Genomic DNA, 72,089 nt, shown 5'->3' with positions numbered 1-72,089 from the left:
CCATACTCTTATCAAGTGCATTACACAAATAGCCATACTCTTATCAAACCATGGAGAGATCTGAGTAAGAATCTCAACATTTGCGTAATGCACAAATAGCCAACCTCATCTTGTTGAAAGCCTATAAGAGAATATAAGTGACCCATGAAATGTCATAATGACCTAATAGTAAATTTGGTTTGATAACGAAATGAATGAGTAAATCTTTCTTCTCGCCCACATAGAAGATGGGTATCTCAAGCGCATTTTTAATTTATTGATCCTGAAAAAAATCAAAAAAAAATAAAAATAATTAGACTTAAAAAAAAACTAACATAAAGTTAACATTTGAAGTACTCACTCATTTCTTTGAATTTGATATAGCACGTATATCAAAAAAGTTGAGATTATTTGAAATTGGATAGCTAGAATTTTTTTGAAGCTAAAGTCACTTATACAATGTAGTCTTGACGCTTTTCTTTGCGATGAAACAATAAAAGTCCAATCTTGAATTGGAACGTATCTTGCCTACTCATAACGTACACACAATATGGAGTTAGAACAAAGTTAAGGATATATACCCCGGAGGTGGATAATATTCTTTAAAAGAGATGTGCAAAATATTAAAATAAAAATTAAACTAAATATAAATATTCGTTTTAAAAAAATGATTAATAGCATTATATATATATATATATATATATATATATATATATATATATATATATATATATATATATATATATTTGAGCTAATATACAAAGTTACATATATCTAAATTTTGATGAGTTGTTATGGCAAGATGTGTCTTTATTCAATTATAAAAGAACTCATCACATCTCTCTGAAATTGTCACAAAACTAGGTTGGTGTGGTGGACTTAAGTAGTATATTTTCATCAAAGTGCGGATTGTTCTTTTGGGAAAGTTGTAACACTGACTTGTAGTATTCAAAAGAAATTCGACATATGCTACGAAGGACACCATCATTCAACACTCTAGTAGCTGAGAAGTCGTTAATTTCTAACCCTATAGTAACTGTATATCTCATATTAAATGCGGAGCCAACAAAATTACTCCAACCATTCCAATTTTCAATGTATAGTAATTCTTCGATGTGCTGCCATTATAACTTGTCAACCTAAACCATTATTGCAAAAAATTTATTCAAATACTAAAAAAAGCAATTTAAACACTACTATTACAAAACATGTCGAAGACTAAGGGTAAGAAGAATTAAAATTCCAGTTTACTGGAATGAAACTGGTTGGGTTCATTCTAGTAAACTACATACTGGAATGAAATTGGGTGGGTTCATTCCTGGATTTAAACTGAAAAATTCCAATATATTGGAATAAATGCCTAATACAAAGGGGCATTAAACCTAATACAAAGGTCATTAAACATTTAAATCCACATTGATGGAGATATGCTAGGGATGTTATCGGGGCGGCGACGGATTCAAGTCCTTGATTTGCTCGAGCTTGTTTTTACTAGAGGAAAATGAATGAAGTTGAAGATGAAGTGAAGAAACTGGAAAAAGATGGATAATGGGTTTTAGTTTGTCGTGTAATTGTAGATAGAGTTTAATCCTTTACCTTTTGTCTCTAAGGGTAGTTTTTACAAAGTGATGCTATGACTTTTGTATAGCCATGTTTGAATTAAGTTTGCTGAATAGGATAAAATGAAACAAAGACTAATCTTTAGCTTAGTATTTGGTCTTCAAGGTTTTCCATCCGTTTTCATGGCTTATTTAATTGGTTATTTGATTGCTCTGTGGTGCTAATGGTGTGAACCAGATTGTTAAAGAAATAAGGTAAGCTATCTTGTCATGAGAAATTTGAGGCTTTGCAGCCATGGTTGAAACTTTTAGGATTTTTACTGTAGTTTTTTTTTTTTTTTTTTTTTTTTTTTTTTTTTTTTTTTTTTTTTTCTAAATTGATTTCTTTTTTGTTATCATTAGGTGTCTGTTAGTCACAATTTGTGAGTGGGGATTTTCTTGGGTTAATTGCAAAGTATTGTTCCACCAACTTGGGCTCAGTTTTCAGACAATTATTTGTAATTTCTAGTTGTCATATAAGTTAGTTGTCAAATCTTTGACATGCTTTGGTAAAGAAAACTGCAAAGAATTGCTAAGAGACATGCAGTTGCTGATGAGAATCTATAGGGAGACTTTAATGGGGATAGTGTGCGATTTATAGCAAGAGAATCAACTATGATGGAGTAAGAATTCTATTGCATCTAATACAGAAATATTCCTTTCAAAATTCTGTAACACAGTATTCAAGCCCTTTCAACCCATAATAACCTGATAGGATTGGAGCTTTAACTTTATACAGAAATATCAGGGAAGGTTGTCCAGCATTCTCTGGTAGCAAAATGCTGCCAGCAGAATAGCATGGTGCATTTCCAGTTGCACAATGCTACCTGTCTCTTGCAACAAATTTTTACTACTGTCTTGTGGTCCTGGGACAATCCTAGTCAAGTTGGTCGAGTTGTTAGTTTGGTAATTCACCATTCTTGGTTTGAGCCGGTCAGTTATAATCGAATTAGGTTGGTTTACATCCTTGTGACTCTTTACTTGCTAGGGTCACAAGACAGGGTTTACTCAATGTACACTCTTAAGTAATGATTATAGTTTTCCTCGTCACTAAGAATTAAAAAAAAAAAAGAAAAAAAGCTACAGCTGTTGAAGCAATTCGATTAGCAAAGGAATTACCTCCCCTATATACATGTCCTATCGAATGGTATGACAGATAAAATATAGAGTGGATTAACTACACTAGTTATATGGCCTTGTATATATTCAAGAAGCCTGGCACTTGCATTTTATACATTTATACAAATTCTTGGGTGGTCGAATTGTTTACTTTGTAATCATGAAGTTTCAAATTTGATTTTTAGTGGAAGCGCTCTATTGGCCTTCTTAGTTTACCAGTTAGTTATGATAACCTAAAATGATTTAGCTCTTTGTAGTCCTTTGCTGACTAAGGTCAAGGTGGAATTTACTCAATACACACCCTTAGACACAGGCTGTGAATATATTCCCCTTAACACAAAAGATCCTAATTGACAGGTATGAGCAAGGTTTCTCTACAACACGAGAGAATTCTGCATCCTACCATTGAAATGTGTTCAATTTTAACTTTAACATTGCCATAATTTTTCCTCAAAACACATTTTCATACAACCATATCCACACTGCATGATATCCCACGAAGTTTGTTCTTGTGAAAACTAAGGAACCCTCTATTCCATCAGTTTGAATGTCTGATAACTCTTGTTGATCCAGAAAACCATAATTCAATTGATAAAAACTCACATCTTGCATTTGGGTGGGTATCTGTAACACACACACACACATGTATATAATATAATACGGAGTAGTCCATATGTATATAGGTGTGTATACTAGACAGAAAGGATGTGAAATTGGACCCAATCTGCATAGAGGAGTGAGAGGGTCATGAAGAGAAGCCGTGAAAGTGGACGGAGAAGAGTGAAATTGAATCTTGTTGAAGCCCAGATTCAGTGACAGAAAGAAGCTAGGCTTATAGTGCATTATCGGTTCAAACATACTTTTTCAACCTCTCATATTGATATGTTTTTTAGTTTCATTTTTCGTCCATAATAGTTTAATTATAGCAATACTAAAGTATCATTTTAATTCTACTATAGTTTCATTTGATAATATATAGAGAAAATTACACTTTTGGTCCTGTGACTATTGAGCTCTTGTTAATTCCAATACATGACTTTAAAAACTAACAGTTTAGTACCCTAACTATGTAATTTTTAACACATTTGATCCATCCGGCCAAATCACCGGCCAAAATGTCGTCGGAAAATTATAAACTATTTTAATTATTTAAGAATAGGGCAAATTGGCCATTTCAAGCCCTTCTTCTTCCTTCTCCTCTCCTCTGTTCTTCTTCTTCCTTCTTGCAGCAAGGCAGTCAACGAAGCTTACCCAAACACAACAATCGCGGTAGAGGCATAGCAACAGCTTATCAAACCTCATTCTATCATGGTGCCAGTCCCTCTTCAAGGCCACTTAATCCCTTTCGTGGAACTCGCACTCAAGCTTGCTTCAAAGGGCTTCACCATCACCTTCATCAACACACAGATAACCCACGCCAAAATAACAAAATCCAATTATGTAAAAAAAAATCCAATTCTGCCTCTCCTCAGCAGAATCTCAATACACCTGCTTAGCCAAGACCAAAATAGGAAGTATTTCCTCCTGGCTTAAACATTAGTTTTCGGTCTTCTGGGTTTCCTAGCAGACCATCTTCGGGTGTTTTGGTCGATTCTCAATAGCCAGACCTTGCCTTGAAACTGTGAGTTTTGAAGATGGGATTACTGTGATGCCAATTCTACAATTTGGCCATTTGAAGTGATCTGAAGCTCCATCTTTTCCATGAATGACTAGCAGTTTGTACTTGAACCATGCCGGACATTCCATTTCTCCTGTTTTCTTTTTCCGGCCGTCAAAGGAAGATGAAGAACGAAGAAGGGAGAAGGAAGAAGAAGAGTATGAAATGACCAATTTCTGGGTTTGTGAAAATTGGGAATGGATAGCCATTACCCATCTTGCATTTCAGTGAAGAGCTTTAAATTTCTCTAGTGTTGGAGTGTATTTGAACTGTAATTTGTGTATGTGCATTGTCAGGGTGGAATTTGGAGATTGTTGCAAGAAGGAAGAAGAACGGAGGAGAAGGAAGAAGAAGGGTTTGAAGTGACCAATTTGCCCTTATTAATAAATAATTAAAATAGTTTATAATTTTCCGGCGACATTTTGGCCGGTGATTTGGCCGGATGGACCAAATGTGTTAAAAATTACATAGTTAAGGTACCAAATTGTTAGTTTTTAGAGTCATGTACTGAAATTAGCAAGACCTCAATAGTCACAGGACCGAAAGTGTAATTTTCTCTAATATATATTATTGCTTGAGCTCTATTTTTTTTGTTTCACTTCGGCACACACTAGTTTAATTATAGTAATGTTGAAGTATTATTTTAATTACTTCAGGTCATTTAACAATGTATGTTATACTACAGTTTCATTTGACAATAATGTGTTCTGTTTTTAGTTTCATTTTCTACACACACTAGTTTCATTATAGTAACATTAAAGTATCATTTTAATTCTACTACAATTTCATACAACGACCATGATTCACACAACAACTATATAACAATTACCCAGAATAGCCAAAAGTTTGCGTCTAAATTTAGCAATTCTCTTATGAGTTCTTGAGCAAGGAAAACGTTATATTTTCAAGAAATGCAGCCTGAAATCAGTGAGTTTGGGGGCTTGGGCGGTTTTAGCTAGCGATAATAAGGGCAATCAATAACAGCATGGTTTGTTTGTTTTAGGAGTTTGCCAAGAGTAATTAAAAAAAAAAAAATTGTACAGCCTGAGTGAGATCATGACCAATAAGATCCTAGCTAGCTTTACTTGAAAAATGCCGCAGTTGTGGATCCATCAGGCCTAGGAGCCTTTAATTTTCATCGAATCTGATCTCCAATGCTAAACAAGCTAGGCTTCCTTAATTTTCATATCAACGATATATAGGAGCCAGTAACATGTGAGAATCATCCTCAGATAACAAGGGACCAGATCAGAAACAAATTAAAAAAATGTTAATCACATTAGGTAAATCACCTGCAAAATCAGTTCCTATCAAGCTAAGCTAGAAAAATAGTTAGTTTAGGAGCTCATTTGCCACTTCTTTAATTTGTAAGTAAAATCCCCATCCTCCTTTACGATAGTTGCAATATAATGATGTTTCTAGTGGATTTCTGCTTCACAAGGCTGTGAAAGTATTGTATTTGGGGCATATTGGACGAAGGCCGGTAAGGGTCAAGTCTAGCACCCAGTAGCTAGGGATTGTTGGGTGGAGGCCTAAAGGGTAAGTCCAGCACCCTGCATCTCGAAAATGTGTGGCGATCTATAAGGAAATAAAGTTGCGCCTTGCTACTAGCTATAGTTTTTGGAGTAGTACGTGGTAAGCGCCTGATCTCTAACCAGTGGTATCAGAGCCAGGTCACAGCTATAACTTCTTGGCGTAGCGATAGAACAAAGAGATATGGTGATATTGGATCGCCTTGGCGGACTCCTCTTTCAGGCTTGATCCATTCCAATTGTTCCATGTTCCAAAGAATAGCTAATTTTGGTGTTTCTACATAGGCCATGATGTTTTTAACCCATTGTTGGTTTAGCCCAACCTCTTAAAGTGTTTATTCTAAGAAGCTCCACAACAGTCTGTCATAAGCTTTTTCGAGGTCTATCTTCAAAACCATATAGCCTACCGTCTTTTTTATCCGCATGGAGTGCAAAGCTTCTTGGTAAATTACAATGTTCAACGATTTTACTCTGTGGGATGAAGCTGCTTTGTTCTTGGCCTATGACTTCAACCAAAAAATCTTTCAATCTATTTGTGATAACCTTTGTTACAATTTTATAGTTCACATTGCACAAACTTATAGGTCTAAGTTGGGATACTTTTTCTGGGTTTTTAACCTTCGGTATGAGTGAAAGCAAAGTGTCATTCATCCCATCCTAGATAATGCATGTGTTTAAGAACTCCTTCACCATTTCCGTAATGTCATCACCAATAATTTTCCATGCCCGTTGGTAGAAACCAACATGGAAACCATCGGGTCCCGGAACTTATATACGGAGACATGTCAAAGAGAACAGCTTTAACTTCATCCTTCATTACGTCCTTGCACATTGACAAAGAGACACGATAAATAATAATGAGAAACCCTTTTGGTATGAGCTTTACCTTGTGTTCATTTCCTTCCTTTCTAAAAATATTGGTTAAGTAACTTAGCACTTGATCTGGGATTTTCCATTCATCTGTATCCAACTCTCCATTATTATTCATCAGAGCATGTATCTTAGTCGTAACTTTGCGGACTTTCATAGCTGCATGGTAGTATCTAGTATTCCTATCCCCAAACGTTATCCATTCCTCTCTAGAGTGCTGATACCACAAAAGCTCTTCCTAATATAACACTTCTTCGAGTTCTTTCATGATTTTGGCCTCCAACTTGATCATACTACTATTATACTCCCCTTATGCACAACCAATCAAACAACACATAAAACTTGATAGAAGAGAATATACTTCAAGAATCATTTTAGCTTGACATACAAGTTTCATTCTCAAACCAATAACTAAGCACTAAAACCATTAATGTATGTGAGAGCTAGTGTGTATAAATACTACGTTGAGTTTAAGCAAAAATTGGCATTATAAAAACATCTCATAGGCTTGCCCTTCCTAAAATGTGAAGGAAGCACTTCAAGATGATTTATGGATCAAGGCAATGCAAGATGAGTTGAGACAGTTTGAAAGAAATCATGTTTGAGATTTAACACCAAGACCTGAAAGAGTCAATATTATCAGTACCAAATGGATCTTAGGATTTGATCCATGTTTTTTCCGTCTATTGTTTCTTATCATTTATTTGCCATTATTTTTATTTAATTTTATCATTCTCATCTATCTTTGAATTGTAAAACTAAATTTAGAAAACTCTTATTATTAACTAGTCGTGGTTGATATGATTAATTAAAACTCCATTCCATGTGAATTTGACACCCTATAAATTTAATAATAAACTACAATAACTTTTCGTGCATTTGTTGAGCTTATCAGTAATTAAAAAAATTCTTAAAATCCTATAATTGTTAAAGTGCAGTGAGTGTCTCTAGAGGCGACTTAGGGTTCCCTCTTCGTCCGATCTGATCTGCTGGTATCTCTAGATATAGACAAATGAAGTTGATTTTCATTGTCCCTGAAAATGATGTCACGTCGAAAAAGTCGATCCTAATATGGTTGGTGACCTTTGTTGAGTCGTTGAAGAAATTGATATTGAGGAAGCGGTGTTCACTACTTTGCTAGTTTTTTTTTTTTTTTTTTTTTTTTTTTTTTTTTTTTTTTTTAATATGAAAATAAATCCTATATTACCACATCATATGAAAATGGCATATAGATTTTACATTATTAGCATACTTTAACAGGTTGACATCAATTAACATGTTAAAAAAAGTCAATTGCACAATTTTTATGAGTTGAAGGGAATGTTTTTTAATTTGATGGTTTTTTTTTTTTTAATTTATAGTTCGATGATTTATTTGACTTTTTTTCCTTAACTTTTTTTTTATTATTATTGAAATGATAACTTATTGTATTATTTTTATTCATATAACATCATTCCCCGGGGGGACGCGATGCCGGAGAGAAAAGAAACGATCTCGTCTCAATGATCCTCTGAAGATCAGGATCTGTTGGAAAGAAGCACGAAGAAATCTTAAACGCAATGAGGCTGAATCCTTGATCCAGGTAGAGGAGGTAAGCCCCGATGCGACAATGGACGAAGGGGAGGAAATGGTTCCTGAAACACCGACAGAGGACATAGTGGAGGCAACAACGCCAACCTCGCCATTAGGGACATCGGAGGGGATCCCTGTAACACTGTCCATCGCATCTGGTTCGACCCAGATGCCCCCACCATATCGTTGGACTTATGCCGAGAGTGTGGCTGGACAAGCCACAGCAGCCCAGTCGCAGTAGCTTGCAACGGTAGAAGATAATGAATTCTGGGAAGAGGAGAAAGATGATGATCCTCTATGCCCAACCATCTGCCTGGCAAAGGAGGAGCTCGAAATAATTCGGGCACCTTGGAGGACCACGCTGATCATCAAGGTGATGGGGAGAATAGTGGGTTACGCCTACCTGCTCTGGAGGCTGACATTGATGTGGAAACCAAAGGGGAGCATAGAGTTGATCGCGCTAGAAAACGGGTATTTCCTTGTGAAATTTGGATCGGTTGACGATCTGACTTTCACAAAATACGAGGGCCCCTGGATGGTGCTGGACCACTACCTAATCGTCAAAGAATGGGAGCCAGATTTTGATCAAACCCAAGACAAAACGGAGAAGATGCTCATATGGGCAAGGATCCCGGTCTTGCCGGTGGAATACTATAATTTTATCTTTCTCAGGAAGCTAGGGAACAGAACCGGGAGAACGGTGCGAGTCGACCAGGCCACGAGCCTAGTTTCCCGGGGCAAATTTGCGTGGAGGTGGACATGTGGAAGCCCTTGATCTCGAAATTCACTCACGAAGGGCGTGTCAGGCATGTGGCATACGAGGGGATCCATTTGGTATGCTTCGCATGCGGAGTCTATGGCCACTCGACGGAAACTTACCCTTTGAAGCAAAAAACCACAACCGCTGCAGAAGGGGAAACTGCGAATCAGCCTCCGGATGGACAACCAGTGGATATAGCACCACCTAGCAAGCCGTATCAGGTAGTGCATGATCCAAAGGTCCCGTTTGGATCTTGGATGATCGCACCAAAAAAGGGGGGACGAACACCTGTGCGACAGTATGATCAGAACCAGAAATAGGATGGAGGAAGATCATCGGTAAACACCAGCAGAAAGGGAGCTGGAGTCCAAGCATCCAGGTTCGCCCCAATTACGACTGCAAATGAAGGGGAAGAAGTAAATGTGGAGAAAGCGGTCGAGACAAATGGCGGGGCATGTGGCGCATCCTCGGAGGAACAACCGGCCAGGCCAGAGGCTGCTACTCAAGTGGAACATTGGAGAACACAAACGCCAGCGCCCTCAGGAAGCAGGCAACGTCGACCAAGCGTCATCGCATCAGAAAAGCAGATTATAAATGAACCTGTGATAGCGCAGGTGTCAAAAGACATCACGGCGGCATCGACGTCCAGAGGACGGAGGGAGAAAACTGGGGGATCAAGGCGCGCGGCGGAGGAGAATGAACATTTGGTGGTCCGAGGTGAACGCGGGGGATTGGTCATCACCACATCCCGCGTGGTAGCAAACAAGGGGGCGAGCGAAATCCCCTCGTCGATTTGGTAGTCTACCAATGAACACTCCGGCGACCCACCGGGGAATTTTGATACAGAAGCAGATGTGGAGATGGACCTTGATGAAGGTCCGGCGCAGCGAAAGGATGGGGTGACGGGGTTGCTCCATGAGTTCCTCTCTTGTGCGCTGGCTTTCTGGTTTTTTTTTTTTTTTTTTTTTTTTTTCTGTTTCTTTATGGTTTATGTTCCTCTGTTTTTCTTCCCAGTTTTTTTTATGGATTGTTTTTTACTATGAAATTGTCAGGGTGTGGGTGGTAAGTCGTTCCTTTGCACCCTTAAACACATCATCCATGAGCACAAACCTTGCATTTTGGGTCTTTTGGAACCTAAAGTCTTGAGAACCCACGCAAATGCCATCTGCGCAAAACTGGAATTTTCAGACTGGATCCGAGTAGAAGTAATAGGCTTCAACGGTGGCATCTGGGTTTTCTGGAAAGACCCGGTGCAAATCACGACAGTTTTTACTCACCCTCAATTCTTGCTCCTGCAGGTTAGGACTCCTGATCAACCTCTATGGTTGTTCGCTCCAGTGTATGCAAGCGCAGTCCACTGATAAGTGCTTATTTGTCTATATTTTTCCCCCTTTCACTAAGCCATTTTGCTTATAGATCATTCCAAATTTCATGAGATTATGATTAAATTGTGTTATTTTGCAAGGAGTTTTGTTTGGAAACAAAGATGAGTATTTTCAGACATTTTGGTGGATATTGGAGTCAAGTGGAGCATTATGGATACATTTAGAGTCCATGGGAGCCAAGGAAAAGCTAAGAGGATGGGCAAAACACTTCCAAGGATGCTTAAGAGTGGAGTATTCAATGGTCTTGGTCATTTGAGCAAACCAAAGCAAAAGAGAAGTAAAAGATCAATGCATTACAATTCCCGACATGCACGTCGACGTCATAATTTTTGGATCATATCTCGAGCTAAAAATGTCCAATTGAAGTGATTCTTATGTCATTGGAAAGCTAACTCAAAGGGCTACAACTCCTATTCAAACACCAAAGCCTGAAAAGAAAGCCAAAGTTGTCAAAATCATCCTCGAAGTTGAAGTTCCGAACTTACAGATTCCGTCCAAAATTGACCACTGTTCGATAATTTGATCATATCTCGACCTAGGAATGTCTAAATGAAGTGATTCTTACACCATTAGAAAGAAGACTCGAAGAGATACAACTTTCATCAAGACATCAAAGCCTAATCTGAGCATAAAGTGGTCAAAATCAGCCTACAAGTCGGAGTTGCGTTGCAGAGAAGCACTCGACGTGTCGAATCTTGGCAGTAAGGTCGTGATATGCATTCTGTAAATGCTCGATGCGTCGAGCCCCCCGTCTCTGCTCTATTTTAGCAGAGTTTTCACTCATTTCTACTCGATTTTGAACCTCATTCGAACCCTAACTATTTTCTACTCTTTCCTTTCATATTTTAGTGTTAGATTAGGTGTAGATTTATGTTCTTTATCATATTTCAAGCTTGTATTGAAGGATCTACACTTGGATTTCAAGATTCTACCATCATTTCAATAGATAATCTTCTCTTCCCTTTTATCTCTTTATCTTGCAATGTTTATGCTTTACACTTGTGTTTTTGTGTTTTTATTGCTATTTAATCATGAGTAGTTAGTTTATGGACTTGAGTTAGGGTTGTATTACCTATCTTAATGCTTGATTTGTGATTATTGCATAAAGGGGATTTTTGCCTACCTAGGGTTCTTGAGTTTATGAAGGATTTGTGTTTGTATATTGTTAATGCTTGGTGTACACATTCATTAGCATGTTTTGGAGGATTCTTGGCTTCAACGAGAGTTGGGTTAAGATTCCAAGCTACTCCTTGCATAAACCCGATTTTTTCTATGAAAATGGGGGAAATTGGGGGTTTTAGATGCTTTGTGTTCTTGAAGAACTTGGAGTTGATTCACCACGAGAGTGGGGCAATTCCTTGTTCTAATCCTTGTTAATTTGCTCACGTGAGTGACTTATAGACTAGGATTCCTACGTGCATCTCCTCTATTCTTTGGTTGTGTGATTTTCCCCAATCCTTAGGTTGTGCTATGCATCTAGAAGATAATGCTCTCTAGCTTGAGTCCTATTTCTTTATTTTGTGTTTACATCTTGTTCATGTGTTCGTGTTATTTTGTTTATTAGTTACCGTAGCCTTAACTTCGTTATGATTTGCTTAGCTTCTTGTTGATTTCCTTATGCTAGTGCATAGTTTATTGCGATTGCATATTGCGTGTCATAACCCACAATCCCCTGAGGACGACATAACACACCCGAGCTCACATCTTATTTTTGCTGCACATCAAAAATTGGCGCCGTTGCCGGGGATTGACAATTTGGTGGTTCTATGTGATTGCTTGTTTAACTAGCATTAGAGTTTAGGGAATCTTAGGAGACTAAATTTTTCTCTCTTTTGTTTGTTTTTATGTTTAAAGAGCTAATTGTTTTACCTTGTTTGAGTTTCGGTTGAAAGATCCATACTTTGTGCATACACTCTAGATTCAAAAGGGGGAGCTTTTACCACTCAATCAAGAACTTTCACCATAGATGAGTTTGCATTCCAAGGAGGATATTATGATTCTCAATCTTATGGGGGTAACCAACATGATGGATATGAAGATCCTTGCACCACTCAACCCCCTCCTCCTAACCATTACTATGATGCTCAATCTCAATATTTTTGTCCACCACAATTCCACCCCCAAAACTCATACTCTCAATACACTCCAAACTTCCAAAATCCTTACCCACCACAATCCTACCAAGACTTGCCTTGTCATTCCCAACCTCCACACCATAATCTCTATCCTCAACAATACCAAGATCCCCAATATGCTTTTAATGATCAATACCCTCAATGTTCACAAGATTACAATCCACCTCAACATCCTTTCCCACCACAAGATTACTCTCCAAATCCATATCCATCACACATTCATTACACACCACACCCCCAAGACACTCAACCTCCATATGATCATCACACTCATTCACCAAGTGTTGGGAGGTATGTAGTAGATGAGGAGACCTTGGCATTGGCTAGGCATTGGGGAGTCACTATTGTACTCGATGGTGACAATGAGGATGAGGGCTATCCCATGAGACCGAGTGAAGAAGAGTATGCCAATAATCAATGGGAACCTCAAGAGCCACTCTATCAAGAACCTCAACAAGAATGTCAACCATTTGATCAAGATCCCGAGATGAAGTTGATGATGACCAACATGTTTATGCAAATGAATGAGCTACAAGTTCAACTAGACAACATGACGGCTCAAATACAAGGTTTGGCAACTCAAGAACCCGTTCAAGATTTGTCTTCCAATGGGGAGGTTCTACAAGAGTTGCTCTTGCCAAACGAAGGTCATGTGGTTGAAGAAATTAAAAAGCGAGGTGAGGACATTCATGGTGAAGATGAAGATGATGAGGTCTATGATGAATGCATTGAGATTGAGACACCAAGTTGGGAAGAAAGTGTAGAGTTGCAAGATAATGGTGATAAGGAACAACTTGAAGATGGTCCAATTGAAGAAGTACTTAAGAAAGATGAAGTTGATGGAATGTGTGGCACAAACAAGGAATGCCCTCTATTGGATGACACTCCCTTGGGTGAGAACTTTAGAATAACTTGGGAACCGGGAGGTGTCAATGTTTATGAAAGTGGAGGCTCTCATTGGCCTATTTTCATATCCAAGGATTCTTCTTTTGTTTTAGTGCATGAAGATGACCCAAGATTCTCCCTACTTGCCAAAGATGAGGAAAATGAAGAAGAGGAAAAAATTGGAGATCAAGAAAATGATCAAGTTCATAGCTACTATCTTGATCCAAGGTTTAGGAAGAAATCCTTGGTTGACTTATGGATTAAAAATGGCTTTGAGGAATGGATATGTTTGAAGTTTGATTTGGATGAGCATAATGTCTTAAACTTTGAAGTGATGAACTTGAGCTCCAAGGAATTTATTGATGAGCGTCACTTGAAAACATACTTGGAAGGAAAAGTTGATAGAAAGATGGGAATTTTTCTCCTTCAATCCCTTGATGGTTAATTTTGAGAGGTTGAGTCGAGCTAGCGACGTTAAACTTAGCGCTTCATGGGAGGCACCCCATGATATCTTTAATTTTATTGCACTTTACTTTCTTCTTTATTTATCTTAGCACTTTTATTTTTGATATATCATGCTTTCACTTGTGCTTTCATGTATATATGCTCTTGACTCTAGGAATGACACTAAGGAGTATGTTCAATTCCAAGAAGGCTTCATGATGATTCTTTGGCACAAGAAGATTCATTAGGGAAGTCTCATCTACCTTCTCTACTTTCTTTAATTGTTTATAGTGTTTTACTTGGTGTAGATAGTAGAGATTGTGCTCCTTGTGCTTATTGTGCCACCATTTCCCCCCTTGTGCTTTGTTTTCTTTCACATCGAGGATGATGTAGCATTAAGTGTGGGGGAGGGGATAATTTGGGTTTTTTCTGAAAAAATTGAACTTTTTGAAACCTTGCTTGGATGACTCATTGTGCATAATGTTTGGTAAATTACATTTTCTTGCTTGAAGTTGTGATTAGTCCCTCTTTGTTGGTTTGTGGTTTGTTTTGGTGGAACTTGTTGCAATTCAACTTGTGATTGATGAGCCAATGGGTAATACATGATTGATCTATTCTTTTGTCAATAACCTTGTTAACCACTTAATAATTGAATAAATTCTTGATCTAATGTGTTGTGCATTACTAGTGAAGGCTTATGTGAGATTCCGGTCATGGTTGTTTTGCTAGAACTTGCCTCATTACTCTCCAAGTAAAGTCTTAGATTTGCATGTTTTGAAATGATTTAGGTCATTTTTGCTTAGCCCGAGCCTTTCAAGTCTACCCTTACATATGTTATTACCCCTAGTTGTCCCCGTTGAGCCTTTTGTTTTTTTAATAAGTGTTAAGCACTTGTCCATGCATTGTGATTGTTTTTCCTTGTGTTAACCCTCATCTTTAACCCTTAACCCTTAGCCAAAATGCTTCCCTCCACCCTTGAGAGAATAGAGCATTTGTTCTTTTTCTTGAAAGAGATCTTTATTGAAGCTTGTTTTGTAAGTAATCCTCTTGATAATTTTGCCTAAGTGTGGGGGTCTTGATTCATTGAATAAGTTAGTTGGTTGATTTGAAAAAAAAAAATGAAAAAAATGATGATGAGAAAATTGAGAAAAAAAGTCATGAAAAAGATATGAAAAGAGAAAAAAGAAAAGAAAAGAAGAATAAAAGTTTGAAGTTTGTTTTGAGAGTTGTACTCAACCCCCACCATTTTAGAGGTTTGTTTTGTCCTTTAAGTCTTATTTGCTCCTTAGTCCATAGAAGTTATATCTCTTCTAGCACCAATTGTGAATAAATGTGAAGTTCTCTCCTTTGTTTTATTCCTATACCCCTTCTTTGTTAGCCATTCACCAATAGCCTCATTACAAGCCTAATAAAGACCTATTTGATCTTAGCATGCAATCTTAGAGTTGAACTAGTGGGAGTATGAAGGGCAAGCCTATGGAATCTCATTCAAAGCCAAGTTTTGCATAATCTCAATTTAGCATTTGTGCACACTTGATCATCACACACTTAAATAGTTTTGGTGCTTAGTTATTGGCTTGAGAATTGAACTTGTGTGGAAGGCTAAAATGATTCTTGAAACAAGTTGTGTTGTAGCACCCACCATCTACAGCGACAGCTATGGGAAGACCTCAACCACTCTTCAAGAGGTATTATAGGACCCTGGCTAGTGGCGGGGGACTTCAATTCGGTTATTAACATGGAGGAGATGAGAAATTACAGCTCTTATTCCTCGCGTTGAAGTTCGGACTTCGTCAACTGGATTCAGGAGGAGGGGCTCATTGATTTGGGGTACTCCAGAGCAAGCATCACCTGGGTCAAAGACAGTGATAGTGATACAATCAAAAGGCCCGTCTCGACCGGGCCTTATGCAATATAGATTGGAGAACCAGCTTCCTCGATGCGCGTGTCTCGCACTTGGCGCATATAACTTCAGACCACCCACCTGTGTTAATCCAAATGCACGGGCACCGTTTGCTGAAACAGGTTTCCCATTTTAATTTTCATGCAGCATGGCTCACACATGCGGATAGAGCTGTGTAGGACCCGAAAAAACCGAAAAACGGTCTACCCAAACCGTTGAGAACCGAACCCGACGAAGGAAAACCGAACCGCCCCGTAAAACAACTTCATGTAAAGAGGTTTCGGATTGGGGGATGAATTAAGTCACCCGACCCGTCCGAATATCTGATTAAGCGTAGGGTTACCTAGGGCTGTGTTAGATACGTCGTCGTTTAGACGAAGTATATATATATATATATATATATATATATATATATATATATATATATATATATATATATATATATATATATATATATATATGTTGATTTGCCTAATCCATCAAATCTCTCTTCATTTGCTCATCGCGGAGTCGAAGCTAGGGTTTCTTACTTTCTTTCTCCGTTTCTCTCATTCTCTCATAGACTCATTCTCTCATACTCTCATAGTCTCATCTGAGATTTCTCTCCCACTCTCTGATACTCCGTTACTCCTAGTCTCTCAATCTCTCAGTTCCACAACCACCCGTTGTGTAGTCCGGTACTCTAGTGGTTTGGTCTCTCAGGTGTTGGTGGAAGCCCTTGTTGGCGTTGTTGCTGGTGCTGGTGTCTGGTGCTGTGACCTCTACTGGCGATATTGGTAAAAAGAAGCCCTTGTTTTCCGGGGTATCTATGAGAAACGAAGTAAATCTTCTAACCCTAGTTTTTTAAATTTGATGCATGATGTGTTGTTATGCGATTTTGTGATACGTTATGCCACTTATGTGAATATTTGGTGGAAGCACTGACTTATTAAGTGTTTTTTGCAAACCCTACTTTGATACTGTCAGTTTGTGAATTGTTTTTCACATTTTGTGAGAATTTATGATATGTTATGTCATATATCTGGTGGAAGCACTAACTGATTGAGTGTTTGTTGCAAACCGAGTCTCTGAAAATTATGATATAGTGATTTGTTGGAAGCCCCTTCCCCCTAAATCCAGATAATGATGCCGGATGAACATGAGACCATGACTGACTGACTGTATAACAGTGTCTGTCTCTCTGAGTCTCTGGAAAGGGAAATTAAAACCCTGAATCTGGATTTGTTTAAAAATCTGGATTTGGGTAATTCAATTCCTGATTTTATGGACTGGGAATCTGTTAGCAGTTTGGTTCAGTTACTGAAGTGTTTTTATGATATGATCATTAGAATTTCTGGTTCTTTATATGTCACCTTAAACACATTCTTTACTGAGATTTCTGATCTATACTGCCTATTGAGAGGCATGGTGGAAGCTGGTGGGGCAGTTGGTGATATGGGGAAAAATATGAAGGCAAAATTTGAGAAGTATTGGGGTGATGTTGAAAAAATGAATCTAATGATTTTTTTTTTTTTTTTGCAAACATTCTAGACCCTAGAGACAAGTTAGAGTATATGCCTACTCAGTTTAATCATATTTATGGTGAGGTAAAAGGTAAACCATTCTATGACAAAGTAGTTGCTGCTCTGACTGAATTATTTGATGATTATTGTACATCTGTCTCTTCTACTGTTAGTTCTGTCCCTTCTGTCAGTTCTGTGTTTGTCCCTTTTGTGCCTGTTTCTGTTCAGGCTACATCTGCCTCTTCTGTTTCTGTTGGGAAGCCACAACATTTTCTGAAGTCCCAAATTAAAAAACAAAGATTGGAGTCTGGGGGTAAGAAACAAACTGAGTTGGATATGTACTTGAGTGAGGCAATAGTTGAAGATGAAGAATCTTTTGATATACTTGGATGGTGGAAGATCAACTCTGCTAGGTTTCCATTTCTGTCTAAGCTTGCTAGGGATGTCCTAGTCATTCCAATCTCCACTGTTGCCTCAGAATCTGCCTTCAGTGCTTCTGGGAGAGTATTGGATCCTTTTATGAGTTCTTTAACTCCAAAAATTGTGGAAGCATTGGTGTGTACACAAGATTGACTTAGAATGCAAAATACTCCTTTATGTATTGAGGAGAATCTGGAAGAGTTGGAGAGGTTTGAAAACGGTATAACTTTTACTGGTTTATACTTATATTTTAAATTACTTAAATTGTTAATACTTTTAACTTTTGTTTATTTTGCAGAGTTAAGTGGTGATGGTGGAAGTGGGAGGTCTCTTGGTTCTACACTTTCTACAATTCTTGTAATGTTATTATTTACATTACTTGATTTTATTGCAATCTTTTACAGTATTTGACTATTTGACTCAATTGCAATCTAATCTCACTATCTCAATATCTCACTTAGTATTTTTTTGAGCCCAATGTGTTTGACTCAATTACACTGGACATCTGTAACTTTGTAAGTATGATGACCTGGTAACTTTTACTAAGTTGCTGCCTCAAGTCCCTTGGGCATTTGGTTGGTAATGTATGAACTATTTTATTATGTTTGTTCTCTTTAAGTTGGCACTTGGCAATGATGAAGCTTCCACCTTTAATCTGAAAAGGATTAAGTTGGTGAGTTTCTCTATACTTAAGTTATATTGAAGCAACTTGCCCTTAATCCAAATGATATGGAAAAAATGCTTACTGAGCCAAAATTGATATAATCCCTTCTATGTTTTTCATTTTCTAATGCTTGCTCAGTTGCTTACTTGCTTGTGTACTAATTATTTACACTAACTTGTCACAATTCACAGGAAGGAGAATAGGTCTAATTGTCTGAATTCTAAGAGTCTAGGAGTTGAGTAGTTTGACACTTGCAATTGCTGAGTTGCTGATTTTAGATTTTTGGTGCTTCAGTTTAGAGTTTAATTAGACTGTTCAGTAATCACTAATAAGTAGTGTATTTTGTAAATTTGTTACTTCCTTAGTTCCTTTACAGTTGTGTATGTAGTTGTGTAGAGTTTTGGTCTGTAACAGTTGAGTAGGTAACACTATGTCACTATCAACTTAGTTATTTACTTTTGTTAGAGTCTTAGACACTTAAGACTCTTAGTGTTAGTTAATAGACTACTTAGTAATACCAATTACTAAGTTAGTATTACAGTATTAGTCTATTACACTATCAATTATTTACTTATTTATTTAGTATTTCAGACTTTCAGTTAGATATTAATGTGCTTTTGATGTTGATTTTCGAATTTATTATTTGATTTGTACATTTTAAAAAACTGAAATACTGTCAGATATCCGACCGATCCGATCCAATTCGAACAACGTTATAACCGAACAGATAAGTCAACAAAATAAAACGGATTGGGTAGTCAAAATTGATATCTGAAATCCGATCGGAGGACCCTATATGCCATCCGATCCGTCCGATTGCACAACCCTACATGCGGACGTGCACAAAATTACAGGGAGGGTCTGGAAACAGGACCAAAGCATCATGGAGAACACGAGCCGACTCGCAATTGAGCTAGCTAACTGGAATAAGGAGGTGTTCAGTAACATTTTCAAACGGAAAAATAATTTGATGAGAATGCTAGCTGGCATCCAACGGATAATGGCTGACAGCTACCAAAGAGGCCTAGCCAAACTTGAACACCGACTTAGGGAAGAGTTAGAGAATACCTTACACCAGGAAGAGTTCATTTGGTTCCAGCGCCCCTGTGAGGATTGGATCCGGTCAGGAGACAGAAATACTGCATACTACCACGCCGCGGCTACGATCAGAAAGTCGCGTCCTATTGTGACCAAGTTAATGAATGACAATGGCGAATGGATCTCAGATGAGGCTGCCCTAAAACAACATATCCGAGCCTACTATATAAAGCTACTCTCGAAAGAAGCCGAAGAAGTCCCGGGGGCCGTTTTAGGAGCGAATTTCCCGAAGTTGACCAACACTGACTGGACCATTTTCAATAGAGCGGTTTCGGAGGAGGAGGTTCACAATGCCTTATCAGACATGAAACCTTTCAAAACCCTGGGCCCGGACGGATTTCAGGCCGGTTTTTACCAACGCATCTGGACAGTGACGGGTGATAGCATCTTCAGCTTAGTTAAAAAGGCGATTACGACGGGATCGATCCCAGAGGGGATCAATGACACGCTCATCGCCCTCATTCCCAAAGTCAAGGCTCTGGAGACCATCAAGCAGTATAGACCGATAAGTCTATGTAACGTAAGCTATAAAATCATTACAAAATGTATAACTAACATCCTTAAATGTATCCTGCCAAAGATTGTAGGTCCTTTCCAGAGCTAATTTGTTCCAGGAAGGCAGATATCGGACAATGTGATTATCTTTCAAGAGGTTATACATTCCATGCGGGCAAAGCGTGGGAGGAAAGGTTACATGGCGATTAAACTGGACCTCGAGAAAGCGTACGACCGCCTATCTTAGAGCTTTATCCAAGACACCCTTGAGTGGGCAGGCTTTAATGAATCTTGGAGAAATATTATGATGACATGCATCAGAACTTCTAGACTGTCTATCATGTGGCACGGGGAGAGGCTCGAGCCGTTTATCCCGGAATGGGGCATCCGGCAAGGGGATGCAATGTCGCCAGCCATCTTTGTCCTGTGCATGGAACGACTAAGCCAGTTGATTGTGACGGAAGCTACGAGGAACAGATGGAAGAGGATTAAATTGGCTCCCTCGGGACCTTCTCTAACCCATCTTTGTTTTACAGATGACATGGTGCTCTTCTTGGAAGCCTCGATTGAACAAGTAGAAGTGATTCAAGCTTGCCTAGACCGGTTTTGTGGGGGCATCGGGACAAAAAATAAGCCTGAACAAATCTCAGGTGCATTTTTCAAAAAACACCGATACGGCCCTCACGGATGAGATTGCCAAAAACCTAAATATTGCGAAGATGAATGACCTTGGGAGGTACCTCGTGTCCCGACTCTTCATGGACGGGTAATGTGCAACGTGCAACACTTACTCGGGTCTCCTTGGAAGGGTTTCAGCACGACTAGAAGGGTAGAAATAAAAAACCCTCTCCATGGCGGGAAGAGTTGTCTTAGCCAAGTCAGTTTTGAACGCCATCCCTGTTTACACTATGCAGACTGCGGCTCTTCCAAAGGGCATTTGTTTAGAGATAGAAAAACGAACGAGAAGGTTCATTTGGGGCGGCAACGCGGCTGGAAATAAACTTAGCCTTACAAACTGGGCTTTGGTCACGACCGCAAAGAAGGCCGGGGGTTTAGGTCTGAGAAGTATGCATGATTTAAATCTGGCTTATATGGTGAAATTAGGCTGGCGTTTAAAGAAGGAACCAAACTCTTTATGGGCCAAAACCCTAACCTCAAAGTACAACGCAGGGGGAGAACATCATCCTGGAGCGACGAGAAGAAGAAAGATATCGAACGTTTGGCGAGGCATTAGTGAAGCAAAGGAGACTTTAGAGAAAGGGTTATCGCGCATTGTGCACAATGGAAGGATCACCAGATTCTGGATGGATAGGTGGATCTCGCCAAAACCTCTGTATGAGCATATGCGCACTACGTTAAGCCTCCCCGACCTCTACGCGAACGTCTCAGACCTCTGGGATAAGTGGACTGGTTGGAAATGGGAGTCCATTGAGCAAGCGTTGTCGGTTGAAATTAAAGAAAAGCACGCAAGCTTTGTCCTAGCTGATGAGAGCATGGAAGACGAGATTGGATGGGGAATGGAACCAAACAGAAGGTTCTCTGTTAAGTCTGCATACGAGATGATAATACCACCGGACACGGCGACCGCAATGGACACCGAATGGAGGAAAATATAGAAACTCCATGTTCCGGTGAAAATAAGCATGTTCATGTGGCTAGTGAAGCATGGAAAAATTCTCACTGACTACGAACGTGCCAGGAGAAAGATCACATCTAACAGCTTCTATTTGGCGGTGGAGGAATGACGAGGTTTTCAACTCTATATCAACGGCGCATGAACAAAAGATGGAATTCCTCAAACGTTATGATTCAGAGGTCAAGGCGGCATTCGTATCGAGGAGGAGCTCAATGGAGATGAACCTGCCGGCGGTGGAGAACCAGATAGGATGGCAAAAACCATCTTCTGGTTGGCTTAAGCTAAATGCAGATAGATACTGCAAACGTGCGGGGGGGGGGGGGGGGGGGGTAGCTGGCTGTGGAGGTCTGATAAGAGATCATCAAGGAAGTTGGTGCAAGGGCTTTACATACAACATAGGCCGATGCACAGTAGAAAAAGCGGAAGCCTGGGGATACTACAAGGAATCAATGCGTCAAAGAGCTGCGGTGTAACCAAACTCTTGGTGGAATGCGACTCAAAGATCATCGTGAGGAAGCTTCGAGAGGAGTCTGACGGACGAAGATCCGGCAACAACGTCATCAACCTATGCATTAAACAAGCCGGAAGTCTGCAGGAGGTGTACTTTGAGCATGTATACAGAGAGCAAAATAGGGCGGCGGACAAATTGGCCTTGTTGGCTCTGGAGCATCACTTAGGCCTTCGTATCCTTCTGGAAGAACCACCGGAAATACGGGAGATCATACAGCAGGACAAACTAGGAGCAAGCTTCGCAAGACGTACACCACAAACCCGAAACGTGGCTAGTGATCATTAATGTTTTATTTGGGTGTCCCCCTCCTCTTGATTTAAATATATATATATATATATATATATATATAACATCATTCCCTCTTGCAAATTAAAATCCAAAGTTTATTAGTCCAAATCAAATTAACATGTATAAAAAGTCCAACCATAATCTGCACACTACTCATATGAGTATACGGCATATACATGTCATCATAAAATTCAAATAAATGATCTTAGGGCGTATTCAAACATGATTTTTATAAAATTTTAAAGACTTTTAAGAACTTTAAAAGTTTGGGGTATTCAATTCAAATTTTTAAGAAGTTTTTAAAAGTCAAGTGGTATTCAATTAAGATTTTTAAAGAATTTTTAAAAGTGGAGTGGTATTCGATTAAAACTTTTAAAGAGTCTTTAAAAGTCATGTGATATTCAAAAAGTTATAAATTTGTGTAGACTTTTTAATTTTAGAACTTTTGTAGACTTTTCATTCTCAAATATAAATAGCTGAAATCCAACCCTCAACCCCAAGATTTCAAAATTTTCTTTCTACCAACTCTGAAGATTTTCTCTGTCTATTTTTTTTCTCCCTATTTAAACTTTATAAACCTTATACCTAAATTCAATAAATTAATTTTTCTTCATTATCCTATTTTTTTCTTCATACATAAACTCTACTAATTTTTTCTCTCTTCTAAACTTTACCATCTTCCTCCTAAATTTTGATATAATATTATTTTTACTTTCATTATACTTGTATATTTTGATTTTTTATTTTTTTCTTCTACGAACTTTTTATCCCAAACTTCTAAACTTTCTCTACGAACTTTTTCTCCATAACTTCTAAACTTTCTTTAAGAACTTTTTTTTCCTAAATACATGAACAAAGCTAATTTTTCATCAATCACTGTCAAAATTTACTATATGTTACATAATATTCATATAAATACTTGTATATTTTAATTTTTAATCTTTTAAAAGCAAACTATTGTTCGCAACAACAATTTGAGGCTGCAAACAGTAGCACCTTGTTGATGTTCGCAGTCCTACATTGCTTTTGCAAATAATAGTTGTTTGCTTGATGTCTAGCAGCTGTATATCAAGTATAATTATATATATATATATATATATATATATATATATATATATATATATATATATATATATATATATTATTAAGATTATTTTTTTATTTTTTTATTTTATGCAACTAGTAATTATATTTTGATTGGGTGAAGAACTATATAAAAAGAAGAATTTTATAATATATTATATCTAAGAAAATTATAAACAATAAGAATCGAAATGATTGAAAGTTTGTAAGGATATATTCAATTTAGAATTTCAATGACTTTTTATAGACTTTTTAAAATAAAAAATTGATAAAAGTTTATGAATGATTTTTATAAAGACTTTTATAGAGTGTTACAAAGTTTTAAAAAGTTTTGAAAGACTCAATGAAAGTCAATAAAAATTTATTAAAATCTATCATTTAAAAAAGTTTTAAAAGTTTACAAAAGTCAATACAGCCCCTAATTTAGGAGACACTGAATACCAACTCAGGTTTGTGATTGTTGATTATGCCAAGTAATTAACCTATTTTCTCTGCATATTTTACTAATATTCATATTTTGCAATATGAAACTAATTAATCTAACGGGGTTTCAATTAGCCACATTTCAAAAAGACAAAGAATGTATATGTTTAAATTAAAAGCTAATTGCCAAATTACACAAATAACGGATGATAGAATCAAATGGAAAATAATGGATACTTCATTATTTTAAGCATTTTTTTGTTTGTTTTTTTTTTCCTACTTGTAATAATAATAAACATACGTATGTATCTGGTAACCAAAATCTGACTACTGTTCTCGATCAATAAAGAAAACTCAAAGAATATATGTATATATATGTGTGTATGCATCTCCTAATTAACACATGTACCTAAGCTATCTTCTCTTTCTTTGGGTGTAGCCCAGGATTTCAATCCCACGGTCGAACACAGTGACTAAGCTATCTTCTTTGTATAAGCAACAAAATTGAGAAGTAAAGAAAGAGAGAAAACAAATAATGAAAGTATGAATAAAAGAACCTAGCTAACCTAATAATCTCTAATCTCTTTTCCGTGTTTGCATGCATTTAATCAAACCTGACTAAAACCAAAATTTTCTGGGGTGGTTGTTGATGTTGTTGTTGTTTTATTTTTGTGTTCTCCAAACGCGGTGCAACTTTTGGTTGCATTATGACCCCTAATAATCTTTGCCCTCACATGTTCAGGCAATCTCAAAGTAAACCTATCCTCCCCTCCCCTACTCCTACCTATTGAATGCCCGGTTGAATGAGACCTCGAGAATTTCTCTTCTTCCTTATTATCATCATTATTATGGTTTCCATCGTTAGTATTAAACGTTACAATAGATTCACGTTGCTTATTAGTGACACATGGGGATGAGTCCCCGGCTGCGCCGGGTCCCACCGTGCTGGTTCTGGTTTCTGAATTATTATTATTGTCTGCTTCTTCACCCACATCGTCCTTTATCGTGATGCTGTGCATGTCCCCGGGCAGCTCGGTGTCGTCCTGGAAGTTGTCCGGGGGCATGGCGGTGCCGTCCAGGGCGGAGTGAGGCGGGGAAGGCGAAGTCGACTTCGCCGGAGAGTCGAGGGCCTGGCGGCAGACCGGGCAAGTCTTGTGCGATTCCAGCCAAAGATCGATGCATTCTTGGTGGAAGACGTGATTGCAGGAGGTCAAGAGGCGCAACACGCTGGCGTCCTCGAACTCCACCAAGCAAATGGCGCATTCTAACCCATACTGTTCCTTCCGGTAATCCTTCACGCTCGAGTAGGTGAACGTGGGGAAGGATTCAATGATGGACGGGTCGATCCCCGGGGAATCGACGTTGCCCACCGGACCCACCGGAGCTCCGGCCTGGCCACGCCGGTTTTGCCACAGCGTTTGTATGCAACACTTGCAGAATACCACGAAGAAAATGCCCAGGAAGAAGAACACGAGGAGGAAGGCTATCAAGAGAAGGGTAACCGGCGGCGGAGAAACATATTGCGACGGTGGCGGTGGCGGTGGCGATGGCGCGGCAGAGGCAGTAGACATTGGCCGGAAAGAAGGGAGGAGTTTGGGTTAAACAAATGGAATTCGGATTCTTCTTTAGTTTCTTGGCCGGAAATCAGCAAATCCAGCCCCCGATAGATAAATTTGTTTTCACTTTGTACGGACAAGAGAAATAAAAGTGAGAATTGAAAGAAATTCAGGAAAAAATTTGTGTCTAAGGATTTTATTTTGTATGCAGTATAAATATTTAATATTTTTAATAAAATTTTTTTTATGATGAGTGAGAGTGTTTCATGAGAACGAGTGACTCAAACTCAAAAGAGAGATGGGCATGGCATGCATAGCAGAGTAATCTGGTTGAGTTGGTTTTGTGGTTTGTGGTTACGAGGAAAATAAGGCACTTTGCATTAATAACCTCAATACCGTTACTTTGTAAAACTTGTTCACATATTTGACATATTGCATGATAATTTTGTACCTTAAAATGTGTTATATATAATTTACAATATGGTAATTTCAAGATTTGGTAAAAAATTTGAAAGTAATTAAAGCCTTTCATCTTATCTTACTCTATATAATAACAAAATATTTTTTGCCAATCAATTTCCCGCCTAAATGAAATTGCATCATTTTAAGGTATTAACTACCAATTAAATGAAATTTCATCATTTTAAGGTATATAATGCAACATACTTATCTATTTTTAATACATGTTAATCTACAATTATTGTTATTTAATGATGAAGCAGGTAATACATTCCAGTATTTTTAAGTTAACATTTTATTATATAAATTAATTTATTGTTTACTGAAAAAAAAAATTAGAATATCCGATTTTAAAAAATAAGATTAACCTGTTTTTTTATTCTTACAATTTTGTTGATCGACAACAATTTAATTGTTCATTCTAATATAGTTTTGAGAGGGAAATTTTTTTTTTAAAAAAAAAAGTTACTAAATCAGTTACTAAATAGAAAAAAAGTTTTTTTTAAAATTTAAATCAGTTGCATGAACAATAATATTGGAGAGACGAGTAAGTTTAAACAAATAATTATTGAACTGATATTAAGTAATTAGAAAATATGATGTATTTCTTAATTTCGTTTTAAACAATAAGTTTTACCTGAAGATGATACTGTATTTATTAGTTTGTTTTAGATCTGCTCCGGTCACCCGATTTTTCAGATCGGCATTTGGGGAAGAAAGCAATTCCACAACGGCCAAAAGCTACAGTCAAATTATCTGAAAAGTTTTTTAGCAGTGGATTACTTGGACGTGCGATGATTTAAAATCGAGTGTGTCAAGAAGCCGGAAACAGAGAAGGTTCGCGTAAGTCAGTGAACATTTTAGAGAGAATGACGAACGCAACAAAGTATATGGAAGCGCAATCGTCAAAAAATATGGATTAGGGTTTGGTAATCAGGTTTTATAATTGGGTTAATGGGCTCGGGGTATTGGGCTGAAATGCAACGTAACTGGGTTATATGGATAGATAATTAAATGTTTATTGGGCTTAGCATTGCATGTTTTATTTTTTTCTTTCATGTCATGAAATATTTCATATTTATTTTAGATTTATATATGTTGTACGTATATAATTATTATTATTAAGCAATGTTTAAGAAAAGATTTTCGTAGTTAGTTTCAATGTATGATGATGATACTGTATTTTTTATTAATATATTGTCAAGTATATGTACTATAGGCTTTAATTGCAAATCATATTAATAAATGTTTTTATATATAAAAAAATTTAATTTCATAATTTTTTATTGTATATTGTTTGATTTCCTAATTTTTAAAATTTTTTTTTTTATAAAAATGTGTGTGTGTGTGTGTTTGTGTGTGTGTGTGTGTGTGTGTATATATATATATATATATATATATATATATATATATATATATATATATATATATATATATAATTATTTTAATGTACACTTTTTTAATCTCATGTGGTTATAACATACCCAATTCTTTATAATATATGCTAACAGTATGTGATGTTCGATATAACAACCAATTTAGTATTGTTAAAGAAAAATACATTTCAGAATAAGTTTTAATTTTATGATTAATATTTTATTTTATTATTTTTAAAATATTATCAATAATAAAGTTACTTAAATTTTATGCCGTGCATCGCACGGGGCAAAAACTAGTTTAAAAAAATAGCGAGATGTGTAGGGAATTTTGAGTGTGATCAAATTTAATTTATAAATTGTGGATAGATATATGGTTACAAAAGAAAATATGGTAAATATTAATTGGTCCCGATGGTTAGGGGTACAACCGTACAAATCTAGAGGGAGTGGGGTCGTGGGGGTTGAATAGACTTGTAAGATTTTAAAATATTTTTCAAAAGTTCTTAAGCGTTGATTTCTTTCCTCTTCTCCGAGTCAGTGTTTGGAACTTTTGCTAAAAAATGGTGAGAGTTAGCGTGTTGAATGATGCTCTGAAGAGCATGTACAATGCTGAGAAGAGGGGAAAGAGACAGGTTATGATTAGGCCTTCCTCAAAAGTGATTGTCAAGTTTCTTCTGGTGATGCAGAAGCATGGATACATTGGGGAGTTTGAGTATGTGGATGATCACAGAGCAGGTAAAATTGTCATTGAGTTGAATGGGAGGTTAAACAAGTGTGGTGTAATTAATCCTCGTTTTGACATTGGTGTCAAGGATATTGAAGGGTGGACTGCAAGGTTGCTTCCATCAAGACAGTTTGGATACATTATGCTGACTACATCTGCCGGCATCATGGACCACGAGGAAGCCAGGAGAAAGAATGCTGGAGGAAAAGTTCTTGGCTTCTTTTACTAGAATTTTCTTGTTGACGAGAATGACAGGTGTTGGTTTTTGTCATGTATTTCTGCTTTATACCTTCAGCATGGAGATCTATATGTTTGATTTTAACTTTGTTTTCCCTAAGATTTGAGTAGATTTTGTTTGCCTTTATTTCAAAAAAAAAAAAAAAGTTCTTAAGCGAGCTTGAGTAAACTTGAACTTAGTTTTGTTTTGAGTACGCACATCGAACCATACATTTTATCCATTTTTACTTGTGTTGCACGTGTTTGTTATTTTCAAAGTTAGGTTGACTGTTTAAGTAATAGAATGTAAATGCATTATAAAAGATAAAGAGAGATTATGAAGTGGTTCGGCCAAAATCCAATTTACGTCCACTCTTCTCCTTAACGCAATAGGATTGCACTAAATCCCTTAATAAGGGGGCGTTTGGTTCATAGAATCTAGGATTACCCTAAAGTTATTACCTCCAGGAAAGTAATATGAGGTTTTTAGAATTTAAGATTACTTTGGGGGGCGTTTGGTTCACGAAATGTTAGATTACCTTAGGGAATGTTATATTGCTGGGAATGTTAGATTACTGTGTTTGGTTTAAAATTAAGATATGTAAATAAGACAACAGTAAATAGATAAATTGATTAAAAATAAAAAGCCCAACATTTGTAATAAGACAAGGGAATGTGAGATTACCTAAGAAATTGGAGGGTATCTCACATTCCCTTCTAATAGCTAAAAACTTAATGGGAATGTTATCTGACATTCCCTGGGAAAGTTACATAACCTGAACCAAACATGAGAATCTTATATTACCAAGCAAATATAATCTTGGTTATCTTATATAACCTGAACCAAATGCCCCCTATGTGTTTGGTTTAGATGGTAGAATATAATATTACCAAGTGTCTGTGTGCGCGAGTGCACGCGCTTAAATATTAAAAAAATAAATATATAATATACAAAACATGTATATTTGATTATATACCAGTGTTGCAAAAATCGCGCCGCCCGGCCGCGGACGATTCGACTGGAATCGGCCTCCCTCCGCGGCCGGCTAGGTGGTCTAGGCGGCCGATTATTGTTTTTTTTTTTTTTTTTTTTTTTTTTTTTTGTGGTGAAAAGTGCATAAACTTTGGCAAGGCATAACTTTTGACTCAGTTGTCCGTTTTGGACAATTTGTTTTTCAAATCGCGTATTTTTTTGAGATCTATACACCACAAACAGTCAAAGGCGGTTTGACCCTCTAATTTCTCCAAAAAATGCTTCTTTTGCTCTTAATTTTTAATTTTTTATGTATTTAGATGGTTTCAACAATATTCAAAACGATTTTACAACCACTTACGTAAATAATTTGTAAAAAAAAAAAATAGAGGAACCTTATGTTTTACTATTGAATTTTAAAATTTTTAGTTTAAATTTTATTTATTTTTTTATTTTTTAAAAAATAAAAAAATATAAAAAATTTAAAAAATCGACGCCTAGGCGCTAGGCGCCCCCTCGGCGCCTAACTTTTTTGCAACCTTGTTATATACACATATACTATTATTATTATTATTATTATTATTATATAAAGATTAATTAACAAGAGCAAAGTTGGAATAATTTAAGGTAATCTAAGATTACTTAAGAAAATGGAGGTAATCACATACATTGAAACATTACTGCCACATCAACTTTGAGATAATATAACTGATGGAATAATATTCCATATATTATTATCATTATTATTTGTGAAGGAAGATGCAGTCAAATAAGAGAGAGTCAGACCAATAAACTAGGAAATTTTTATGGCCTTGATATTATGAGAAGTTGCAATTGATGACCTTATATAAAAGGCTCTGGGATCAGACAAATGGGGAGGCTAATTCAGTCCTAACTAATCTTTCTTCTACATATTTCTTCCCCATTCACTCCATAGTCATGACTACCTATGTACATTTACACCTACAAATATAATAAATAATTTTCTAAAAGTGCCCGTGATTTTTACCGTTTTGATTTCCACATTAAATAATTGTGTCCTGCTTCTTTATTAATTCAATGCAATCACCTTATATCACTCTTCTTTTCTTATGGAGAAATAAATTTTCTCCAACAATGATGCTCTCGTTGAGCTACAAGCTCGAGCGTGCTATCGACTAGCTATGAAAATATCGAGATCCAACTCTAGCAATTCGCACGACTCACGCAACACCCGTGTTACCCCGAGTGGGAACGGCCTCAATGGGACCGCTTGTCGGCAAACCCTCTCCATCAGGTCGGTTGGGGACCTACTAGATCAACTCAACAACAATCGCAACAGCGGGTCATCTCCTATCCCCCGCCCCCCGGTCCTGGGCCTCCAAAAGGGGGTGGTCGCAATCCAGCCAGCCTCCACCTTATTGACCCGCATCGTAGATGAGCTTAGAGAAGGTGTCTGAGCACCCGGCTTCCCGAGCCCCAAGATCTCAAATCGATGGGGGGTCAACTCACCCCAACTATTAGGTAGACGAGGAGAAGATGGCGCTAGTCAAGACAGGCAGGGGCACCGAGGAGCAAGTAGGGGGCGACCAAACCAAACCGAGTTCACCTTGGAGCGGTTGGACACCTGTATACCGACCTGGGACTAGCTAGAACCAAGGCCAACCGCGAACGATCCCCCGATAGAGGAGTCATTTTCACAAAGGTGGCTGAGCCGCGGGCTCCAAGCCCCGCCGCGACGAGAGCAAGCCTCCCAGGTGGAGCGGTCGGGAGAAACTAGTTATCGAGCTCCGAGCTCTCACCGTGATGAGGTCGAGTAGCTTCAGAAGCAAATGGATGAGCTCCAAAGGAAGATAGATGCGCGATATGGGACTCGGAGCCCCAAGACGAGTTGCCCACCCCGTTCACCAAGGAGGTTATGGCGGAGCCCCTCCCTAAAGAGTTATGTTTTCCCACAATCAAGGCGTACATGGGGGAGTCAGACCCCAGGACTCACCTCACCCGTTATCAAGCAGCCATGATGATAGCGGGGTCCAACGATGCCATCATGTGCCGAGGCTTCTTCTTCACCTTGGATGGCTAGGCCTAGGAGTGGTTCGGATCTCTACCAGAGGGGTCGATAACAAATTTTGCCGACCCCACTAAGAAATTTATGTCTTACTCTGCGGGCAACATCCAGAAGAAGAAACAATTCACCCATTTGTGCTACATAAAACATAAGAGCTCGGAGTCCCTACTCGAGTTCCTGACTAAGTGGAAAAGGGAGGTGATGGGGGGTCCTTTCGATCGCACCCTCAACCAGTACCCACCCAAGACCTACTCGGAAGCGAGGTTCGCAAATATAGAGGAGGCCTAGATGAGGAGGAGGGGCAAACTTGGGCGGATTATGCACCACAAGCGCAGGAGGATCGCTGGCCGCCAAGGCCATTGTGCCGCGAGCATGTCGGGGGCCTAGGTTAACCTCCCTGCATTACCTCACCCCACTGACATAGCCGGTGAGCACCATATTGGACCATGCGGTGGACATGTGGATTGTGGAGTACCTCGGAGAGTGCATGAAGATATCTCCGAAGGTATGCCCTAATAAATATTGTAGGTTCCACCGTCAAATAGGGCACGGTACAGACGAGTGCATACTTCTCAAGCGCCAGATTGGGGATCTCATCCAGCGAGGATACCTCGGGCAGTTTGTGAAGAGACAAGGGTAGGGGCAGGGTTCGAGCAACGTATTGAAGAAGGGCAGTGGCTTCGAGCAATCTTCCCCAGTGTCATGCAAGAGATAACTTGGTCAACACACCGAAGAGGAGGAAAAGGAGTTAGATAATCCCCACCCCAAGAAGAAGCAGGTCATTCACGTCATGTTTGGAGGACTAGAAGGCCGACACACACCAGTATAAAGGAAGAGGTTGGCAAGAAGCCTCTATGTGGGCGAGGTCGTATAACCTTCGCAAGAGAAGAGACCGGGGATGGAACCCATTACTTTCATCAGCGGCGACCTCCTAGATGGTCGGTCCCCTCCCCGACCGAGATGCCCAAGTAGTCAAGGTTGAAATCAACAATGAGATTGTCCACAGGGTACTAGTTGACACATGCAGCTAAAGGCTCAGGGATCAGACAAATGGGGAGGCTAATTCAGTCCTAACTAATCTTTCTTCTACATATTTCTTCCCCATTCACTCCATAGTCATGACTACCTATGTACATTTACACCTACAAATATAATAAATAATTTTCTAAAAGTGCCCGTGATTTTTACCGTTTTGGTTTCCACATTAAATCTTTGTGTCCTGCTTCTTTATTAATTCAATGCAATCACCTTATATCACTCTTCTTTTCTTATGGAGAAATAGATTTTCTCCAACAATGATGCTATCGTTGAGCTACAAGCTCGAGCGTGCTATTGACTAGCTATGACAATATCGAGATCCAACTCTAGCAATTTGCATGACTCACACAACACCCGTGTTACCCCGAGTGGGAACGGCCTCAATGGGACCGCTTGTCGGCAAACCCTCTCCATCAGGTCGGTTGGGGACCTACTAGATCAACTCAACAACAATCGCAACAGCGGGTCATCTCCTATCCCCCGCCCCCCGGTCCTGGGCCTCCAAAAGGGGGTGGTCGCAATCCAGCCAGCCTCCACCTTATTGACCCGCATCGTAGATGAGCTTAGAGAAGGTGTCTGAGCACCCGGCTTCCCGAGCCCCAAGATCTCAAATCGATGGGGGGTCAACTCACCCCAACTATTAGGTAGACGAGGAGAAGATGGCGCTAGTCAAGACAGGCAGGGGCACCGAGGAGCAAGTAGGGGGCGACCAAACCAAACCGAGTTCACCTTGGAGCGGTTGGACACCTGTATACCGACCTGGGACTAGCTAGAACCAAGGCCAACCGCGAACGATCCCCCGATAGAGGAGTCATTTTCACAAAGGTGGCTGAGCCGCGGGCTCCAAGCCCCGCCGCGACGAGAGCAAGCCTCCCAGGTGGAGCGGTCGGGAGAAACTAGTTATCGAGCTCCGAGCTCTCACCGTGATGAGGTCGAGTAGCTTCAGAAGCAAATGGATGAGCTCCAAAGGAAGATAGATGCGCGATATGGGACTCGGAGCCCCAAGACGAGTTGCCCACCCCGTTCACCAAGGAGGTTATGGCGGAGCCCCTCCCTAAAGAGTTATGTTTTCCCACAATCAAGGCGTACATGGGGGAGTCAGACCCCAGGACTCACCTCACCCGTTATCAAGCAGCCATGATGATAGCGGGGTCCAACGATGCCATCATGTGCCGAGGCTTCTTCTTCACCTTGGATGGCTAGGCCTAGGAGTGGTTCGGATCTCTACCAGAGGGGTCGATAACAAATTTTGCCGACCCCACTAAGAAATTTATGTCTTACTCTGCGGGCAACATCCAGAAGAAGAAACAATTCACCCATTTGTGCTACATAAAACATAAGAGCTCGGAGTCCCTACTCGAGTTCCTGACTAAGTGGAAAAGGGAGGTGATGGGGGGTCCTTTCGATCGCGCCCTCAACCAGTACCCACCCAAGACCTACTCGGAAGCGAGGTTCGCAAATATAGAGGAGGCCTAGATGAGGAGGAGGGGCAAACTTGGGCGGATTATGCACCACAAGCGCAGGAGGATCGCTGGCCGCCAAGGCCATTGTGCCGCGAGCATGTCGGGGGCCTAGGTTAACCTCCCTGCATTACCTCACCCCACTGACATAGCCGGTGAGCACCATATTGGACCATGCGGTGGACATGTGGATTGTGGAGTACCTCGGAGAGTGCATGAAGATATCTCCGAAGGTATGCCCTAATAAATATTGTAGGTTCCACCGTCAAATAGGGCACGGTACAGACGAGTGCATACTTCTCAAGCGCCAGATTGGGGATCTCATCCAGCGAGGATACCTCGGGCAGTTTGTGAAGAGACAAGGGTAGGGGCAGGGTTCGAGCAACGTATTGAAGAAGGGCAGTGGCTTCGAGCAATCTTCCCCAGTGTCATGCAAGAGATAACTTGGTCAACACACCGAAGAGGAGGAAAAGGAGTTAGATAATCCCCACCCCAAGAAGAAGCAGGTCATTCACGTCATGTTTGGAGGACTAGAAGGCCGACACACACCAGTATAAAGGAAGAGGTTGGCAAGAAGCCTCTATGTGGGCGAGGTCGTATAACCTTCGCAAGAGAAGAGACCGGGGATGGAACCCATTACTTTCATCAGCGGCGACCTCCTAGATGGTCGGTCCCCTCCCCGACCGAGATGCCCAAGTAGTCAAGGTTGAAATCAACAATGAGATTGTCCACAGGGTACTAGTTGACACATGCAGCTAAAGGCTCAGGGATCAGACAAATGGAGAGGCTAATTCAGTCCTAACTAATCTTTCTTCTACATATTTCTTCCCCATTCACTCCATAGTCATGACTACCTATGTACATTTACACCTACAAATATAATAAATAATTTTCTAAAAGTGCCCGTGATTTTTACCGTTTTGGTTTCCACATTAAATCTTTGTGTCCTGCTTCTTTATTAATTCAATGCAATCACCTTATATCACTCTTCTTTTCTTATGGAGAAATAGATTTTCTCCAACAATGATGCTATCGTTGAGCTACAAGCTCGAGCGTGCTATTGACTAGCTATGACAATATCGAGATCCAACTCTAGCAATTTGCATGACTCACACAACACCCGTGTTACCCCGAGTGGGAACGGCCTCAATGGGACCGCTTGTCGGCAAACCCTCTCCATCAGGTCGGTTGGGGACCTACTAGATCAACTCAACAACAATCGCAACAACGGGTCATCTCCTATCCCCCGCCCCCCGGTCCTGGGCCTCCAAAAGGGGGTGGTCGCAATCCAGCCAGCCTCCACCTTATTGACCCGCATCGTAGATGAGCTTAGAGAAGGTGTCTGAGCACCCGGCTTCCCGAGCCCCAAGATCTCAAATTGAGGGCGGGTCAACTCACCCCAACTATTAGGTAGACGAGGAGAAGGTGGCGCTAGTCAAGACAGGCAGGGGCACCGAGGAGCAAGTAGGGGGCGACCAAACCAAACCGAGTTCACCTTGGAGCGGTTGGACACCTGTATACCGGCCTGGGACTAGCTAGAACCAAGGCCAACTGCGAACGATCCCCCGATAGAGGAGTCATTTTCACAAAGGTGGCTGAGCCGCGGGCTCCAAGCCCCGCCGCGACGAGAGCAAGCCTCCCAGGTGGAGCGGTCGGGAGAAACTAGTTATCGAGCTCCGAGCTCTCACCGTGATGAGGTCGAGTAGCTTCAGAAGCAAATGGATGAGCTCCAAAGAAAGATAGATGCGCGAGATGGGACTCGGAGCCCCAGGACGAGTTGCCCACCCCGTTCACCAAGGAGGTTATGGCGGAGCCCCTCCCTAAAGAGTTATATTTTCCCACAATCAAGGCTTACATGGGGGAGTCAGACCCCAGGGCTCACCTCACCCGTTATCAAGCAGCCATGATGATAGCGGGGTCCAACGATGCCATCATGTGCCGAGGCTTCTTCTTCACCTTGGATGGCTAGGCCTAGGAGTGGTTCGGATCTCTACCAGAGGGGTCGATAACAAATTTTGCCGACCCCACTAAGAAATTTATGTCTTACTCTGCGGGCAACATCCAGAAGAAGAAACAATTCACCCATTTGTGCTACATAAAACATAAGAGCTCGGAGTCCCTACTCGAGTTCCTGACTAAGTGGAAAATGGGAGGTGATGGGGGTCCTTTCGATCGCGCCCTCAACCAGTACCCACCCAAGACCTACTCGGAAGCGAGGTTCGCAAATATAGAGGAGGCCTAGATGAGGAGGAGGGGCAAACTTGGGCGGATAATGCACCACAAGCGCAGGAGGACCGCTGGCCGCCAAGGCCATTGTGCCGCGAGCATGTCGGGGGCCTAGGTTAACCTCCCTGCGTTACCTCACCCCACTGACATAGCCGGTGAGCACCATATTGGACCATGCGGAGGACATGTGGATTGTGGAGTACCTCGGAGAGTGCATGAAGATATCTCCGAAGGTATGCCCTAATAAATATTGTAGGTTCCACCGTCAAATAGGGCACGGTACAGACGAGTGCATACTTCTCAAGCGCCAGATTGGGGATCTCATCCAGCGAGGATACCTCGGGCAGTTTGTGAAGAGACAAGGGTAGGGGCGGGGTTCTAGCAACGTATTGAAGAAGGGCAGTGGCTTCGAGCAATCTTCCCCAGTGTCACGCAAGAGATAACTTGGTCAACTCACCGAAGAGGAGGAAAAGGAGTTAGATAATCCCCACCCCAAGAAGAAGCAGGTCATTCACGTCATGTTTGGAGGACTAGAAGGCCGACACACACCAGTATAAAGGAAGAGGTTGGCAAGAAGCCTCTATGTGGGCGAGGTCGTACAACCTTCGCAAGAGAAGAGGCCGGGGATGGAACCCATTACTTTCATCAGCGGCGACCTCCTAGATGGTCGGTCCCCTACCCCCCCCCCCCCCCCCCCCCCGAGATGCCCAAGTAGTCAAGATTGAAATCAACAATGAGATTGTCCACAGGGTACTAGTTGACACATGCAGCTCGGTAAAAGTAATGTATTATGACACCTTCATCCAACTAGGGTTGTCAAGGAAACAGCTAGGGCAGGTAAGGACCCATATATCCGGATTCACGGGAGACTCCATTGAGACGAAAGGCTCAATCAATCTCGAGGTGGAGATAGATACACCACCCCATGTCAAGAGGTGGAAGGTGGAGTTCGTGGTTTTAAAGATCAATTATGCCCACGAGGCCATAACATTATACTAGGTCGACCCACTCTAGAGGACCTCAGGTGCTTGATCTCCATAGAACACATGTGCCTCAAGTTTCCAGCCCCAACAGGAGTCGGAGTTGCTCGAGGGGGACCAGAAGGTTAGCCGGAGCTACTACCTACGAGCATGTCGCCAAATAGGAAAGCGAGACCTCCATGTCCATACCATAACTAAAAAGGGCATTGTAGGAGGAAGAAGGCCGACCACGGGGCAAGCCCGTGGTGGAAACCGAGGAGGTCGTCTTGGACCTTAGCCACCCCGATTGCGTGGTGAAGGTAGGAACCGGCCTCTCGCCCGAGCTCCGAGCTCGGATTCTAGAGATCATCAGGAGCTACAAGAAAGTATTTACCGCCACATTAGCTTTGAGGTAATAATGTAATATAACTAATAGAATAATATTCCATATATTATTATCATTATTATCTGTTAAGGGGGATGCAGTCAAGTAAGAGAGAGTCAGACCAATAAACTAGGAAGTTTATATGGCCTAGATATTAGCGGAAGTTGCAACTGATGGCCTTATATAAAGGTGTAGGGATCAGACAAAGGGGGTAGCTCATTCAGTCATAACTAATATTTCTTCTATGTATTTCTTCCCCATTCACTCTATAGCCATGGCTGCTTATGTATATCCTATAAATATAATAAAGAATTTCCTAAAAATGTCCGTGGTTTTTACTGTTTTTGTTTACACGTTAAATCTTTGTGTCTTGCTTCTTTATTAATTCCATGCAATCACCTTTGATGGGGACATGGGACCCCAAGGGGCTTATTTTATTAGATAAGTCTTGACCCAAGTCTTGACCCGGGTGGCGGCCAAGGGGCCGGACACGTGCCTTGGGGAGCGCCTGGTGAGGCACGGAGCGTGATGGTGCGCACCCCTTTGCTCCCCCACTTGCGTGTCTTTCCCATTACACCTCGGGTTGCTCGTGAGAAGTTCGTGCACGTGGCGGTAGGAGGCTGGATTGGGAGGTTGAAGCGGTTGAAGGAGAAGACAACGTGAGATGCGTGTCTGGTTGGATTTGAAGGGGGCTGGATGCCGTACACGTAGAGGGTGCAGGGGGGTTCTCTAATAGTATAAGAGGGGGGGGGGGGTCTGGTCCATGTAAAGACATCCCTCAAGACAAGATCTCCTCACTAGTCAGGTGGTCTGGGTCTTGCCCTCCCTAGTCCCTATTGGTACACCTAGGTTCGAGTCTTGGTGGTAACACATTTGACTTATTTTATTCTATTTATTTATTAGTCCATTGGCTTATTTATTTATTTATTTATTTATTATTTGGGCCACCATTTTGGACCGATATTTTGGGCTTTGTACATATTCTTTTGGGCTTCACACCCTAAGTAATAATATTACTATTTCACCCCCCCCCCCCCCCCCCCCCATTTCTATATTATGTGTACCCCGTTTATGGTGGACCCGGTCCCGATAAAACCATCAACCTTATATCATTCTTCTTTTCTTATGGAGAAATCTAATTTCTCCATCAACAACATTACCAGGTAATCTCATAACTTTAACCAAACAATGACACGTGGTAATATAACATTACCAGGCTCATATTACCTAGGTAAGGTAATCTAAAATTACCTGAACCAAACGCCCACTTAGTACAAAAAGAACAATTGGGGTTGTTTTTAGGAGAGAGATGATAGGATCGATCTTCGGCTGATACCAGATGAGAGAGAAGATTAATTCCAATTGAAACAGAATACGGATTACAGAGAGTATATCCAACTGAACCTCTAAACACTCCTAAGAGATAGGCTATAATATAAAGACTAAGTCTAATACCACACACTACTACCATAGACTATACAATATTAATTACAATAATAATAGTAACACTCACAATACCTTGATCACCTGAACAATGCTAGATACCTCTCATATTTTTTCTCTTGAATCATCACCCCTCATGATGTGACTTTAGTTAATTGGCTACTAAATTATCTTTTTAAATAGTAGTGGGTTAGCCCATTCATGGGGACCTAATGAATGAAAGCCACATAGGAGGGGAAATATGCGAGCGAAAATTCAGGAAGGATAAGAAACATTTTTTTATATTTAATTTATAGTAATGATTTATGCCCAAAATACCAAAAATTGATTAAATTATAGTAATGATTTAGACTTAAAATAATGATAGTGGTTAATAAATAATAACTTTATCCATGAATTATACTTAAAATAATGGCAATAACTTATGCTCAAAATTTTGAAATGATTTATGCTCAAAATATATAAAAATAACTAAAATTATAGTAATGAGTTATGCTCAAAATATTGGTAAATATGTTTGCATGAGCTTAGCTCACTGGTTTAGTATACAATATTTGGGGGAAGAGCCCAATGTTCAAAACTCGACAACAACACTATGTGGATGATTTGTGCACATCAACATTTGAGTTTGTTTACTGAGCCAGAGTTTATGCTCAAAATAATAGTAACGTTTTTATAATTTGTGTTTTTAATATAGTTTGGCTTTGCCAAATATAAGCATTGTTAAATTTGATGTCACTGTACTATTAGTTGTAATGATTTCACATTACCAAATTTAACAATACAATATCTTTTTTGAATAAGTGGAGAAGTCAGCTGGTGATTTTCATGTGCATTTCGCATCATCGCTTTTGAAACATCTGCATTATAATCGGCAAGTAAGTTTAAGAGCTCAACAAAGTTTCCTTGATTATTTTGTTATGTAAACTTACGTACGTTGCTACTAAATAACAAAATCTCAGAAAAGTTTTATGTAAGTTGAGATGGCCGAGTTGGTCCAAGGCGCCAGATTAAGGTTCTGGTCTGAAAGGGCGTGGGTTCAAATCCCACTTTCAACAATCCTTTTTACATTCACTTCTGGACAACCCTGACTATATGTCTCAAAAGTAGATTAAATTAAACTGAACCACAAAAAACATTTATCATGTCAGCAACATTCCCTTATAAATAATTTCGTATCAGGCTTATGCATTACTCATGTTAAAAAAAAAAAAAATCGTATCAAAGATATTTTTTAACAATCATATATAGGTTAGTTCTTCACAACTTCAATCACTAAGTGTAAAAAATTCAATTCAATTAATAGCACCCAGAAATGCAATGAACAATGTTTAAATAAAATACTATCATAAGCAAATTAAAGATAATATGCCACTCAATTTATCTTAACGTTTTACTATACGAAATCCTAAATTTTATTTTATTAATTAAACTCTCTAACTTTTCAATTCGGCAAAGTTTTGAATTGTGTTAATCATTCTCCATAGTCAAACTTACTTTTATTTCTTTTTAGTTGGAAAATTGAACATTTAAAATTGACATCCTAAATTACGATTAAAGGTTGATGCTAGTATTATTTTATTTTATTTTTTTGAAAGCCAACAACAAAACATATTATTAATAAACGGAACCGCATATTACATCAGAAAGGAAACGAGAAATGGAATCATCAAATGCAACCACTTCCACCCGATATTACATAAAGCCTGTTTAGCCACAATATGAGCCAACATATTACTACCACGCTTAACAAAATTAAAACTAACAACAGGCAAATGCTCCAACTGAGTACGAATATCATCAATAATAGCCCCAAAAGGAGTAATATTTATCCTATTATTCACACCTCGTGTAATCACTTGAGCATCTATTTCAAAAATAATTTGCTACCCACCTTTATGCTTAAGCCAACTCAAGGCCTCCCGGGCACCAATAGCACCGCTTCTCGAACCAAAAAGAGCCCAAGACGCATATAGACTTGATAACCCCCAACACCGTCCCCATCTCGTCACGAACCACCCAGCCAAACCCCATGCAACTTAATCACAAGGTATTAACTATTAACCATGTTATCTTTAATTACACTAATTTTAAAATATAGAGACTAAAATAAACTATTACCATTCATCAACTTCAGTTTCAAATTTGTAAAACAGTTTGCGATTCAAGTTTTCTGTAGCATTGCTAAAAAGTTTGTTTTTATGTCTGACGGTAAAGAATGTATTACCATTCTAACGATATGTATTGTAATCGGTTCTGCTTATGATTAATGAATTAGCGTTTCATTTAAAAAAAAAAAACTATTTTGAAAAAAGGTAATTGCCTATAACCTGATTGGCTCAGACAAAATTTGACAAACTAAAATTTATCACTTTAAAAAGTTCATCAAAATCTTAATTGAGAACCCCTAATTTTGCAAATCAAACAAATTGAAAAATACCCATTTGGCCATTTTACCTATTTGCAGCCCCTAATTCCGAATCTGAAGCACACTTCCCTTCCTCCATCGGAAAAAGTGTCGCCTGTACTGTTTTTCTCCGATCGGCCATTGACTCAGAGGACGAAGACGAATAAGAGGAAGCAACGGCCACCTACCACCATTGATTTCTGCATTGAGTCCTCCATTGATATTGCCGCTGCGCCACCTCTCACCGCCATATACGAGGAAGCAACGGCGACCAGGTTCTCTCTTTGCATGTGCGTATAAATATGGACAATTAGGCTCGTAGATGAGTTGTTCATGTTTTGATTTAATGTAATTTTTCTTCGTCTTTCTACGAAAATCATACTGCAGAAGGCTGTTGATTGATTGGTGGCAGCTAGACGTGGATAGCATATCGAACTTGGTGCTTATGATAAGGTTCTCAGTACTACCCTCTTCCCAAAAATTGCATTGATGATGTTATTTCAAGAAGTATCTGCTTTGCTTTTGATAGCTTTTCTGTTAACGTGGATATGAGCGGTTTGATATGTTATATATATTGGTGATCATAAGCTAAAGTTTAAATAACTTGATATGTTATAAATGGCATTAGATCTTAATTAATAAATTTAATGCTATTTGCTTTGAAATACGGAAGAAAGATCTGGCAATGAATCTTAGATAGTCTATACAGATGCTTTTACCACAACCTGCTTATTTTATTTAATTCATTTATTTTCTTTAAATTTTTTGTTGGAGTTTTTGAGCTGGATGCTGGAATGAGGCCCGTATTTATTTGAGTATTAGGCTAGTTAATCTGATAATAACTTCTGAATCTTAAGAGAGATGTTTAGTGAAAGATTGGTGGTGAACTCTCTGTGTAGTCTTCACCAATTGTTCATATTTCATTTTTGTTCATCTCTTGTAAGAATATAGTTCACTAGTTCATATTGCTTATATATTCTATACCTGGTGAAAATATAGTTCACTACTTAATCTTCTCTCCCAAACAAAGGTACAAGGAGAACACGTTTTTTCAGTTTCTTAACAGAATTTTGTATTATTTATTTATTGTTTGTTTGTTTAAGTTGAGATGCTATGTTTTACACTGCAGCATAACTAGTTTCTGTATTTTGGCTAAGATAATGCTTTGGAAATGCGGATGTGAAGTTTCACCACGACTGACTCTCTTTGTATACTTAAGGCTGAACCATGCATTGTGGAGTTTTAAAGTATTTCCCACTTAGCAGGAGTTCTTGGGCTTGTGCTTAGTTCAATTCCTTTGTTTTATTAGAGATCTAGATTGTTTTGGAGGATGGAGAAGAGAGGGAGGAGGGAGGAGGAGGAGGAAATCTCTCTCTTCTTCTATTGTGTTTTGTGCATTGAGAAACATATGCAAGTAATATTAATTTGATTTTACAAGTAATTGGAGAATGAATGATTATTTTTATTAAGGTGATTGTACAATTCTCTATTTAATTAACAATCTGTATTCTAATTGGTGATGTATAAGATAGATGAAATGTAGGCTTCTTGTTTTATATTAAAACCTTTTTCTCCATCTATAGATAAGAGTGTTATGATAAGGGAATCTTGTTATTTTCTTGATTTTATTATGCATGAACGATTAATCGGGATTTACAAAGTTTGCTTTAACATTTTGACAATTACTCCTTTACAAGGGTGGGTGTTATGGATTAATGAACTGGCATTTTTAAAATTCTTTAATTCTTGCTTCTCCAGGATAAAGCAACTGAATCATCCTTGAAGAATAATACAACTTCAGCTTCTCCATTGAACTTGGCTGCATATTCTCAAGCCGTTAATCATTGTGACTGCAGTAACTGCATGAATTCTTGAGGTATTGGGATCCATGGATACTCCTGTGAAATCCTTGAATCCCAACAAACATCTCAAGGAACAGTACGATCTCTCTCTCTTTCTACATTACACAATATATATATGTATATGCTTGCATTAATCTGTAATGCATTAACATTGAAATTGAAAATTTAGATTTTTGAATGATGCAATCAGGTTTGTTAGCAACCTCAGCGGGTCTTCTATGCTCGAATTGTTTTCTCTCACGGCAGTTCTCTCTGTAAGTAAGAGACATGTGGCTTAAATTAAACAAATTTGTAAATCTTGTGGCTTTTGCATAATTGTCAGTATCTCTATTAGGCTCTCATAGGTACTCATTTTGGGTTACAGATTGTGATACTCTTGCAACGTTCTTTTGGCTTCAATTCTCAAACTGGTAACAAAATGCACAATTTAGCTAAAATACTTTTACAGATTATTTTTTGTTTGTTTGTGTATATTCACAAATGAAGTAAGATGATAAATTTCTTCTGCTCAATTTTGATGTAACAATTATCCTAGTTGACTTTTTTGTGCTCAATCTAGAAATGGCAACTCTTTTCTTTTTGCAATTATGAGTTGCTTTATTGTGTCCATAACCCCTTTTAATTGTGAATTAGTTGAGCTTGAGGCGAAATGGACAATAGTTGGCTGCCTACTTGTATCCTTTTGATGTTGTAAGTTGTACTTATGGCCCGTTTGGTTCACGGAATAGGCCGGGAATGACATAGTATTCTCAGTAATAGGCTTATTTCGTTGTTTGGTAACGTTTCTATTACTGGGAATAATATTCCTGGTAATACCCTATTCCCCCATATAAGGTAATAGCTATTACCAGGGCCCCCCCTGGTATTAGGCTATTACTGAGTTCTCAGGAATAGCCTAAAATTTCTACTTCCTATTTTACCCCCCGTCACCAGCACCAGCACCCCACCACCCTTACCGCCGCCACCACCACCACCGCGGCCACCACCACGACCATCGCCGCCATCACCACTATCGCCGCCACCACCGTCGCCACCACCACCACCATCGCTACCAGCATTGCCACCACCGCCACTACCACCGCCACCGCCGTCGCCGTCGCCACCACCGTCGCCACAGCCACTACCACCGCCACCAGCACCACCACCCCACCAACACCACCAGCATCGCCACCACCGTCGCTACCACCACCACCGCTACCACCACCGTTGCCGCCACCACCACCACCACCAACACCGGCACCACTGCTGCTCTGCTGCTACCACCACCGCCGCCGCCACTACCACCATCAGCAACACCGCCACCATCGACACCACCACATATTTTTATAAGGGTATTTATGTCTTTTAAAACATATTTCATTTCTATTTCTTAAACCAACCAAACACGGTAATATAATTCCTAAAGTCTATTCTTTCCGCGAACCAAACAATAGAATACAATTCCTATTCTATTCCTTGCCTATTCCATTCCTTATGGAATAACATTCCTATTACCTCAAAATTCATTCCGTGAACCAAACGTGCTGTTAATGTATTGACGTTTTAGAAATTGTTTTCCCTCCAGAACAGTGGTTTTAAATACCTAGTAGATCTCTTACCCCTTTACCCTGACAAAAGAAATTGAATGCTTTTTATTTATTCTTTCTTTTCTTTTATCCTTTTAGATTGACAATTATAGTAGGTACAATTATTAACTATGAGCATAACAGTTAGATTTACTACTTCAAAAATTGAAGATTGCATGGAATTATTGTAGAAAGTCAAACCAGTAGATGTTGAAGATCTTGGTTCTTCATAGTTCATATTTCCAGGCGGGATGTTTTAAAGATGAATTGATCTAGAGTGGCAATCCAAGGAGAATTTGAGAAACATATTGGTTTCCAGTTACTTTAATAACTTGGCTTGGCAAAGCAGTATTGAGTTGTAGTTTTGACTTGGAAAGCTTATGAATGGCTTTTGAACATTAGATTCCCGAATGTTTGTGCAACCAGTGTTTCGTTTTGTCTAACTTACCACTAGGCACTTAGCATATTGGCAAGTGTTCAATTGTTTAGTTCTTCACTAGAAGTAATTTAGTTGTATTTATATAATTTTTTTTTTTTGTTTACTAAGGTGCTGATTCTGCAGAGGCTTTGTCAAAGAAGGATGAGAATGATAATGGTTTTTTACATACTAAGAACTTGGCCAAGTACATTGCTACACTTTCCCTGGATTTCCTCTACATAGTTGTTCCATTCATTTTATATACAACTGTAAGCATTCTCATTCTCTCATTACTGTTCTGAATAACCTCCCCTCGCTAAAAGAAAGGACAAAAAAAATGATAGTTCAAGAATAAAGAAGAGATTAACCAGGAGAGGATTGATGGTTTTCATTTGTTTTTTTGTTTTTTTTGTTTTTTTGGCAATTATTTTTTACTTGTGTTTGAACGGATCACTTTGTTTGTGGACTCTTTTGACTTGGATCACTAGTGTGTACACCACACCTAATAAGCATGATTGATGAGAATAGCTATCTTATACAGGTTCTAGCAGATTGGACTTATATAAATACAACTATTGTTGCCTTGTTGGTGCTGTTATGTATTTTGGCTGGAAGGTAATGATTAGTTTTCTTTGTATTATTTATTTATTTTTTATATTTGTCTTATTTTTCATTTTTTCCTGTGTTGAAAACATTAGTTTATCCCAAATATAGAGAATGCATTATGCACTGCACAAGCACTAAACAGGCTTACAGCTGTGTTGTTAATTCTAAATTAATTAATTTAATCTTGAATACAGATTTGGATCTTTTTTTCAGGAAGATGGGGTTCAATCTCATAGACAAAACATATCATCCTACAGGGTATCCACGGTAGGCACATTTTCTGATAATCTTTTCAGAGGTTTTATATTTTCTATAGAATCTTAGTCTCATTAAAGATGGTTACTGCAGGTGCTTCTTACATGCTTATGTATTCTGGCTGTTGACTTCAAAATATTTCCAAGAAGATATGCTAAAACAGAGACTTATGGGACTAGCTTGGTACGACCGTTCGACCATTCTAGTATCTTGTCCTTTTGTACTTATCAGAAAGTTCATCGCATATATAAGACTCAGTTTGTGCATTGACACATTCACACACATCTTTGTGTGTGTGTATATGTCAATATGTGTGTGTGTGTGTGTATATATATATATATATATTCATAATTGTCTTTTCCTTGTTGAGGCTGATTTAGACTTTGAAAATTGAATGGACATCTGAATAAGTTTAGAACCTGGCATTAAAAACTGAATTTTTCCTATGTAGCATCCTTTTAATTAACATTTACTGACAGATATACCTTTAGCTTGTCCCCTTTTTTCATTCCTCTCTGGATCTCAGTGATACCTTGTTTGGTTTCCTAGTCTTGTTATAAATAATTTGTCTTAGCATGTCTTGCACCTAATTTATGTAATTCCTGGAGCTGTTGCTTTTGCTTTAAGTCAATTGTGTGTTGGAATATTACTAGGTTCTATTGGATTTATAAGTTAATTCTTTGTTATGAAAGCTCTATTATATTGAACTAAGCTATAAAATTTAGCTACATATAATATTGTCGATTGTGCCAGATGGATCTTGGTGTAGGCTCATTTGTATTGGCAAATTCATTGGTTTCACGACAGGCACGTGGTATCTCAACACTGTGAGTACTATAACATGTTTCATCTATTAGAGTAATCACTTATTTCATATGGAAAATGACTTTGAATTAATATATGCAGTTAATTTGTTATAAACTAAGATTGACTAGAATAACTCAACTGGGCTATAATGCACATGGGTCATACTATACTAAAAAAATTGAATCCAACCAATTAGCTAGTCTAACCCATGGCCTTATAAACCCATATATTCTCTTTTATTTTATCAATGTGGGACTCTTAACACTCCCCGTCATTTTGAATCTAACCGGTTGATCACTTGAAATTGGACTGGACCATTCCCTGAAATGAAAGCTCGGCCACCCAAGTGGACCAAACCAGAGGGCTTTGAAAGCTTGGATGCCACCAAAACCCATAATCGTGTAAATACAAAGTGGACCGAATAGGCTCTGATACTATCTTATAAACTAAGATTGGATTAGATTTACTCAACTGGGTTATAATGCACATGGGTCAAATCACACTAAAAAATTAAATCCAATCAATTAGCCTTATAAATTCATACTCTTAACGAATATAAAGGTGGGGGAAAATGGGAAATTGTACCATTGGTTCCTCAATTATTGGGATAATGGAGTAGTAGATTTCATTCCCTGATAATCATTCTTCCATTTTCAATCCACAAAATCTAGAAAATATAGCTTGTATTGTCTCTTGTAGTCCCCTGTACAACTGCACATGTGAAAGAATAAAAGGGATTTATTGTATTCAGTGTAAAGAACTATACAAATATTTACTATTTATATAGGAATTAACTATTAACCTAATGGGCCCAATTCCTAAAAGGGCGGGTTTGAACATAAACCAGGGATAGCTGGCATGGTATTTTGGAAAAAACAAGGGCCCTTGACATGAGAATATATAAGTATGTCACTGTGGTAAAAATAATGGCATACAAGGGATGATATCCACTATATTTTATGAATTTCTTGTTCTGAATGGAAGAAGAGTTAATTCCATCTTTTGTCCTAGATTTATAGGTGACAGTCCACTTTTAGTCATTTTTTATTGGAACATCCATCTCTGTTCTTAGTATTATGTGTCATGACTATTTTTGGTCCTCTATCAATAAAACAGTTTTAATGCCCGGTAAATACAAAGGTATTTCGGTCTTCAATTATGAGTTTTTTTTCAAAAAAATAAACATAAATGTATAGCGGAGTCAACTCACTTTGTATAAATATGAAAAAAATACCTTGGTATTTAACGACATTTCTACCATTTTGTTGACGGAGGACCAAAAATGGTCATGCCACAATAATACTATGACCAAATGTGGATGTTCTGATAAAAAAAGACTAAAAGTGGATTGCCACCTATAAATCTAGAACCAAAAATGAAATTAACTCATGGAAGAATAATTGTCAGGGGATGAAATCTACTATATCCCTAATTTTGAGGGACTAAATGTGCAATTTTCACATAAAGTTTTGAATGATTAATCTTTATTTTATTTTAATAACATGGTTTTTCATTGATCTTGATATCTTGTTCTGATACTTTCCCAGGAAGATAACTAATTCATTGCGTTCAACTAGCCCGCTAATATTTCTAGGCTTTGCCCGACTTATTTCTACATCGAGTGTGGACTATCAGGTATATTCTCCACATTCATTAGCATGGAGTTCTCTATTTGTGTCTTCGGTCTACAGACTTCAACTGATATAGGTTGGATGCTGTAATGCAGATTGCCAAGGGTTTGAGCACATGTGAGAGTTATGACATTTTGAAAAATTAAAAGTGATACCCTTCTATATGGATTTTCACCTTTTCATCAATTCAAGTTGCACTTATTGCACATTATCTATGCAATTTAGCTATACAGAATGGTTGGTATAGGCATTTACTTGCTCTGTGGTTTATATATTTGTTGTATTATATATAGTAATAATACCTAAACATATTCATCTTAGATATGATTCACTTTTACAATTATGTTTACTCAGGACACAAGTATGATTATTTGGTTCTTTAAACCTCCTTGGGTAATATTTTTAGAATTTTTACTAGTTGAGTTATTTTTTAATTTTTTTTTTTCAACTGGAATATTGTGGAAAATAATATCTATAAATGAGTTCATATGCTTTGTACTTTTGAACTTTGGCCAATTCATCCTAATTACTTGCCTATATTTCAGATACTTTATTTAAATGTGCTTAAAGTGATGACAAATATGTATTTTCAGATTAACTTCTGGTTTCACTTCCAGCACTTTAGCTTGTATTTTTCCCAGCTGCTTTTGCGTTGGGGCAGGGTAAATAATTGAAACCACTAAAAGCTCATTTTATTGTATGATCCCAGCCTTCATCTTCCTTTTAGGTTCATGTAGGGGAGTATGGAGTGCATTGGAATTTCTTTTTCACACTTGCTGGTGTGACAATCCTAACATCAATTATCAATGTTCCTCCGAATTACTGTGGGATACTGGGCTTACTCATTCTTCTAGGTATAATTTGGACTTTCCTTTTAATTTTTATTGATTGATTGCAGGATCAAATCTTGGAACACTAATGTTATTTTTGTATATTTTTTAGGGTACCAAGTTTTATTGTTACTTGGACTGAATGAGTATCTGCTTTCAGATAAAAGAGGAGCAGATCTAATTAGCCAGAACAAGGAAGGAATTTTCAGCATTTTTGGCAAGTACCATTCAACTATTTTTGCAATTCAATTGATTATCTTTTCTTCTCTCTCTCTCTCTAAACCCACTCCCTCTGTGTGAGTATTAAGGGATATATTAAGGAATCTGTAGTGGGGTCGCTCTTGAAAAAGATTTTCATGCAATGTATTGGTTGAAGGAGTATTCATTATAGAACATCAGTTATGTTTACTTTCTTATGAATGTTTCTATTTGTGATTAGTTTTAAGTTTATTTATTTATTTTTTTCTCCATCCCAGGTTATTGGAGTTTGTATCTTTTTGGGGTCCAACTAGGAAACTTTCTTTTCTTCGAGAACCATGCTAATTCTTCGTTGAGAACCAATAAATGGGCAAGAATTAGAGTTTGGGTTCTATCTCTCTTATTCTGGTGTGAATTTCATTTCTAGATCATTGTTCTCTAAATATTTGCTTATTTATTATTGATTGTTAATACTGCCATGCCTTTTTCTGTTGCTTCGTTGGCACCTTGGCTACACAGGTTCTTGACATACATTCTGGACAGGCACGTTGAGAGGGTTTCCCGCAGAATGGTACATTTGTTTTGTTTAGTACCTCTCTCTCTCTCTTTGAGGATTGGGGAAGTTACCTTACTTGCAAGGGCCTTTTGGCAACTAACAAAAAACATTTTGTGCAGTGCAATTTGGCCTATGTTACTTTAGTATTGGCTCAAAATCTACAGGTATGCTTTTTTAGCATTGCATTAAGAGGATATCTCGAATAGGATTGATATCAATCTTATATGTAACTAAACTTTGCTGCATGTTAGTCCCAATCTATATACTGTTGTTTACATGGAATTTATGTCCACAATTCTCCATTCAGCTAATGTTCTTGAAAACATTTTCACTGTGGTTACTCTGTCCCTCTATATTCATAATTGTTTCTTTATCCTATCAGCTGTTTAATGTTTTCTTGTTATGAATTTCTTTTTCTTTTTTTATTTCCTCCTTTGGACATTTTTATTTTTTTATTTTTGTACTTTGGTGAGTTGAACTTTTAACATGGATACAAGATATTATGCACTTTAGAATGAAACCAAGATTCAAAAACAAAAATATTCTTTCACTACTCTACTGGTTATAGTATACTTTTATCTCTGGTTTTCTAATGTGTAAAGCATTAAAGCTTAATTATTTTTCTAAAGCCTAAAGGAATAAGCAAAATATAAATTCATAAGGAATTCCAAGCTAATACACAACAAGAAGAAATGAAAATGGATAAATAAAATTGAGTTATTGAAAAAGTTTCCACAGGTTCATAGGAAGATGAATTTTCTTCCCATTAGATCTGGAATAATAGTTGTTTTCAAAGATTACTTAATCTTGAAATTCTTGATAACATAATGCAGTTTCATGTTTTGGGGAGAGTATGTATTATGGATTGTAAAACACATTTTAACTTATATAAGCAAATATCTATAAATAACTGGGAGTTGATTGTGGATTATTCATAATCATATCGTAAATTGTGAAATTATAATCATGATCTATAAATCATAAGCTTTTCCAAACAGGACCAATCTGTCCTTCAACCCTGCAATCGCCAGATTGCTCTGCCATGGGTGAGTTGCAAGACACCACATCTAATGCCATTGATGCCATCTTTGAGCTTTTGAAGTCCTTTGGCACACTGATGTAGCATTTAGTTGGATCATGTCAGAGTTGAGGATATAGATTTTGGAAATATTTGAAGTTACATCATTGGCAATGGTTAAACAAATAACTCAATGTGCATCTGAGAAGACTAAATTATGGTTAGAAATAGATAGATTACTTGAAACACATCTATTAAAATAATTTCCTCAATACATAACCACAGACAATTCTTATTTTCTTTGTTTGATCTTGAATGGTGTGCAGCTGAGTCTTAGAGAACACAATGCATTTCCTTCCAGGCTTCCACACATAAGCCCCCCCCCCCCCCCCCACCACCACCACCAAAAGAATAAAAAGGTCCAAAAATAGAGAGAAAAGAAACCCCAATTAGAGGGAGTGCTCTGTCATATACAATGTAATTATCAAATTAGAATCCCAGATCCTGCAGTAGTTAAATGGCACTTGTGACGATAAGAATGGCACCTTTCGGATGTAGTGATGTGTACCCATTTCAGTCAATTGCGTGATTGAATCCTCCTGGCAGTGATGTAGTGATGAGCTGTATGTGTTGATGATGCTTTGCAGGCTATAAAGTGAAAGTGAATTTCTGTTTGTCCATTTGGAACTCTTTGTTCTGTTCACAACCGATAAAATTGGTTTTGTTTGGCTTTTGGTCTTTGATAGTTTGATGATGGATCATGTTAGGTCTCATCTTTATTGATTATTACTATTGACTCTTCTACCCATTCAATATACAGTAGTTTTATTACTAACTGAAAGTAGTTATAATCTTTGCATGCCCTATACCTTGACCTGAAATCCTACATCTCTTCTTTTTAGGTTTTGGGGATAATCATGCTCTCTGATTACACACCCAGACACAAACTTTCTGCATTGGAGGAAGCGTTTAACCAAAACCTCCTTGCATCTTTTCTTCTGGTTAGGGAATCAAACTTCAATTCCACTCGTATAGTAATCCATACCTTTGAGCTCAAGTTAAAATTTCTCAATGCTTATTATCTCTACATGTGCAGGCTAATGTGCTCACTGGGCTCGTGAATCTATCTGTTGACACCCTGTTTGTTTCGTCCGTGTCAGCACTCGCAATCTTACACTTGTACGCATTCGTTTTATCTCTTGCAGTCGGATTTGCTAAATTTTATGGCATCAAGTTCAAGTTCTGGTAATGAAGCCTGTATTAACTATTAAGTACCACTCAGATTTCACTAACCTCGTAATATTTTAAAGACACCAGTTCCATTTATTTGCACTATATCAGTTTAATTTGCTTTCAAACTAAAATCTGTTCTTTTCACCTCATTACTAATAGATCCTGAATAGTTAGAGCAAAAGCATAGTAATTGTATTTATCGGGTAATAAAACTAAGGTTGTAAGTGTTATGTGTAAATTTGGCAAAGCATATGCACATGTATATACAGTGGGCGCAGGTCAGAGTGGATAGGTAGCATATGCCCTTGCAATATGCCAATATCCAAAAGGAGTATTGCATACAGTGATGAACTCGGGTAGTAAGGTATTCATCTCTTTCCTGTGCATTCTGTCTATTCTGCATGTGTGCAAGCAATTGGTGTTTCTTAGATTGCTTTTTATCCGAACACAACAATTCAATTACAAGGTAATGGGGGTGGGAAGGACAGTGGCCATATCATGGATCATGCTGCATGTTACCCAAAACATCCATATTGTTTCTCATTTTTTTTTTTCAACTTAAATTTTCTCTTTTTTTTTTTTAATACAAATAAAATAAAATTAATGTATTATAAAATATATATATATTATTAAAAACTTCTAATTAAAATCTTGTAAATCAAACATTCATATTGCTATTTCTTTTTTGATTTTTTAAAGTAGATTTATATGAGTTAATATCCAATTTAGTCATTGACTATAGTGATTTTTCTCGATTTAGTTCTACATGACCTTTTATGCTTAATTAGGTTCTCAGTTTTTTTGTGCTTAATTAGGTCATGGGCTTTGACGGTTTTACCCAATTGAATCCTTGGCTATTAGAATTAAGGTCTAAATCAAGAAAATTCACTATAGTCGAAGATTAACTTGGGTAAAACTATTATAGTTGAGGATTAAATTGGGTATTGATAGAGGTGAAATTATCAAGCTATTTTAACAGATGACTCAATTGAGTAAAATCATCAAAGTCGAAGACCTAAATAACCAAAAAATGTTGTTTTGGACTAAATCGAGAAAAATTACTATAGTCGAGGACTAAGTTGGGTATTAGCTCATTTACATATACATAAAGTTATTACATTGGGTACATAAATCACTATATTACTGTTGGTTTATAGAATTACAATTGTAGGGACATGTTTTTAAATTTACTACTGCATATTCATAGAGTTATCATTGTAGGTCCATAATGTCACTATTGTAAGTTTATAAAATTATAATTACATGTTTATAAAGTTACTATTATATATTTATTAAGTTACTATTGTAGGTTCATAAAGTTACTACAGGTTAATTATGTCACTGTTACATATTCATAAATCAAAACTATAACTTCAACACAAATTATTAAAACTATACATTGAAAAATTGAAAAAAGATATTAATATAGGTGTTATTTAAAATATTTAAACACAATATTTTTATTAAGATGGGTTTTATATGTTGATTATATTTAAACAAAAAATAGAGAATAATATAGTTAAGTGACAATTGATTAATTGGTGTCATTTCTATAAATTTATACTCCGTTGTATCGTTTTTATTTATTTGAATGATGCCATATGGATCTTGATTGATTATATACTTTGATGGGACAGTAAGTTGGGCCATTTTTGCCAATTATGTTATTCAGTGCACATGAAATTGAATATACAGGGCACGCTCAAGTGAGAACGGTTGTTCAGGAAAGAAATTAGAATCATTTATAGTTGTTCACGTGTTTAAATTCACGAATCAGATGTAATTTTTTTTTAAAAAAAGGTGCAGTACGTGGTGTTTTTGTAAATAATTCAAACATTGGTGTAAGTAAAATGTGTTACAAGCGCAAGTAACTGATGTAAGTTTACAAGTTAAAAGTGCAAGTAAAATTACTTACAAGTGTAATTATTTCTACTTACAAGTGCAAGTAATTTACCTTGATAACATTCGTGCACTTAATGATAAAGTCTTTCACATAAGTGCACTTAATGATAACGTCTGGTGCAATTATTTATAACGTTAGGTGTATTTAATATTTTGATGCTCAGTGTACATTTTTCTTGTACTTGTAATATATATTTTACTTGCACTTGTAATACATTTTACTTGCACTTAAATTCATATAATCTGTTAATCTGTTATTTGCATTTTTAAATTTTCTTTATTTATTTTCATAAAAAACAAAAAATATTTTATTTTTCAATAAATTTATTAACATTTTATAAAAATGAGCTTACATATAAATTTTATATATATTTTGTTCCACATTACTTGTAAAATAAATAATAGTTTTAAGTGGCTTGTGCTATAGTTTTAGCTCACTAAATTTCAGGCTAGTCCTTTTGGGCCATTGAACTTATCCAACTAATGTTTTTATAGAACTAAAATTTGTTGATCCTAACCCTAAAATTTTCCTACTTATTGAGCTAAGGTTGACATCCTCACATCCATACGGATAACTCACAATGTATTTGGAAACTATTTTTCAAATACATTGTTAAACACTTTCAAATGTACAATTATAATTACATGAATCTCATTACAGTTTTTCATTAATTTTCAACCTTTTGACTCTAGAACAGATAAAATTTGTCTCATTTCATTATAATTATAATATAATAATTTTGAAGCAGATGATTGCTTAGATGTAGTTTGGGTGAGGAAGCCTGGTGATCACATGGATTCCCCTGCAGAGGCCCTGACAGCTTGGACCGTGGTCCATGATTCCCTTAGCTTCCTCTCTTAGGTCCTCTTCTCCAGATAAGGTAGTGACGCACTCTGTGTTTCTAATTTGTTTCCCTCCCATATCATCTTTTCTTTGTGTGAAGTGTGTGCGTTGTCACGATTTCCGTTTACCAATTTCCAACCAACCTTCCCCCTTTCAACCATATATCTATCCCTCAAATCCTCAATGCCCTCATTCATGACTTGTACATTCTAAATGAGTAGTCAATCCAGGATAATTAAAGAGTATTTCTTTATATGCTATTGTTTGACCTTAAAATTGATAATTAAAGAGTATTTCTTTATATGCTATTTATTTATGATTTTTTAAAAAGTGTCTTTTGTGTTAGATATAATCATGGATAGCATAGACTGAGTCAACTCGGGCTTTAAAAAAATTAGACATGAATCTGTATGTAGACTTTACTCAAGTCTGAAGTTACAATAGATCTGGTCTGGCCTTGCTTAAGTCTTTCAGTCGTTATACAACGGACCAATCTGTGGACTATGATTCAAAATGGTACCGCTTCTTTCAATGAAAAGAAATGATAGTCGTTACGTTCCACCAATCTTGTGTCTCCAACACACTCATATTTTTTTTTTTAATTTTTTAATTTTTAAATATATATAAAAACAAAAAAGCAAGTTTGTGGCTTCATTACCTCTCCAGCACATCATTGTTATGGCTCAAAACTTCAGAGCAGTTGTGTCATTTTCTTTCTGATGCCATTGTTGCAAGCCTAAAGCTTCATTGAGTGTGTATATATAAATGCAATTTCCTATTATTTAGGGTTTACAATCATGTACTTGGAACTAGAATGCATTCAGAAATCATTCTGAAACCAATGAGATGATTGTAATACATGAACAATATTGTATGTGTATATTGTCGAATGAATATGCAATTGTATTAGAATGGTACTTTAGTGATGTTGTAATGAAATTACAATGTGTATAAAATAAAACTAAATAGCAAGTCTCACATACTGAGTGTATGCAGTATATTGTCAAATGAAATTATAGTTGAATTAGAATGATACTTTTTTGGTGCTATAATGAAATTATAGTGTGTATAAAATGAAACTGAATAAAAGGGCTCACATATTGAGTGAATATTATTAAATGAAACTGTTGTTGAATTTGAATGATACTTTAGTGATGTTGTAATGAAACTACTGTGTGTATTGAATGAAATTGAATGATACACACAATTATTGAACTCTAGGTGCTTCTATCTGTCGATTGATCCATGGTCGATAAAACTCTAAAATACACTCAGTAAAATGAATATGGAAGGAGACTAATAAGAAAAACAAAGATGATTGCAGTAGCAATGACATCTCTCGTCTTTTTATTGCAGTATCTAGTGCTAGGAACAATAAAAAGATTACCTCTTCACACCATCAACAAGTTGAATTCCTTCAAAATCATTTCAAAGCATTGAAGGTGTAGGTTTTTTTTTTTTTTTTTTTTTTTTTTTTTTTTTTTTTTTTTTTTTAATGATGATATGTTTGATTGCATCAAGTAGACAAGTATTATAGAATTAATAATCTATAATATCTGGTATAATCTAAATAACATACATGATGCCTACTACTATGTAGTACGATGATATCTAAATTACTATTTCAAATGGGTGGTCATAGATTCGAACCTTGGTGGTGGGGGATTAAATTTTTTGGGCTGAAAATGTTTAAGAAAATATAAAACAGATACTACCTTATAAAGAATCATGAGTATTTCCAAAAAAAATGAAAAACATACATGATTGTAGTTATACAAAAAGACATTATATTGCCATCAATCGACAACATAGAAATTCCCTTTCTTTATGTTGTTCACTAACCTACGACAGTTGCATAAGGTTAGGTGTTTTGTTAAAAAAGACATAAATTCAAGTTCAGCTAAAAGCACAATTGAGTTTACACAGTCTAAATGAATCATTTACCATATGTCCATATCCTTAATATAAGGAAGTATCAAATGCTAGCTTAAGTTGAGATTTTATTTTGTTGCAGTTCACATGAAGGTGGTCCGGATGGGTTCTAATTTCTGAAATACGCAATTTGGTTTTCTCAGAATTGAACTAGATTGCAAAAGAGAACTAACATATGAGGCTAACTTTATTTAGTCTTTTATACATCCAAGAAGTTAAGGAAAGAAACAAAGACTGACGGTATGGGGTAAAAGCAAGGCACCATAGTTAGCAAAACATTGGTGCAGAGTTGGAAGACATGTATTTATGAAATTAGCCAAACCACTTCATATTCTGATGCAAGATAACATACCCCAATTTTGACTTACTGATCATATATTATGGGTTCTCTTACATCATAGACCATGTTGTCTGAATTGCCTCCCTTCTCGGGAATGTCAATTAGTGAGTTATTATACTATACACCATAATTTATGTTAAAATTAATATATAAAAAATATATCATTAAAAAATTTTAATTGCCACACTCTTGTGAAAAGTAAACTAGGAACTAATAAGAGATGTACATTTGAAAAGATCTAACGGATCAAAAACAATTATAGAAAAATGGTAACATTTTTGTAAATAACTCGAACTTTAAAGTGCAAGTAACAACACTATAAAGTATAACTTTCAGCACTACAGAGTGTAAATAAGTAAAAGTACACAATGCATCTGTTGATAAATCTAGAAAGCTAAATCAAAAGTTAAAATCATAGAGAGAACCGAGGTCGATGTTTGTGTTGTTGGCCTCAACATCCATACTTAGAGTTGAACCTCTTGTTCCACTCCTCGAAAATAGCTGAAATGCTTTAGGTTCCCGAGGTGGACCCCCGGACACCCCTTAACCTTAGTGATAACCTCGGGGTAGTGTTTGAGGTTGGCTTCCTCGGCTCAACCACGGGATTGGGCTTTTGAGGTCGACTTCTAGGTGCAAATTGATTTGAGTGACGATATTGGCCCAAGGCTCAGGGGCTCATAGTCCTTAGTGCATTAGGTTTCCCTTGCGATGGTGTGTTCGTCACCGGTTTTAGTTATAAGCGATATTAGGTCGGTGCCTGGGTGCATAACTGATCCAAGGTGTACTTGGCTCGGGGCAAATAATGAGTTTCATGACCTTGATTTGTGACCCAACCCCTTAGGCGAGTTAATTTCAACATCGGTCCGGGTATCTCTTGCTCGTCGGGGTTGGATCGTGGGCGCGGCGCTCAGCCCTTGAAAAAGCAAGGTTGCCTTGGGTTATGCATGGGCATACTGGCATGGTGCCCCTATGACAAGCCTCCAACCGATGGATTCTTGTGACGAATTCGTTGAGTACAATCGCCATCCAGTGGTTGCCTTCTTTGGTCTAGTAGCCTTCTCCGTTGAGAAGGCGACAAAGGTCGCCTTCTTTCTCGATTTCCATGGCGACGGGCATCGTTTTATCGGTTGCTGGCCGTTTTTGTCGTCGAAAACATCGCTTGAGGTTGTCAGAACTCTAGTGACCTATGATAGCATGTCACTAATTGGTTTTTGGACCTCATTGCACAAAAATACAATGTTAATGAGTTTAATTGCTATTTTAAAAAGTTTAGGGGTCTAATTAACTTCTCAGATAATATTTGAGGGCCTAGCTATCTGCTTAACTAATTTTACCAAACATTTCAATTTCAAACAGTTAATTTATTATGGTATAGCTACTAGATTTTCAGTTAGATGCGTCAAACAAAGCTTTAAATGTTATAGGTAAATAAAAAATCTGGTTTTGAGATGCTCGAGAGTAGGGTTCCATTTGGATATTTATCGTCTTTGAATCATGGATTATTGACCATTTGATTATGAAAAAAATGACATAATAACAGTGTCGTCTAAGTAGACATTAGAGATGGTAGATTGTGATTATGACGTTACGATCCCTAGATTTCATGCACCGACCGTAATTGCCCTTGGATATTATACAAGCACTCTTGGTAATGCCATTTCAGCATTTCCTAGCAGAAGTATGTCTTTCCTCTTTCCCTTTAATTTGTCAATTTGTGGTGACTTTCAGATAGATAGATACATGATAAGGCAGAATCTTGCACTAATCTTCATGTAGTTGACTACTCCTATAACCAACTTATTATTTTCAGAAATACATACATAAGCTGCAGAGCACCAGTGTGTACCACCAAAGCACATATGCAAGAGATACGTGTGTTATGTTGGGAATTGGGGTTGAGCCAGTCATTTCTTGCTAGCTCCGATCCAATTCTACAAATTATAATTAAAAAGGAGATAGATTATATGTATAGGATTAAACGTTTATTATTATGTCAAAAGTTATAACGTGGTAAGCGCTTGATATATTATGTGGGTGTTTGATAAATGACTGTTAGCTAATAGATGTTAGCTGATTGAGTTAGTGACTTTGATTAGTTGATAACATTAGCTGATTGTAGAAAAGTATTTGGTAAATTAACTGTTAGCTGTTAGCTGATTACATACAAAATCACTTTTTTAAAAAGCTTATCGAAAAAGCTACTTTGAGCAGTTTTTTGAATTTTAATTTTTTGGAGCAATAAGTTGTTACAAAAAACTAATTAATCAAACACTCAAAATATTGATTGTTTAACCAAGTCAAATAGCTAATAGTAGTCAAATAAGTCAAAATTGGCTGATAGGCTAACTATTTTACCAAACAGGGCGTATATGTATTACATTCAAGTGTTTACTATTATGTCAAAAGTTATAACGTGATAAATGCTTGATCCTAACAAGGGGTAACCGAGTTAGGTCATAGGTTAGAGTCCTAGTCCCAGCAAGCTAAGAGTAAAAATTCTATAGTGGGAGAACGAATTGTTGGGCGGAGGCAATTGGTGACTAGGGAGATTCTTGAGCGGAGGCAGGTAAAGGGACGTGGGAGGGGAAATTGTTTGGTAGAGGCAATTGGTGGCTAGAGAGATTATATTGTTGAATGGAGGACGATAAATGGTCAAGTTCAATATCCTACCTCTTGAAAATGTGATAACAATATATAAAGAAATAAAATTATGTCTTTGTTATGAATTAAAACTTTAAGGTAATGATAATCGCTTGATCTAACCAAATGAAATAATCAATAATAATAATGGTGGTGAAGGGTAGCTTTTGCACAGCTTGTTGTGTTGTTTGTATGCACCATATAGATTGGGTCCCCCCCTCTCCTCCCTTCTTCAGCAGACACAATGGCAGTATATTTTGACAGCATCCGTGAAAAATATTGGGAACCCAAACAAAACGCTACCTTATGAGTGATGACTTCAAAGAGAGATGGGGGTGGGGGGAGGGAGAGTTAGGCCATCCATACATTGGGATAGATATGATAAACTAACAAAAAACAAAATGAAAATAATGTGGATAGTTCTTACTAGAAGAACCCAAAACAAGGGTGCATTGGATGCGCTCTTTCCCCACTAAACTTCCAAAATTTGGTATAGGTCATTACAAATGGTACCCCCCAAAAATGGTTGGTATATATATCATGCATCCGATCATATATATAAGATAAGGTGTGTTTTGCCTACACGAACTTAGCTCACGAGTCCAATAAACAGTATTTGGGAGAAGATGCCAAGGTTCGAAACTCGACAAGGCAGTGTGAAAATTATGCCCAAAGTGGATAGGTCCCTTGTGCATGCACACCAGCATTCGGCCCTGCTAAGCCACTAACTCACCGTGATTTACATCATCTCGCATGCCCTGTCATGTCGGGCATGCATGGGGGGTTCTCGGGAGTTAGGAATTCAACTTTTTGGGAGAAGAAGATAATGTGTGTTTTTGTATAATTTTTCATCGTGGTTACAATTTATGTTGTGATAATAATAAATTCGTTTGAAATGAAGTGTAGCATGTATTAGAATTCTAACAAACTTTTGTGGGGGGACGATGATGAGCTTTGTGGCTAAGCCCATCATATTTTGCCTTTGCTCTCTACAAAAAAGTTGCTATTATAGTCATTCTATTTAGATATTATCAATTTTTGGATCTTATCCCAAGCCTTAGGCCCTAGATAAATTATACCATGAACTCAAAACTCATAAAAATATGAGTGTATGTTCACTAAAATAATACTACAAGTTTATAAAAATGACACTAATTTATCAATCACTATTTAAACATATTATTCTGTATTTTTTTATGGATAAATAAAATTAATGTATAAAAAATAAATCATTAATAACTTTAAATAACATTTATATTGATATATTTTTTCAATATATCATTTCAATAATTGTATGATGAAACTATAATAGTAATTTAATAAATACATTAATGACTTTTTGAATTTGCAGTAGTAAATAAACTTGTAGCTTCATTAAAAATTTAAAAAAAAAACATTATGAGTCATTTTACAAAATTCAATTAGAGTTTTTTACTGATATTTTTTATATATTAATTTTATTTGTATAAATATAAAAGAGAAAAATAAATTTAAGTTAAAAATAGAATTTAGGGGAGAAGTTTGGGATTATTTGATATATTTTAATTATAAGTTGAGCAAATTTTGCTATATGGACCAAGTCCATGACATTAGTATCCAATTTCATTGTATAAATAATATGATTTAATTTAATTAGTTTGTGGTGGGTCACTTAATTTTCCATTTACATTGTGTGCCTTGGCCCAAAACGACGTTGTTTTTATAAGTTGTATGGGGAGTTGACGTGACGGATACTGTTCCGTCCATCCAATTCCGTTACAGTTTTTTTTTTTTTTTTTTTTTTTTTTTTTCTTAACACTTGTGTTTATGTGTATTCTGTTAAGATTTATGTGTATTATGTTAAGAGTTTATGGGTATTATGTTAAGAGTTTATGTATATTATGTTAGATTATGTGTATTATATATTATGTTAGAAGTTTATGTGTATTCTACTATACAATTCTGTACATCTGAAACAGAGAATTTTTTGTTTTATTTATTATTTTTAAAAGTTAATGGCAGAAACGGGAAACCACATAGTTTTACCTAAATTTTATATGTAGTACTAAATATTTTTAAAAATGCAGTCATTTCCGTCTATGCAATTTTGTATGTTAATAGCATTTTTCCTTCACAAATATAGTTTCGTAAAACAGAATTTTTTATTTTTTGAAAAAAAGAAAAATATCATTAATCATCATAAACCAAACACCAACAATGCAATCAGGAGCGCCAAATTACTCTATACAATAAAAAATAGAAATGGTCTCCCTAGCAAAAAAAAAAAAATGGGTGCACGACTTGTAGATCGCTTAGCAAAATGAAAATTTAAATTATCAAACTCAGTAGCAACTTCTTTAATGTCCTCAGTAAGCAAACTAAGTAGAAAATTAGTAACCATATCTCACAAGGCAAACTCTACATGTTGGGCATCTATCTAAACCTCCACCCTGTCTATATTCATCCTTTAATCAAACTCAATGCCTCCCTAATCTCCATAGCTTTGACTTCTTGAGACATGAAATTACCACCCATGGGATGACTTTAATAGCCAAATAGTCCCCTCTAACATCCTTCACTACTCGCTCAAACATCATCAAATTGTTACCAATATCAATAACAACATTGACATTTAGCTTCACCCATGCTTCCTTAGGCTAGCTTATTCCATCTTCGTCCCCCCTTCCCCTCTCCATTCCTCCCTCCTTCATGCCAATCTCTAGTGTCATTCGCCCTCTCTAATTTTCTAACAAATTAAAGAAACCACTCCTTTATAGTACTACTGACATTAATGGAATGTCCAATCCACAACCTATCATTTTTACTATTCCAAATGCTTCAACATGTCATCACCAACTGGCATCGCACCTCAATATCAAGCCTATGAAAATTCCTCTCGACCCACTTTATAAAGGATCTACACCCACACAGTAATAATCTCTACCAAGTTTGTCCTAAAAAACTCTTGCAAATGGGCACTCAACAAACAAATTGATGGCCTATTCCTCAACCACGGAACACAAATAGCACTTCCCTTCACATGGGACACACCTAACCCTCAAAAGACTAGTTGTAGGCAAACAAAAGAAAATGTTACAGGAATGTGGTATTGGTTGAGAGAATTACTCTCAACCCTAGGTTTGAATATTTGAATCCTGTGGTTGTAGTTAGTCCTTTGCTTGTATAAATGGGTGTAGTTTTTCCTGTACAGTTCATCAGTAAATACACAGTTCACAGTTGAGTTTTCTAGTTTATTGTTTAACATGGAATCAGAGCGGAGTGGAGGAGAGTACCCACTTGGCTTTGATTGGAGCTAGGAGGCGATGCCGCCAGTAGAGTTTCGTCGCCATTGGAGGTTACACGCCGCCGCACTCCGGCATTTTCGACACCACGCGCCGGTGCGTGAGGATTTTTCTGGTGACTTCTCTGGTTGTGGCTGGTACCGACAGTCTCGTCTTGATGGTGAGAGTCCATTGAGGTATGGTGTGTGATAAGGTGTGTTGAAGGAATCGGTTGGGTAAGTTGTATTTCAAACCTGTTAGGGTTTCTTTTATTTGGGTGCTTTCTTTTGCTGGGTTAATATGGCAGAAAGACATGTTTTTATGTCACAAGGAGATAATAGTAAGACTATCAATGGTCGAGATGGTCAGTTTCGAGGAAGTGGCTGTTATAGTATAGAACGTGTAGGAGGTCGAGGAGGACAAAGAGTGTGCTACAATTGTGGAGAGCCCGGTCATTTGCGTGAGCAATGTCCTAAGACATTTCGGCCACAAAGGTTTACAAACTTTGTCACCAAACCAAAAAGACATGTAGTTGTAATGACCGATGAGGAGTTGTCCGTGCTTAATCAATTAAAAGTATCTTCCTCGCAACCTTCAACTAGTCAGGAGCCTTTGTTGTTTTCCTTAGCCACGTTTGTTCAAATAGGTAATTCTATTGCGTGTGTCTCTTCATCGTCTCGACAATGGATCATTGACTCAGGAGCCAGTGACCATATTTCAGGCAATTTAGAACTTTTTTCCACATATTCTCCCTTTAAATTTGGGACTACAGTTACCCTGGCTGACGGTTTGTCTACTTTAATCTTGGGTAAAGGTAGTGTTGTTGCAACTTCGTCATTGTCCCTTTCCTCTGTGTTGTACCTTCCGAAGTTCCTGTTCAATCTACTTTCAATAAGTCAAATTACCCGAACTCTTAATTGTTGTGTTCTGTTCTTCACTGGTTATTGTTTGTTTCAGGATCTTTTGACGAAGAAGATTGTTGGTAGAGGGAAGGAGACTGGTGGGCTGTATGCCCTAGAGTAATTTTTCTCTCATTGTTCTGAAGTTTCTCCGATTAGTTTGATAGGTAATACATCTCATTTTTAGCTGCATTGTCGATATGGTCAACCGTCTTTGCCTGCTTTGAAGAAACTGTGTCTAGGTTTTGAATTGTTATCTACCTTACAATGTGAGTCTTGTGAACTTGCTAAACACCATCATGTGACGTATCCTCCTGGAGTCAATAACATGGTAGAGTCCTTATTTCAATTAGTTCATTCAGATGTATGGGGTCTATGTCGTGTGACTTCAAAGAATGTGTTTAAGTACTTTGTATCTTTTGTGGGTGATTTCTCTAGACACACTTTGTTATATCTCATGAAGTTTAGAGATGAGTTATTTGGTAGTTTTTGTAGTTTCTGTGCTATGGTCAAAACACAATTCAATAAAATGGTTCAGGTTTTGCATAGCGATAATGGGTCTTGAGTATTTTTCTCATCTTTTCTCAAGGTATGAGTCAAAATGGAATGATACACCAGTCTTCGTGTGTCAGCACTCCTCAATAGAATGGTGTGGCAGAACGGAAAAATCGCCATATATTAGAGGTTGCTCGGGCTTTGTTGTTTCAGATGAAAGTACCCAAAGTGTTCTGGCAGATGCTGTTCATACAGTTTCCTTCTTAATTAATCATTTGCCTTCAAGAGTGCTCCAAGGCCAAGTTCCATATTGTCTTGTTTCTCCATCTAGCCCGACGTTCCCCTTACCTCCAAAAGTGTTTGGTTGCACTTGTTTTGTTTAGGATGTCTATTCAAAGAGAGGGAAACTTGATCCTAAGTCTGTAAAGTGCATTTTCTTGGGTTATTCTAGTACTTAGAAAGAGTACCGATGTTATTCTCCTGATTTGATACAGTATTTAGTTTCTACCGATGTCACTTTTTTTTAGGATATAGTGTTTAGTGGGGGTGTCTAGGAGTGTAGTTCCGTTTCGTTGATAGATGATTTCCTTACGTACATTATTACTATCCCTTCCTCCTTGGTTGAGTCTGAAGCTAGGCCCCTTTTTACACAAGTGTATCACAGAAGGTAAAGAGACGTTGGTGCACAAACAGTTTCACAGGTGAGTCCTGCCTTGCCAGAATCTTCGTCAACAGATCTAGATCTCCCTATTGCCCTTCGAAAAGGTAAACGCCATTGTGTTCATCCCTTTCTTCTTTTGTTTCGTATAACCGATTGTCGTTCTCTTCACATGCTTTTGTGTCTCAATTAGATTCTGTCTCGGTCCCAAAGTCCTTAAGTCAGGCTCTGTCTCATAATGGTTAGAGTCTGGAGGCATGCAATGGTAGAAGAAATGATAGCTCTTGAGGAGAATCAGACTTGGGATCTTGTTGATTTCCCGACTGGTAAGGTTGCTATTGGGTGTAAGTGGGTTTATGTTGTTAAAATGAACCCTGATAGCTCTGTTGCTAGATTAAAAGCACGCTTGGTGGCTAAAGGGTTATGCACAGACGTATGGTATAGATTATACAGACGTTTTTCCTACGGGAAAAATTGATTTTTGTCCGTATATTAATTTCTTTAGCTGCTTCTAATCATTAGCATTTGTACTAGTTAGATGTGAAGAATGTCTTTTTGCATGGTGATTTATCTGAGGAAGTCTATATGGAGCAACCACTTGGGTTTATTGCTCATGGGGAGTCTGGAAAGGTGTGCAAACTGAATAAATCTCTTACGATTTGAAACAGTCACCACATGCGTGGTTTGTTAGATTTAGTATTGCAATCATCAAGTTTAGGATGCAAAGAAGTGTGTGTGATCATACTGTTTTTTTATAAGCGTACTAATTATGGCTGTGTTTTGTTGATAGTGTGTGGATGACATAGTAATCATAGGCGATGATGCGTTGATTCCCTTAAGTCCTTCCTTGGGTCTATGTTTCATACTAAATATCTAGGAGTTCTAAAATATTTCCTAGGCATTAAGGTTGATCGCTGTAGGAGAGGTATATTTCTTTCACAAAGGATATATGTGTTAGACCTGCTTGAGGATACTAGGTTGCTGGGATCGAAGTCATGTGAGTTTCCCATGGATCAAGGGGTCAAACTTGTGGCTGGAGAGGGAGAAGCCTTTGGAAATCCAAAGAGGTATAGGAGGTTGGTAGGGAAGCTTAATTACCTCACGATTACCCATCTAGATATTGCTTTTTCAGTAAGCGTGGTGAGCCAGTTTATGAGTGCACCAACACATACTCATTGGGAAGCGGATGTTCGAATTGTGAAGTATATGAAGAGTGCTCCTAGAAAAGGGATTTTGTATGTCGATCATGGACACGCAAATATTGAAGCATTTTTTTTATGCTGATTGGGCTGAGTCGCCTAGTGATAGAAGCTCGATCTATTACTGGGTACTGTATTTGTGGGAGGCAATCTAGTTTCGTGGAAAAGCAAGAAGCAGAGTGTTGTGGCACGATCTAGTCCAGAGTCAAAGTACCGAGTTATGGCTCATATGACGAGTGAAATAGTCTAGGTGCACAATATCCTGAGTGAGGATGGTTTGGAGATGAAGTTGCCAGTGAAGTTGTGGTGTGATAACCGAGATGTGATACACATTAGAAATAACCCTGTCTTTCACAAGCGGACTAAACATATTGAAGTTAATTGTCACTTTATACAAGAAAATGTGCAACAAGGATTGATATCTACTATACATGTTCGTAGTGGTGATCAGCTAGCTGACCTATTTACAAAGGGGCTTGGTAGGAGTTGGGTTAGTTATATATGTAACAAGCTGGGCGGCATGGTTGATATCTATGCTCCAGCTTGAGGGGGAGTGTTAGAGGAAATGGGTATTGGTTGAGAGAATTAATCTCAATCCTAGGTTTAAATATTTAAATCCTATGGGTGTAGTTAGTCTTTTGCTTGTATAAATAGGTATAGTTTTCCCTGTATAGTTCATCAGTAAATACACAGTTCAAGTTGAGTTCTCTAGTTCATTGTTTAACATAAACAAACCTACAAAAAAAAAAAAAAAAAAAAAAAAAAAAAGCTTCACCTTCGAGGGTATATGATATTTCCACACACTGATCTACCCCTTCCAACTTTCCCCTCAAAACTCACCCACCAAATAATGTTAGCAACTCTTAACAGTAAACTTCCGCTTCTCATCCAAGGCCCAAAACTACATATCCTCTACTCGATGTGAACTCAAAGGAATATTGACAATCAGTTCTCTATCCCACAACTCAAAAAATTCAAGCAAAATATATCTATCATACTCCTTATCCTGTATAACCAAGGGAATAACGCTTTCGTAATCTAGCCTTGAGCTTGACCGAGAAGACGCCCTGCCGTGGGGTAGCTAGCACGATCAGATCTCGCGCCGGTCCTTAAGGAATAGAGTGTACGAGTTTTTATTTTTTATTTTGAACCAAGACAAGCCTCATTTAAATGAGTACGAGACACAACCTCGACCTCCCATTTTTAATACAAAGGGCTCTCTGGACAAGACTAGAATTTTTTTTTTTCATTCAACATAATTGATCAGGGCGGACTGTGACCAATAGTTACATCAATAGTCTTAGGTTTTGTGTGTTTTAGGGAATAACATGTTTTTTTGCGCCGCGTAGGTTCCTCTTCTAACTTCTTGTCTCCCTTTTCCATGATCTCATCATACCCCTTCTTTTTCGTGCTAGAAACGGATGGTTCGGGGCCCTCTTCCTTTAGCCATACATTTTTAGGTTAGCCTTGTTGTTGGTGATGTTGCTGTTGCCTTGGATGCTTCACAAATTGAGTAAAGTATCCCTTTGAATGAGCTCCTCTCTCTCTCTCTTCAGAACGTGACACTCGTTAGTGTCGTGGCCAACCTGCCGGTAGAACCGGCAATACTTTAATTTGTCTAGTCTACTTTAGGGGAAACTTTCATACACTCCTCTGGGAACTGCACCATCCCCATCTCCTCGGCTTGGTCCAGGATTACGCTAACTAGATGGGTCAGTGGGGTTAAATGATGTAAGTGGATCAAATGCCCCCCCCCCCCCCCCCCCCCCCCCCCCCCCCCCGATGATTGATCTCTACTTCCCTTCTTTGATGGAGTCGTGCCTGACACTTGGTTGGCTGGACTCATTTTTTCAGACTTTCCTCTTGCCTTGCCTTCCTCTTCTTCTCTTTTCTTCATATAGACTTCCTCTACTTTTACGTAGCTATTAACCGTCCTCATTAGATCTTCATAGGAGTGAGGATGATGGGTGTTTAGCTGCCTATGAAAGTCTCCAGACCTAAGCGCTTGAATAAACACCGGGATTGCCGCTTTTCACTTTTGAGTCAAAGTCATACACATTGTTTGCCTCCTTATTCCATTTGTCCATGAAATCTCTCAGGCTCTCTCATCTTTGCTGATTTATTATATTACGCAGAGGTGAGAGAAAGGCATTTTGCGTTGTATACTGCCGGAGAAGTAAGTCAAGAAGCTTTTTGATAGATCTGCAAAATTTTGGATTGATCCATCCAGGATTGTATTGAACCAATCCTAGGTCGTCCCATCCAAGGTAGACAATAATGCCCTACACATGATGGCGTCATCTGCCCCAATCATTACCATAGCTGCCTTGTACCTTGTCATGTGTGCACGTGGGTCCGAGATCCTAGCGTAAACTTTGATAGCTAGAAGCCTAAAATCCTTTAGAATGGGCACGTCCATTATCCTGGGGGTAAATGGTGCGGCTATCCTTACCTCGGGTTCAGGCGACTGCTCCCAAGCCTCCATTTTCTTCTCTAGTTCCTCTATTTTCTTCTGCAACCGCTCTACCACTTCCTCCTGTATGGTCACGGTGGACCGACGTGGAACTTGCCTTCCAGACTCTCCCACCTTTGCTGACCATGGAAACCGCTCTCCCTCATCCACTGTCCTGGTTCTGTCTTGGTGCGGTCCCTTGGTGGATGACCTCTCAGTCCTTTGCTGTGGCCCTAACCTATGCTGGATAGTCACCCTCTCGCCCAATCGTTCCAGGACAGGCATAGAAGTGGTCGAACGATGTCGGACAGAGCCCCCTACTTGAAATCCTTTTCCTCGGCCTTTCACCTCTCTTCGCCTAGAGCAAGGTTGAGTTTCAGGGCGATGACCAGTATGATGGGTTGCACCGCGACGTTGGGTCTTCTCTCGACGTGGTGATGTCACTTCATCTTCTTGTGCGGATGCTCGGGGCACTTGACCTTGAATCCCTGCCACCATTTGGTTTAGAGCCGCCGCTGCCTATTGAATGATCTGGACTGTCGCCTGAAGATCCACAGGTGGTACCTGGGCTCTTGCTGCACTTAACCACGATTATTGTTGAGCTAGTCACAGAGGCCACCACAATGATTGTTGTTAAGCTGGTCCCGGAGGTCGCCATTATTATTATTATTATTATTATTATTATTATTATTATTATTATTATTATTATTATAATAAAGAGCTCCACTTAAATCATTAGTAATCTGATTTATTATTATATAGAGTGTGTCTTTTAATAACTAACACAACTAAATAACATATATTATCTATTTGTTTAATTACACATTAACAAAATAGAAATAGAAGTGTGGATTCCAACCAAATTGATTGGCTTGGTGATCATAAATTTATAAATTTATTTTCTAATGGGACCGGCATCCCTCCTATCAAACGTCCAATTAATTATTTCTACTCGATCACTATTACTATTATTATTATTATTATTATTATTTTGAGGAATCTATTATTATTATTATTATTATTATTATTATTATTATTATTATTATTATTATTATTATTATTATTATTATTATTATTATTATTATTATTATTATTATCCACCTAGCTTTGGACATACATGTGTCAAATTTAGTCTTTAAGATTTTAACATTTGTCATAATTCATAATTTGCTTATCAGCTAATTTAACCTTATTTGACCACTATTAACTGTTTGTCTTAATTAAATAATCAATATAAGTGTTTGATTAATTAACTTTTTGTAACAACTTATTACTTCAAAACGCTATCAGTTAACAACTAATTACCAAACATATTTCTACAATCAATTAATGCTATCAACTACTCAAACTCACTAACTCAATACCAACAACTATTTGTCAAATAATCCTAAATAGAAGTATTATGCACGTGAGAGTGGTAGCATAGCTGTTGTGCTTTTCGGCTTCAAAAAGTGGGTGAAAAAGGGGAGCAAAGCAAAAAAAACTTGCAACAAATCTCTCTTTTTCTCTCTTTCTAACTGAGAAACGAACAGACAAAGCCCATATTGCCTTCCCTATAAAATAATTCAAATCTTTTCTCTTCTTCTCACAGAGCTACAAAGATGATGAAGAAGAAAGCCGAGACTGCATTGTAGTATTGGGATACTGAAAACCCTTTTTTTTCTTTTTCTTTCCCTTTGAATTCGTAGCAGATAATGAAAGTTGGAGTTTTAATTAGTTGCCCAGAAGAAAACCTTCAATTTCCATGGCTTTAGAAGCGCTGTCTACCAATGAGCTCTTCAACCTCATAATCTACGACACCTTTTCGGCAACCCCCGCCTTGTCCCACAACGAAGCTTCTGAAACTACCAATCTTGCGGCGGTGGCCCCCAAGCAGCCAGGTCAGGACCTCTGCGGCGGTGACGGTGGCGGTTTAGATGCCTGTTCTTCCATGCCGGCGTGGCGCCGCCGCCATTCGGCTGGGGCGGAGATGATAACCCCCCATTCTCGGGCGCAGCAAAACTTGGCGGTGCAAGGCGGCGGCCGGAAAAAGCGGCGGAGACGGCCCAAGATTTGTAAGAACAAGGAGGAGGCTGAGACCCAGAGGATAACTCACATTGCCGTCGAGAGAAACCGCCGCAAACAGATGAATGAACACCTCGCCGTGCTCCGCTCCCTCATGCCGGAATCTTATGTTCAAAGGGTATGTATATAATTCCATTTTTGGTCTATAATGTGACAATTTAGATTTAGTCTCTTTTTCTTTTCAAATATTTTCACTTTAATTGTAGTATTATTGTGTTATTATTATTTTTGGTTATCTATCAACAAAATCGTTGAAATATAATTATATATATATTTTTTTTATATATAAAGTGAGTTGATGTGCTATATTTTTATTCTCAATTTTTTGAAAAAATCATAATTAAAGACCTAAATGTCTTTGTATTTTACAAAATGTAAATGATTTTATTGATAAATGACAAAAATGATAATGACACAATAATACTATAACCAAATAAAAGTATTAAGAATGGATTTTCACTTATAAATTTAAAATACCAAGGAATTAATTCGGTATGTATATATATCTACTTCTTTATGAATTGCTTATTCTACATTTCTAATCAAGACTTATTCTAATTTAGATAAGTTAATTTATTTTAATCCATTTTTACAGACACCAATTTTTAATTTTTTTTTTTTCATTTTTAGACCAGTAAAAATATTATAGAAAAATCAATTATTATTATTATTTTATAATATTTTGAGAACTTTGAGGGTCAAATTCATAATTCTAGTTTTTAGTAGAACTTTCTTGGTTTGGACTGCTTTTTTGCTTTTTACAGTGCTTAGCGCTGCTTCGTTGAAGTGACATCTTCCACAGAAAAGCCTTTTCCTTTTGTTTCATTCATCCTCGGATTATGAGCCTACTGCTATTAACAGTTTATAATGTTTTTGGTGTTTTTTTTTTCTTTTCTTTTTCACCTTTTAACATAAAATTATTACTTATTAGTACTTTCTTTAATTTCTTCCAAAAATGGAAGTTAATTACTCCAAAAGTACGTCCAAGTAAACAAATTAAATACCCAGTATTAAACAATCTAAATTCACTCTGATTAGTAGAAATTATTTTAAAGTTTATAATTTAATTTAAATTACAAATAAATTATAAGTTTATTTTATAAAACATGAGTATTTAAAATAATAATTTATTTTAAAACGTTGACCTAATCTAAGTGCATTTTAAATTAAGCTTTTGACTTTTTTAATTTTTAT

At 37.6% G+C, this 72,089-nt stretch overlaps 4 protein-coding genes and 1 non-coding gene across 7 annotated transcripts in view; 4 read left to right on the top strand and 1 right to left on the bottom strand.

The window, feature by feature from the left end:
• Positions 1 to 24,567: 24,567 nt before the first annotated feature.
• On the bottom strand, positions 24,568 to 25,578 carry LOC109185288 (RING-H2 finger protein ATL29). The gene has a single exon (XM_019335266.1). The coding sequence runs from the start codon at positions 25,528 to 25,530 to the stop codon at positions 24,568 to 24,570; it is 963 nt and encodes a 320-aa protein (XP_019190811.1). The 5' UTR covers positions 25,531 to 25,578.
• Positions 25,579 to 27,869: 2,291 nt separating this feature from the next.
• Positions 27,870 to 28,460, top strand: LOC109185302 (40S ribosomal protein S15a-1-like). The gene has a single exon (XM_019335280.1). The coding sequence runs from the start codon at positions 27,914 to 27,916 to the stop codon at positions 28,304 to 28,306; it is 393 nt and encodes a 130-aa protein (XP_019190825.1). The 5' UTR covers positions 27,870 to 27,913; the 3' UTR covers positions 28,307 to 28,460.
• Positions 28,461 to 39,801: 11,341 nt separating this feature from the next.
• On the top strand, positions 39,802 to 39,882 carry TRNAL-AAG. Its single transcript has one exon. It is a non-coding gene; the product is annotated as a tRNA-Leu (tRNA).
• Positions 39,883 to 41,273: 1,391 nt separating this feature from the next.
• Positions 41,274 to 52,391, top strand: LOC109185415 (uncharacterized protein At4g17910). 3 transcript variants are annotated; one of them, XM_019335438.1, is made up of 18 exons: positions 41,274 to 41,506; positions 41,619 to 41,684; positions 42,990 to 43,169; positions 43,284 to 43,347; positions 43,458 to 43,503; positions 45,206 to 45,345; positions 45,618 to 45,691; positions 45,877 to 45,949; positions 46,031 to 46,120; positions 46,691 to 46,764; positions 48,292 to 48,379; positions 49,103 to 49,229; positions 49,318 to 49,422; positions 49,682 to 49,811; positions 49,923 to 49,974; positions 50,079 to 50,123; positions 51,880 to 51,978; positions 52,074 to 52,391. In XM_019335438.1, the coding sequence occupies exons 3-18, from the start codon at positions 43,120 to 43,122 to the stop codon at positions 52,224 to 52,226; spliced, it is 1,410 nt and encodes a 469-aa protein (XP_019190983.1). In that variant the 5' UTR covers positions 41,274 to 41,506; positions 41,619 to 41,684; positions 42,990 to 43,119; the 3' UTR covers positions 52,227 to 52,391. The 3 variants fall into 3 exon arrangements, with proteins under 3 accessions (XP_019190983.1, XP_019190984.1, XP_019190986.1); XM_019335439.1 differs by having other exon boundaries at positions 41,274 to 41,521; XM_019335441.1 differs by having other exon boundaries at positions 41,275 to 41,506; positions 45,221 to 45,345.
• Positions 52,392 to 70,270: 17,879 nt separating this feature from the next.
• The window catches only part of LOC109185158 (transcription factor bHLH71-like), a 4,506-nt gene continuing 2,687 nt past the window's right edge, over positions 70,271 to 72,089 (top strand). The window contains exon 1 of the mRNA XM_019335135.1: positions 70,271 to 71,013. Within this exon, the coding sequence (XP_019190680.1) occupies positions 70,576 to 71,013 (438 nt within the window). The 5' untranslated portion in view covers positions 70,271 to 70,575. The remainder of the gene's footprint in view (positions 71,014 to 72,089) is intronic.

This window comes from Ipomoea nil, unplaced genomic scaffold (assembly GCF_001879475.1).
Source record: "Ipomoea nil cultivar Tokyo-kokei standard unplaced genomic scaffold, Asagao_1.1 scaffold1317, whole genome shotgun sequence".
NCBI lineage: Eukaryota > Viridiplantae > Streptophyta > Magnoliopsida > Solanales > Convolvulaceae > Ipomoea > Ipomoea nil.
This window is presented reverse-complemented; position numbering and strand designations above follow the sequence as displayed.

Bases quoted from the DNA above. Each gene is read 5' to 3' on its own strand.
- LOC109185288 (XM_019335266.1), bottom strand. From the start codon at position 25,530: ATGTCTACTGCCTCTGCCGCGCCATCGCCACCGCCACCGCCACCGTCG.
- LOC109185302 (XM_019335280.1), top strand. From the start codon at position 27,914: ATGGTGAGAGTTAGCGTGTTGAATGATGCTCTGAAGAGCATGTACAAT.
- LOC109185415 (XM_019335438.1), top strand. From the start codon at position 43,120: ATGGATACTCCTGTGAAATCCTTGAATCCCAACAAACATCTCAAGGAA. The intron at 43,348-43,457 runs GTAAGTAAGAGA...TTTGGGTTACAG, and splicing joins CTCTCACGGCAGTTCTCTCT to ATTGTGATACTCTTGCAACG. The intron at 49,423-49,681 runs GCAAGTACCATT...TCTCCATCCCAG, and splicing joins AGGAATTTTCAGCATTTTTG to GTTATTGGAGTTTGTATCTT.